This window comes from Phoca vitulina, unplaced genomic scaffold (assembly GCF_004348235.1).
Source record: "Phoca vitulina isolate PV1807 unplaced genomic scaffold, GSC_HSeal_1.0 scaffold76, whole genome shotgun sequence".
Taxonomy (NCBI): domain Eukaryota; kingdom Metazoa; phylum Chordata; class Mammalia; order Carnivora; family Phocidae; genus Phoca; species Phoca vitulina.
Genome location: NW_022589779.1, coordinates 6,307,321 through 6,379,409, shown reverse-complemented (window position 1 = coordinate 6,379,409; position 72,089 = coordinate 6,307,321). Strand labels below are relative to the sequence as shown.

The 72,089-nt window shown below is 42.3% G+C and overlaps 2 protein-coding genes across 2 annotated transcripts; both read right to left on the bottom strand.

The window, feature by feature from the left end:
* Nucleotides 1-38,793: 38,793 nt before the first annotated feature.
* On the bottom strand, nt 38,794-39,963 carry LOC116625292 (26S proteasome regulatory subunit 4-like). The gene has a single exon (XM_032393714.1). It carries the CDS (start codon nt 39,946-39,948, stop codon nt 38,794-38,796), a length of 1,155 nt encoding a protein of 384 aa, XP_032249605.1. The 5' UTR covers nt 39,949-39,963.
* Nucleotides 39,964-65,328: 25,365 nt separating this feature from the next.
* Nucleotides 65,329-68,968, bottom strand: PHLDA1 (pleckstrin homology like domain family A member 1). Its single transcript, XM_032393764.1, has 2 exons — nt 67,773-68,968; nt 65,329-67,345 (listed from the first exon to the last, which is right to left on the bottom strand). Exon 1 carries the CDS (start codon nt 68,966-68,968, stop codon nt 67,799-67,801), a length of 1,170 nt encoding a protein of 389 aa, XP_032249655.1. The 3' UTR covers nt 65,329-67,345; nt 67,773-67,798.
* Nucleotides 68,969-72,089: the final 3,121 nt, after the last annotated feature.

Here is a 72,089-nt window from a genome sequence, read left to right as displayed (position 1 = left end):
TGCTGGCAATCATCCCCCAAGCATATGGCCCATTGATATACATCTATCTGAAGGGTCTCATAACTAAGGTTTTATTAGATGGTAATAAATGACCTTTTCCCAACAATAGCTAACCCCCTCAAGGTCCTGGAAACCTTGCTTCCAAAATTCCTTAGAGACGCTATCCCTAACCCTCTCCCAACTTGAAAGTATATAATGGGCCACAGCTCATGACCCCAGTACAGCTCTTTCTGCCCACTGGTCCTGTCTCTGTGCCTTAATAAAATCACCTTTTTGCACCAAAGACGTCTCAAGAATTCTTTCTTGGCCATCGGCTTCGAACCCTAATGTCGTCTTTCCTACATCAGGGAAGACATTGTAGGGTGTAAATATAACTTCATCTAGACAGACAAGAAGACATGAAATACTAGTGGTGGAAGGGCTGAGCCTTTCAGGAGTGAGGAATGTAAGATAGAGGAACTTCTTATAATATCTTTCTGGTCTCTGCTCTTACATTCATGCAATTCCTATTTCCAACAGAGAAAGGAAAGCCTGGGGGTTTGGGGGACATGTTAAGGGGGACATGTTAAGAGAAAATCCTCCCAGAGATCATTTAGGCTATCAAAGAACAGGAAGAAAAAGGGAGGAACTCTAAAGTCCTTGAGTCCCTATTTCCTTGTGAATGAAAGAGACTAGTATGTAAATAAGAGCTTTGCATAAGCCAGACATTCTTTCAAGTCCAGTTTATCTACAGTATGAGTCACTTCCTTTTTAAAGCAGGAATTAAAAGAGATAGAGGCACATAATCATTACCCAGCACAAACCTTCTTAATAGATCTTTTCTTCTCATTCAAATGGCAAGAAGGTAAAGAACTCCTCCTTTTTGACAAAGCAGCAACATCATTTTGCATATAGTATACACACCGTTTGACCAGTTAATATCCTCATTCAGCAGAAAGAAATGAACAAGTGAGATCAACAGGCAGATGAGATGATAGAAGGAAAGCCACAGGTCCAGCCAGGTTAACCTGACACCTACAAAGAAATCTGAATAATAAGAATCCTTTGAATGACTCAGGTAAGATTTATATCCTCCAAAAGGAAGTTTAACTCTAAGTTATCCAGCAAAGATACTCATAAACCTTTGGAGGAAGTCTCAGAGCAGCCCACGGCCAGAAAATGGAAATGGAAACAAGCTACCTGGGCATCCACAGATGGGAGCTCTGCACAAATATAGTTGTATTCTGGGATGGTTCGAAAGTGAACAGGAAAGTGACTGGTCTCTTCTCCGCCCCAATGCCTACTGCAGGTCTTACCCAGCCCCAGCCCCTGCAGTAGGTTTATCAGGGGCGATTCATTTATCGGGAGTTAAAGATTCTGTTTGAAGAGTGAAGCATGGAGTAAGAAAGCAAGTAAGTAGAAGCTAAAGCACATGGGCATTGCCTGGGGGATTCCAGGGGCCTCATTCATCCTTCCTGTATATCCTGCATGTGAGAATACACCCAGCAAGCCAGCCCCTCCAGTGCTCCAAACTGACAGCCACCAGCACCAAAGTTTAAAGGTCTTGGGATGCCCTACATAAAAGAACAAAATTTTACTGAGCATCTACTCTACACCAAGCACTGTGCTAGGGGCCAAGCTTACAACAATAAGCAAGATAGATAATGTTTCTGTTCTCGTGGATCTACGATCTAATGGGAGAGACTAACAGGTTGACTGTTGTTTCCAATGCAGCATGCTAAGTGCTATAACTGGGGTGTAGAAGATGGGAAAGTTTCACACGAGAACTCAAGGAGGGAAGGGGGTCTTCTCAGAGGACATCACGTCCAAGCTGAGACCTGAAGGATGAGTAAGAGTAAAGGGAATATGCAAGAAAAAGAGATAGTCTATCTCATAAAAGAAACAAATCCCTGTCACTTAAGAACAGGACATTTTCTCTTTTAGTGTTTTATCAATTAATCCTCCTTGTGCATCACAAGGAACACCCTAGCCTTTGCTCTCAAAACAGGAATTTTCCTTCACCTTGCTTATCTGGTAACTTGTAAGCCTGCAGTAAACAGTACTTAGGTGATTATGTATCTGAGAATTGGAAAGGCTTCTCCATCCCTAGAATTTTCCCTGACTCACTCATTAATTTTTCTTAATGTACTGTTAAAACTAGGTATGTGGTTATTACACACACAAAATAAACTTAAAAGCAAATACATAGGAACAACTGAAATAAAAAGAGAGTCCTAGGATGCCAGAAGCAGAATTATGAAAATAAACAGCTAATGTTTATCAGACGCTTACTCTGTACCAGACAGCTGTTCTAAGTTCTGTATGCATGGTAAGTCAATATATTCACATGATAGTAGGTTCCACTGATATCTGTATTTTACACATGGGTTTACTGAGACACAGAGTGCTTAAGCAATTTACACAAAGTCATGGAGCCAGCAAGTGTAGAGTCGGCATTTGAACTCAGGCAGTCTGACTCCAGAGCCCCTGAGATTATCCGCGGTGCTAGCCAATCAGGACAAGGATGGGAATGAACTTTGCCTCAGTTTTGTCTCTAGCCAATTCTGTATGGGCTGGAGCTGAACCGCAAACCTTTCTACTAGATAGATAGACCAAGCAATACAAATTAGTGTGTTCCACCTGTTAAATCCCAAAGGCTGAAAATTCCTGAAATGTCCAGACCTCTCCACAAATGCTTTGAGCTGTTATTTCCTTTGAGGGCCACTATATTCTTTCATATTTTGAGCAATTTCTGGTCATGGTGACTGTTGCTTCAGGATGAACGTGATTACATTAGATTCATCAAGTTCCAGACACAGAGCTTGCTAAAGTTGCTTTTTTGAAGAAAACTAAAAACAGTCTTAAGTCATTCCTATGTCTTGGAGGAATTAAGCTGGCTGGTCGTAGTGTGGGAAAGTCATCTTTAAATAATTTGTGTACAATGTGAAAGAATGACTTCAAGGAAAAGTTAAAAGAAATTTTTTCTTCATTTAGTAAAAAATGCTCTAAGATTTATCTGCCTATCCACAGGAAAATGCAGTCAGTTGATTTATTTTGTAAAGGTACCAGTTACAGGCCATATACCATTACATGAACAAAATGCCGATATTTTTGAAAGAATGAGAACTATAGTTTATCTCTATCATTATTCTTCTATTTACAATTGAGTATCATTTTATTCTGTATTTTATTTTATGTTTTTCATCATGATAAGTGTACTCTTTAATCCCCATCACTGATTTTACCCATCCGAATATCATTTTATTAATTAAAGAAAAGAATCTGGGGGCAAAGATTTTAAAAATACTTACCAGTTTGGTTTTGACTGCAACAGACACCCCCTCCTAGAAGTTGTTGAACAAAAGAGAAACAGGCTTCTTCGGCGGATCTAGCCTTGCGGATTAATTTTGAGCCCCTATGAGTCTTTATTCTTTTCTGTTTCTCCAGCTAGGAGTATCTATTGCTGTTATAATTTGTTCTTTTTTAATAGTAGTTGTCAAAAAAAAAAAAAGTAAAAACAACTTGACCAATTATTTTGTGACTGGGGGGTCTAAATAGTTCTCAGATCATCATTTCTATTTTCCCCAAATTAATCAAAGCTGGATGAGGAGCTTCAGTAAGGAATTATATAAACATTGCTTAAGATAAGCCAACATTAACACCTACAGAACTAGAGAATTAGTAGAACCTTCATATTGAGATAAACAGCTCTGAAGGCTGGTAGAGAAGACAGCAGTCACCCATTATCGATTGGTTTGATAATTGATAGCCAAAAAAAACCAAAAACCCCACAAACAAACAAACATACAAACCACCAAAGACCAAGAAAACGTGAATAGCCTGGGGGTAGGGGTGGTTCTAGAAACTGATTTCAACAATTTCAAATCACAATTTTTTTTTTAATTTGAAGATATTTTATTAAGATCAAAGTTTTCTCAAAAAAAAAAAGATGAAAGCTTTTCGTTACGTTTATTTATAATGCCTTACTAGTCAAAAGGGAAACAAATAATAAACATCTTTATCTTCAGGGAGCTTTTAACAACAGTTAAAAACAGTTTTGTAAATCTGAGTTTATGTTTGTCCATTTTTAATTATTGTAACTTAGATGCCTGCAAATATACCATACCAAGAATATCAGCCTTAAAAATATGAGTAACTGATACATTGGTTAGTAAAATTGTGTTTAAAAAATCATATCTCAATTCTTTTTATTTTTTGAGTCATTCTAATTTTATCAATCTTGGGAGTGTAGAATTTCCTTCCTGCTCTTAGAGTTTTTGATATACTGACCTAAGAAAACTGAGCATTCCCTCCTGTCAAATATTGATTGATACTCTATCTTGGAAATAAGCTGCTAAAGGAACTAGTACAATGATGAGCATAAGCTTACCCCAATTTTAAACAAAGGCCAAACCATATTTATGAAACAGATGGGAGAGCAAATTGATGAATACTGCTTTCTAAAACAAATGCAACCCGCTTGTTATTTTCTATCATTACTCACTGCCCTCAATAAGAAAAAAAACTTCCTGGCAGTTTATACACACCTCTAAGCAAGAATTTAAGTACTTAACTTAGAACGAGTATCCTAAAGAAATCTATGTCTATAAAGATCACTGGTACTTTTATTCTGATTTTAAATATTGAAACATTAAGATAAACATCTGGAGTTCCTTTGTCATGAGTTTTATTTCCAGCTACCAGATAAGTTTATATAATAAGTATTTCCTTTCTGGGTATCAGGTATTTATTTCCATAAAGGGATCTTACCTGTCTGAATGAAAGAGACAGAATTGCTACAGTCCCAGATATGTGTATCTGTTTGCTTTTAAAGTGGCACAGTTTTGGGGCGCCTGGGTGGCTCAGTCATTAAGTGTCTGCCTTCGGCTCAGGTCATGATCCCGGGGTCCTGGGATCGAGCCCCGCATCGGGCTCCCTGCTCAGCAGGAAGCCTGCTTCTCCCTCTCCCACTCCCCCTGCTTGTGTTCCCTCTCTCACTGTCTCTCTCTCTGTCAAATAAATAAAATCTTTTAAAAATAAATAAATAAATAAATAAAAAATAAAGCGGCACAGTTTCTCTTGCCTTTTTTTCTTTGTAAGCAATCAAGACTATTTGAGATCATTCTGCAGCTCCAAAATTTCAAAGATGCAACTGTATCACACCAAAAAGCGGATCATTATTCAAGGACAAGAAGTCAAATTCATTCAGGCAATGAACAAACAATTCTGACTGAATTCAACTGTTTATGATTCCGTATATTTTTTTTTTTAAAGAGCTGGTTTTCTTGGAAACCAATTCAGTCTTTTTACTCCAAAACCATTTATATGGGTAGGTCTAACTTTTAACACAGTAGCCAGCAAAAACCGTATGTATGCAAGACCCATTCATCGACTGTACTGAGCTACATTAAACACTGATTTTTCTATTTAGATAAAATTCCTGGATTGCTATGAAGTCTCATTCACCCTAACTTCCTTTAAGAACAAGGACAGATTTTGCACACTGTTTAAATCAGGAACTAGTTTTGTCAGAGGTTTAAAAACACTTTGGAAGAATACAGGTGGAATTATACATGCAGCCTCCACAAAAATACATGTTGGTAAAATCATGACGCCATTCCTCACTAATCAAAGAGCAGAGGAGAAGTTATAATGAGAAATCTTACTCAGAAAATAAGATATCAAATTCCACTGTCAAAGAATGATTTTTAAATAGTTAATTTTTAATTATTTTTTTTTTTTTTTTTAGAGGGGGTTGGGAAGAGGCCAAGGAAGAGGGAGAGAGAGGATCTTTTTTTTTTTTTTTTTTTTAAGATTTTTTATTTATTTATTTGACAGAGAGAGATATAGTGAGAGAGGTAACACAAGCAGGGGGAGCGGGAGAGGGAGAAGCAGGCCTCCCGCCGAGCAGGGAGCCCGACGTGGGGCTCGATCCCAGGACCCTGGGATCCTGACCTGAGCCGAAGGCAGACGCTTAACGACTGAGCCACCCAGGCGCCCCGAGAGAGGATCTTAAACAGGCTCCACACCCAGCCTGACGCAGGGCTCCATCTCGAGGGTCCATCTCGAGGCTCCATCTCGAGGGGCTCAACCTCACAACCCTGAGATCATGACCTGCACCAAAATTGAGAGTCTGACACTTAACTGACTGAGCCACCCAGGTGCCCCGATTCTTAAATAGCTAAAACACGACTCACACAAATGAACGAACACATGTTAACTCATATTCAACTTGTTGATGGGGGAGCCAGCAGAATGGAAACTGCCTCCAAGGGCATTTGGGGACCTGGTATTTATATAAATTTGTAAAAGAGAATGTAGGAATAAAAGTGCTAGGTTAAATACAAAATTGGTTCATGTCCTACAGGACAATGAAAATGTAATCTTTGGAGTTATCTTTTCTACCAGACATAAATCTATAAATCATCATGTAACTTCACAGAGTCTAGGCCTTGGTGGTGGTAAACAGTACGTCAAGCAAAAGGGATTTTTCCTTGAATAATTGTATAATCCTCAGTGGCATTTTAAATATTTCCCCAAATGTGATATTGATAGAACATCCTGTGCTTTTTCCCTTACTTTCAAGATTGGGATTATTTTTCTTGACACCTCTGAAATTGTGCTTAAATAAAAATGTACTACACAAAGAGCCATTATTGAAAAGCAATTCTCAAATCTGGGAACCTGAAATTTCTGGAAATGAACTTTAACTTTGTTTCTTCTCACCCCTGATTTGAAACAACAATTCTTTAACTCAGGAGCCACGGTGTCTGCCTCCCTTTGGTCTCTCCCTAGCCTAGAAAAAACCTGCAAGTTTACCCGCAAAACCTTTGGGTTCTCTTCTGGCACAAATTGCACAAATAGCTTTCCTATTTTTGGAAAAAAAATACCACACTTTGCCATACTAGCATCCATTATCTGAGAGAAAAATACTTCTTTTAACCTAAGTTAAACATAAGTACTCTCCCTCTTGTTTTTCCATCTACTAGTGACTGTCTGACCATTAGAAAGCCAATGCTATTCTCCAAACAAAATGATCACTGTGCCTTCAACTTCCTCCTGGGTCTTATTTTCCAATTCCGAATTCTCTTCTAGGTGCCTTTTAAATATTCCCGAATCTGGTAGATTCCTAAAACTCCAACAAATATTGACGCTAGGGCCAAGTGTTCCCACAAATATGGAAAGAAATGAGATTACATTTTTCCTTTGTCTATTTCTACCTCCTGTCAGAGTAAATGATTAGACTGCAGCAATGAACAGGTTCAGCGTGGATGGAAGATGCGAAGACTTAGAAGAGAACTTAAATGAAAAATAAGTAGTTACAAAAAAACAAGTAATTGCTCTCGGCTAAGGATTTGTCATTTGTTAAACGTGTTGGATTTTTTGTGTGTGTTTTCATAACGCTCCTCCTCTGCTGTGGGAGGGCACAGCCCCAAACTAGGAAGCACGGCCGGCCTCCGCCCGCGGTACACACTCACAATGCATCCCACGAAGACCAAAGTGAAAGGGAAGGCCTAGAATGTAAATGTCTCATTAGCCTGGGCCTGGGCTCACTGCCCGGCTCTGATTGGGTTCCCAGTGACTTCTTTTAGGCATGGGGCCAAGACTTATTTTTATGTTAGATCTTGAAGAAATGTATTCAGTTCCCACAAACCCTGCGGTACCGTGAAAACTTTAGATTCATCAGCGCAGACTCCAAAAGGGGTGTGAGCAGAAGAGTAGCCAGAAAAGAAAGACAAAATGCCAAAAAGACACTTAATGAGGTACAGAGTGGTGCTCCTTTTGGTCAGAACAATCCAAGTTTTGATCTACCAATCTCCGGAGCTAAATTCCCACACCAGCTTGAAATAATTAGCTCCCCGAGCCTCCAAAGGAAAACCTCCAGTGTAGAAGGCCGTGAAGCGGGAGAGGGCTATGGACGGGAAACTTCCATGTGCTGATCACGCGCCACATTCCCATCCCCACACCTGGTGCTTCAGTTAATTTATGCTTCAAAACAACCCCATGAAGAAGGACAAGAAAGAAGAACACTGTAGCCACTGTGTCATTTCTCTTCAACTTCTGGCCAACTTGAGTTGAACACCAAGGACCAAGTCCGTCATCATCTCATCCCTGACCCCCATCAGGTAACCTCAGCTGACAGGTTAACTGGGGTACAGTAGTCAGACCTCTGGGGTCAGCAAACAGGAACCCTCTGCAGGGGAGGAAAGAGAGCACCCACAACAGGGAGCCCAAAGCCATGAGTGATTTTGAAGCAGAAAAAAAGTTATGTTTTTCAACTCGTACTAACCAAACCCTAACCTGTGAACCTAACAAGCTGAGGCTATTTGAAGAAAGTGATAGGAACAATGAATTAAAAACTTTCTTCACTGCTCTCCATTCTCAATAGAAGCAATGACGCTCAGCATTTCCATTCATTCCTCTATCCGTGATGTTTAGTGAGAGGCTACTGTCCAATAGATATCATTGTAGGATCCATGCATCAGTGAATAAGACAACAGCAATGACAAAAAGGTTTGTTTGTCTTCATTATTAAAGTAATATTTGCTTGTTAGAGAAAAATTCCAAAAGGGAAAGAAACTGAAAGGAGAAACCACCTGAATCCTCCCAACCAGAAAAAGAAATACTGTTAATTTTATGGGGTACATACTTCCCATAAAATTATATCTATAATTACATATAATTAATGTATATCATATATAACAACAAAATATATAATATATAATATCAATATTATATTCTCTCTTTCGACCTATGTTTAGTGTGTATGAATTCACACTATTCTTCCTAAAATGATACTATGCTGTACATTATATTGTGTCATAACTGTTTTTTTCACTTGCCATATTATTAGCCATCATTCTACAGGTTACAGTCTGATTAAAGGTTAATTTCTATATTTCAAAAGTGGGGCTAGGAGCATTTTTTAAAAATACTAGTCAGTGGCCTAGCCTCAGTAGATATGAGGAAAACAAAAAGGAAGACTAAATGCTTCCCCAAGTCATCCTCACCCCCAGCTGCTAGCTGGGGGAGTAAGGACTACAGCTACCACAGTTCCCAGCTGACCACAGGGAGGCAGGTGGGCAGCACCCTGAGAGTGGCAAGCACTGCAGGCCCTAGTTCAAAGCCCTGAGTTCTCCTGGGCCAGGCAGGGGAGGGACAGCTGTTCCATCAGTGGGTATAACAGTAACACACAGTCCGGAACGCTTGACTCTTGCATCAGGCTCCCGGGAGGGAGGCCAAAGCTGAACTTGGTGTGGTCGGGGCTCTTAGGGGGAACGGCAGGGCAAGTGTGGGCTATTTGGCCCATGCATATGTAACCTGCAATTTTTCTTCCACATTATATGTTACTAAAAGTCAATCACATTCTTATTATTCAACTTAGCACTGATGCCTACATTCAATCTGGTGCACTTTGGAAAAGCTGCAAAACTTAAGGTCTAAGTCTTTAATAATTTCAGAGATGTCTGGTATCCAAGGAAAGAAAGCCTCCTTTCAAGGTGGGATTTGCCTGTGGGCATCAGTCCCCACACAAAGGGGAATTATTCCAGAAGCCAACCATGGCATCATTTTTAATGACTTTTATTCAATTGTATCAGCATACCAAAGTTTATTTTATTAACCATCTTTTTTTAATAAAATGTTTTATCTTCCATTGTTTTACTATAACATTCCTGCAATGAACATCTGCTTGCTAAATGTTTGTTCACTTGCTTTATTATGGCCTTAGGATAGATTCTTTCAAGTAGAGTTGTCAACTCAAAAGGTATATACAATTTTATGACTTTTGCAATGAAATCACCAAATTGCTCCCTCAAAGAAGTTTTACCCATCTTTATTCCCACTAGTCTTGTGTGGAGGTATCTACTTCCCTATAACTTTTTCTACACTTGGTGATACCATAAAACAAAATTGTTAATTTGATATGTGAAAAAATAATTTTACTGTTTTCCTTTGTATTCCTTTATTACTAATGAGGTTGAAGATATTTTTATATGCTTGTTTGCTATTCACTTCTTTTGTGAATTAGCTATTCATATACTTTGTAAGTGTTCTTTATACAGTAAGGATATTAACCCTTTGCACATATTTACTTTGGAAAGAAGGAGCTTTTATAATTTACATACTACATACGTAATGGGTTTTTTCCTCTCTGCCCTGTAAGTCATTCAAATGATTCCTTTCTTCTCTCATTCGCTGCACATATGACTTTCCTAATCCTATTTCTAAAAGACCCTATCATTCTGAAAGAGCTCAGTATATAACCCACAACATAGAGGAGTCACAGGATTGCAACAGGCATTCTTCTTCAAGTTGTATGTTTTAGCCTCATGGTTTTCACTTTTTTGACTACAGTTGAAATAAGATATTTTACATTGTATTCTGTACTCCTCCTGTGGGTATAAGTGTAAATATACATATCTAAGTATGTTAAGTAAACATATATAACATATAAGTATACATGTATAATAGAAACAAAAGTTTTATAAAACAATACTATCCTTATTACCCATCTGCGTACTGCTCTTCTTCCTTTTTTCTTAGGCTAATTGAGACCCAATTAAAATGATTCCATGAACCATTAATAAGATCCAATCCACAACTAGAGAAGCACTATAATAATTGAAGGTGCTTTGGATCTAGGAAGAGATATAAGCATGAGTCTTCCCCTAGAAGGCTCATTCTAATATTTTTAGAGTCCGATTAATTAACAGTAATGATTATTATTATCATAGCATTCTTGAGTGCTTATTATGTGCTTATGAAGTGTTTTGCATGCAAACCCTCCGGTCTTCTCAGTAAGGTGGGGATTATTACTGTACCCATTTGGCAGATGAGGAAACTGAGGAAGAGAGATTAAGACATTTACTCGAGTTCCCATGGCTAGTACATGACAGGACCAGATTTTGAACTAAGCATCCCAATTCTAGAAACCCTTGTCTTCAGCTCCTGTGGCCTTCCACCCACTCTGCTTCAGCTGGATACAAGTCCAGGGACGCTGACTCCTAAGGGTAGAAGAAAACTACCTGCAAAGGTTAGCGCCAAAGCTACAGAAACATCTGATGGTTCTAATAAGCTGTAAGACACTGGGAGAGAGAAACTTGATGGTTCTAACTGGCCATAAGACACAGATAGAAGGAGACTGGGGAACAGTGAGAGGTGAGCTAGTTTCCGCCCTCAGAGTAGTTGTAGACAGTTTGCACAGAGCCTGTTGTGTTCCCAAATCTTTTCTCTCCCTGCCCAAGGAAGAGTAGGTAGAAGAAACACGAAGCCTATATAAACCAAGGTCAGAAGGCATATTAGAACAGCAGGGCTGGTTTTTCTGTCAGACATTGGACAGAAATCTGAAAGGAAACTTCACCCTAAACACACACATGCAGATATCTGTCTATCCTATTTCTTAAAAACACAGAACCTATAATCTTTATTGGACTGTGTAGGTGGGGGTAGAGGCGAAGGGAGCTACCGTCTGAATTTGCAAATAGGAACAGCAGCAAAAGCTACTCCGTGAAAAATGTGTTCTTTATGATGTTAATTGAGGCATCAACACCTTGCTGCCCTGGTCTTCACAGAGTCCAGAATTTGGGTTTTCCTAGGTCACCCACTACAATCGTCTTTTTCTTTCCTTTGATATTTTACTATTGGTGCTTAAGTCAAAGACTCGCCTTGTTCTACTGGAGGAGGAGGAGGATTTGGTTTGGTGGTAAAAGGGCACCATGGAAGTGGCAGGACATCCTCATCATGCAAGTCTTTAAAAACTGACACAGTGATTCAGGCCAGCGTTTAATAACATCACAACCAGGAAGTCCTTTTTTAGATCTAATCTGCACCCATCTTGCTGCAATTTATAAATAAACTTTAGCCTCCCACTTCAGCCCCAGAGTGCCGGATGCCCAAGGAAAATTTAAAACAGTAATTGAATGCACACCAAGCCCAGGAGAGTTCATTAATTTGCATACAATGCACTGTGATCCTCAGATAAAAGATGCCACATTTGTAGGAAGCCTCACGATTTCTTTTTTCCACAGATTAGTCCCATAATTAAACTCCTGCTAATAGTAATTGCAAATACTTACTTCATTACAAAACAATTCCTATTCAGAAAAGAAAAAGATGCAGCTCATTTACTTATTTTATTGTTGGATGGACATGCACAGTGGATTTTTATCTAAAAACTCAGGGCACTGAGCTCTTGCTGAGATAAAGTAGGAACAATGCTGAGATAAATTAGGAGCAAGGCTTTCAAATCCTCTGCACTGGAGGAAAACGTGCTTCAGCTTCCCAGGTGTTGGTCAGAGGTGGGCGGACTGGGTCTGTGGTTGCATATTAACTCCCTGACCTCCACTAGATAGCCAGGTGACAGCTGCAGTGAGGTTTCTTTGAAGTGTGACATTCTTGCGGCACTTCAAAGGGCCCTGGCCTCTGAGGTAGGTATGTTTGTTGGCCACACCTGGTAGCTGCCAACCCCACCGTAGCAGCTGGCCCACAGGAAGCTCCTAAGAACCAGCCCGGATCTCTCTAATGAAAACTGCACCAAAGACAATGGGGCCCTGAGACCAATCAAGAGCTTTGAGCCCTGTCCTTTTCTGAGAAATAATGTCTCCTCCACTGTGGTCAGATCTTCGCAGCTCAGAAATGGCCAAGTATGGAATTCTGACTGGAAGATGCTCTTTGTGGAAATCAAACCTTATTCACACAGGGAAGAGGTCTGAGCAGGGAGGCTTAGTTAAAAATGAAATGTGAGCAGAATGCTAAGGCTGTAAACTGCTGGGAAAGGTAGGTGTGAAAGAACCACAATCATTGAAGACAACTGGCCAAAAGGAGCTCATAGAGGTCAGATCTAGAATAGAAAAATAACCCTGGCTTCAGTCCAGGTCGATTAAAAAGCACTGAGCGCGTCCCTTATGCCTTGCACCATCCCGTCACCTGGAGCGAGCACCTTTCCATGGCCGTGCTCAGTAACCGGAATTACGGAATCCCTACTCTGTACGGACGTGTTATGAAGGTGACGAAACGCAATACTCCTCAAAGACTTTACAGTCTGGTGGAGATTATCAGCTATAGACCTCCCTGTCAGGCATTTGGCCGCTAAGAACAGACATCCTTGGGTTTCAATCAGAGCCGTCCCATTTGCTCACTGAGAGACATTTATACCGTAATAAAAATTATGTGAATAAGGTCTCTCTCTCTCTTTTTTTCTCTCTCTCTCTCTCAAAACTTCTTATTGTACTGTACTCACCCTTCTTCTCAGGATGTGAGATGCTGAAGTACCCACGCTGCGAGAGGCGGCCAGGTGAATGACATAGGCATTGCGACGCACCTGTAGGCTCCTGCTGACCTTCTGATGATTCGTCAGAAGGAGGACCCTCAGCTTCCCGCCTGTGGCTGACGTGGGTAACTGACACCTTGGAAAGCGAAACTGCGGATAAGGGAGGACTGCTAGATCTGCACTCACACCTCGCTGGGTGCTTGGAGGGGAAAGGGCCTATACCAGCTGCGGCAGAGAATGCTGTGACCGTCAGCAACAGGAGTCCCCCGTGTAATTTTCCTACTGTGTCTCGCCTGGAAGTCAGTGTCACAGACCCCACCCTGGTGAGGCACAGCAGAGAGCTGGAAGGAGCTCGTACTCATCCCAACCCACCGCATGCACAGTGCTCAGCTCACGCGCTCATGACAATTAGATGAGATCGTGAATGTGACACTCTTAGCAGAGTGACTGGCACATATTAAGGACTCAATGTCCATAGTTCTTATTAAGATATAGGTGTTGTCTGGGGCACCTGGGTGGCTCTGTCGGTTGAACATCCGACTCTTGATCTTGGCTCAGGTCTTGAGCTAGAGGCCATGAGTTCGAGCCCCGTGTTGGGTTCCACACTAGGTGTAAAACCTACTTAAAAAAAAAAAAAAAGACATAGGCATTGTCCCTGGAATAGCAAGTGATATTTTTCATCAACATATCTATTCCTATCACCGAGCCTATCCACATAATGAAAGATAACTGCAGATGAGAGAAGACAAAGGCAGAGAGTGAGGGCCTTGCTTAACTTTGCATCCTCACACGTATTACCGAGTACTGGAAAGAGCATTGCTTTGGATTCAGATAGACTTGAGTTTGAATCCTGACTTCCCAACATACTCACCAAGTTACTTAACCTCTGTCTCAGTTTTCCCACCTATAAAATGGAAAGAAGGATTGTAAAAATTAGACATAATGTATATAAAATACCTAGCCCAATGCCTGGTGTACCCCGGCTAATAAGATACATTCAGGGTACCAACTTTCTCTGTTGGTTCTTCTTTGTGCCTTTTATAGATTCCCTTTTAGCAAGTGCTTTGTAAATAGCAAAGGCCATGAAAATTGGCTGTAAAGGTAGCATAGAATCACGTGCTGGCAAACATCATCATTTTTCACCAGAAAGAATGAGTGCATATAATTGTTAGAGAACCCAGTGTGTCAGCATATCAGCCATGCTTCCCATAGGTAAGGTCACAGGTAAGTCCAGTCCCAGCCAGAAGGGAAAAATAGCAGGAATTGACTTTTTTTTTTTTTTAAGATTTATTTATTTATTTGAAAGAGTGCGCACACTTGTACTGGTAGTGGGGAGGGACACAGGGAGTCTCAGGCAGACTCCCCACTGAGCACAGAGCCCAACATGGGACTCGATCCCATGACCCATGAACTCGTGATCTGGCCAAAACCAAGAGTCAGGCGCTCAACCAACTGAGCCACCCAGGCATCCCAGGAATTTATTTTAATTAACACACACCCTTCCCTTATTCCCACTAACTGCCCCCATGACTTTCTTTGTCTCCATTACCAACCAGGCAATGACTTCCAGGCCTTTCTCACTCACACACACACACACACACACACACACACACACCCTGCATTCTTGGATCTAGCCCCCATCTTTGTCATATAGGGGGTCAAATGTGGCACATTGTGGTAGAAATGGCCTGAGCTTTGAGGCTAGACACATCAGTGACTTCCTAAAAACCAATCTCCCTTTCAAACTGAGCCAGTTTTTCTAAGACCCAACCCCAGCCTTTTCTACCATCTTTGCCAAGGCCAAAGCATGTATGGTCTCTCACCTAAAACTCTTAAAACACTCCCAGACGCCATTGCAGTGCAGTTCTCCACTGTCCATCCTCCAGGGGGCTGCCACAGGAATCTATACCTGGTATTTTACTTCCTCCCCCATGGAAAAACAACCCCATACTGTGAATATGAAAGCTATTAATATTATTGCTTCTGCTACCATTATAATGAAAGCTTAACTTTATGAAAGCATTGTGTTAAGGGCTATCAATACATTAGATTTTTATTTCTTCCAACTGTAAAGTAAGTATTCTTTTTCCAATTTTGCAAATAAGAAAATTGAGACTAAGTTTAGATAGCCTGCCCAAGGCCATAAAGCTAAAATATAGCAGCTCTGGATTGCAAACAGATTATTCATTCATATATCCATCTATTCATTCCTTCAACATCCAACAAATAGTTATTGAGTATATACTCTGTGCCAGGCAGAACCAGGTATAACAACAAATGAGGTGGATGCCATTCCTGCCCTAGAGGGATTTGTCTTCAGTCTGATACCAAATCCTGTTTCTCAACCACTAAATGTATTGTCTCCCAAAGTAGAGGCTAAAGAGATGTCCTGGCATTGTAGAGTATACACTAATCTGGAAAAGGACTCATAATTTGACTTACCTGGAGACTATAGCCTGATGTTCCAAATCATCACCCTTCACAAGCTAAAGAAAGAACTCCTAGAAGAACGTTCAAGCTCTGCTCAATTTGAGTACAGTGAGAAAAGTCAACGTCTGTGTCGGTCACTCACAGTTGACCACCCTCCTTCTCCAGCACAAGGGTCCCTCCTGCCTGATAGAGGGCATTTCTAACAGATACTTAAGTTAATTTCTTTGTCTCAGGCTGGTTTGCCTCACTTCTAAGATTGTTTCTATATCTGTCTCTCCCATACCCAGTCTGGCCAGACAGAGAGGCTCCTAGTTAGTATTTTAGTGTGATTTTAGAAAACACTGAGAAGCTCACTACGGTCTCCTCCTCTAGAGCCTCTGCACTGCACATCATAAGGAATGTAGAGAATATAATTTGACAGGTGCCCCTAGGATGGGAGACTCCCCCACAAAAGCGTAGTAATTCCTTACATACCCCAGATGCATCAGTGTTTCCTTCCACACTTAGTGAAGATATTTTAAATGCAAATATTCTTCTAAATGGCCGTATCCACACTAAGAGTCCATCTTTTCCTGATGCCATTTGGGGGCGGGAGTGGTAGGCAAGTGGGGGTAGAGTTCCTTTTGGCAGCCAGGATTGAAGGAGAATTTGGAACATAAGGGAAAAAAGTACTGAAGACACTGAGGACAGACCCTGTCCACGTCTTACTCCCTATACCAAATTTGGGCCTCCTTTTCAAAATTACAAGAACCTCAAACGAAGGGTAAAGCAAGTTGAAATATAAGACCCTGCTTTGTGTCCCTACACTTCACTCACAACATGTACCAGTAGATAAAAATCTGACACAATTTAGAGGAAAAATATATAATTTCCATGGTACCAAACCGTCAATTATTTTCTAGTTTTCAGAAGATTTATTATAATGTTCTGACACGCATATCATTTTAAGGAGACAACTCAAGTTTCAAAAAAGAGGCATTCCATATAGGCTTCCGTAGGAAAATACAGCCTGTCTTCCATGAGTAAGATGGGTTTCACTTAATATCCCATTAAAGTGTGACTTGCTTTCAGCTCATAAATCTTGAAAACCAATTCTGGCCCCCTGCGTACTGTTTTCATTGGCTAACTCACTTCTTCCTTCCCTTGACACTTTATAGTTTATGATTAAATATGAGGCACAGCTGGTTTTGCCAGTGGGGGTTTCTGGTTTGGTTTTACAAGAAAACACAGAACAAGATCCTCAAAGAGTTACAACAGGTGTTCCATTTTCTCCTCAGAGTGAAATAGTACATTGTGTAGCGATGAAAGGGGAATGAAAAAGGTGAGACGATGAGCCACCCAACGTAGCAGGACAGAAGATACGAGATGAGGCTGATGGGCAGATTTAGAGCAGCTGCCATGTTCTACATCTTCATAGATACTGTCTGTCTGTCTGTCCCCTTTAAAGAAATCGCCAGTGATAAGGACACAGACTTGAAAATGAATGTCCACATTCTCAAATTGGAGAGAGAGTGTGCGTGACAGGGTTTGGGGGGTGGTGATGGCAAGGGAATTCTTAACAGATAGCCTATTTTAAGGGTGTATATCATATTTCCCTTTTGGCTCGCATGGCAGGTATAGACTAAGAATACTCTGGGTGGCCTAACGACCAACCAAATCAAGTTCCTGTCAAGCAAGAGAGGCAGAAGAGCCAAGGATTGGAACGCAAAGGACACTATATGTTAGAACCAAGCTTGACAATATGTGAGTGATACCCTATATCGTGTTAATTTTCAGATAGTTCTTTTTTAAAAAATATTTTTATTTATTTATTTTAGAGAGAAAGAGAGGAAAGTGGGGGGAGGGGCAAAGGGAGAGAATCTTCAAGCAGACTCCCCACTGAGCATGGAGCCTGACTTGGGGCTCCATCCTATGACCCATGAGTTCATGACCTGAGCCAAAATCACAAGTCAGACGTTCAACCAACTGAGCCACCCAGGTGCCCCCAGATAGTTCTTTAACTAAGGGAAATAATAAAAAGAAGAGTGATGATAATGATAGCTAGGATTCATCAATTGCTTAATATGATTCAGGTGCTGTTCTAAGCATTTTACTTAGAGTAATTCATTTAATCCTGATAACAACCCTATGTGTAGGTACAATGATTATCACCATTATCATCTGTATGAGGATCCTGAGGTCTGGGAGGGAGGTGACTGGCTGAGGGTCACACAGTGAACAAGGAATGAGCCAGGATGAAATAGCTAAAGAGGAAAGTCTTTGGACAAGCTTATAACTGGGTACCATGGGGAATGTTAGCTATCCTCTTGTTCAGTGTTCTCTGCAGTCAGAGGGTAGGAAACACTGGTGATCTGGCCATCCGGGGAATCTTAAAAGGTCTTCAGAAATGTTTAACCTATTCCAAAATTTCCAGTTACTCTGCCCACACTAACCATTAATTATAGAAAGTGCCCAATAAACTTGTTCTATGTTCCTGTTACTATTTCCAGTGCTCTAAATGTATTACTTATGTAAGCTTCTCATAAACCCATACCCAACGAAATGGGTACATGATCATGATCTCATTTACAGATTTGGAAACTGAGGAATGGCAAAGCTTAAAAATTTCCCACATTTAGACAAATGGGATATGGTTTTTTCAGGATTCTAACCTGGGCTTTTATGGGTTCAGAACTTAGGGAAAGAACACACCTGTTTTGTTCACCCTTCCTTCACATACCTGGAACACATATGTGTTGAAGGATAATCAACAACTGATGTCCAATAATGTTTATTGAACTGAATTGATATCAGACATGAACCTGGATACTCAAAGACCCTCTTGTTTCCTGATTACACATAAATTGTCATTCCTTTTGGAGCTGCAATATCTCAAACCAAGAAATAATTACACGGAGAGAAATTCTATGCTCCTACCTAGCAGGCTCTTATTTACTCTGTTTTCTCACTGCCTGTTGGAAGCCCACTTGTTGTTTCAAAGCCTGGCATTCCCTTCTCTAGAAGACGTCCCTGATCACTGCAACACACAGACTTACTCGCTCCCTCCTGTGTGCTTTATAAAAGCCAGAGCTCTTCTAACTTTTGTGTGCATCCAAACCACCTGGGGATCCTGTTATGAGACAAATTCTGATTCAGTGGGGCTGGGATGAGGAGTGAGATTCTGTATTTTTAACAACCCAGGGATGCAATTCTTGCCCAGGGACCACACTGAGTAGAGCAATGCTCTGTATCACTCCATTGGTTAAAAGGTTTGGTTATCACCTCACTTACCTTGCTAAGCTGTGAGTTCCAGATGGGCAATGGCTCCTGCTTATTTGTCCTTATACCTTGTGCAACATTCTACTTTATCTTGATATTAGAGGTTCCTCACCACAATCCTGTGGGATCTGGATAACCAGTCTTATTATCCTGATGAGGAAAACTGGGGCTTGGGGAACTTGAAGAGCTTGCCCAGAGTCACCAAGTTATCCCAAGCTCTTGCCCATGGTCAGATTTTCAGGTTTAATTAGCTCAGGTCCTGCCTTGTGAGCCTACCAACCTTCTTAGCAGTAGGGCATGGGGGAATGACATGGGCAGGCATGTTAGGTGGTCACAGTGACTGGGGAGTTCCTGGTGGTTGGGGATCAGAACTTGTAACTGCTACTGCACAGGACAGTCCAGCACAGTATTGTCTCACCCAAAACGCCATGAAGGGAAACTCACAGAAGACATTTAGTGTACATGCAATCACTAAGATGATGCTCAAATCTTGGCTTGAATCTTCCAGCAGCAATCATGCAGCACAGCTCAGTGGTTAAGAGGCTGCTCTGGGATTCAGGATCTGCCCCTGCTGGCTCTCTGACCACAGCCAAGTTAGCTCGCCCCTTCTCTGTCCCTTCCTCTGCAAAGTGAAGATGCAAATGATAGTATCTACTTTACCAGATAGCAGGAAGGTTGAAATGAGAAATTGCATATAAAGTACACAATGAATTCTCAATGACCACTAGCCATTTCATTATTACTATTACATTTTTTGTTCTGCAGTTGTTCATTTCAAACAAAGTAATGGTTTAACCTATTCCAAATGATAGGTTAGTCATCTCCCATCTAAACGAAGGAACAGCCACTTTGTCAAAGCCAGCATGACTCATGAGGGAATGTTTGGAACCTGTGCCCCGCAACACACACACACACACACACACACACACACACACACACTCCCTTCGTCAAGCACAACTGTTCCGTATCTCCCTGGATGCCCAGGACCCCCATTTCAGCCCAAAATAGGGTAAGAAGTAGGGATGGCACCTGACCTCCCAGAGCTGAGTGCCCTGGTTTTTTTCTCTTCCTTTAACGAAACTCACTCGGTATATTCCTTTGAAACTGCTGTTACGTGATCATAATACCCTCCCAGGAAACTTATCTGTATTTTGGCAGAAGCCCTATACAGATACCATATCTCACTCAAAGAAAAAATTCAAAAGGTCCTGGGAGGTGGAACTGTTACTCGCTAATGTATGAGCCCTCTTTCTGGAAAGCTCTTTTCACCTCAGACATTTGATGAACTCTTACTCATATTTTAACCTCACATACGGTGTACTCTGTGAGGTTTTCGTGCCTCTAGCCCCCCATCCTCGTCCCATCAAAGAGCCAGAATCTCTCCTCTGTGGTCCCATTACAACCTGCACAGGACTCCACTGCATTGTATTATTAGCCCACTTCTCCACTCCATACTCAGCAAAGCTTCCGCCCACCCTAACCCTTCCAAGCTCCTCCTTCCTCTGATTTATCTGGGGAAATCTGGGGCACAGGCTGCACCCAGCTTCCACATTCCTGCTTGTTTACAGTTGCCTTTGAAGCACTGAGTAACGGTCCCCAATTCCTGCAACGTGATTATGCAGAGCAAAAACTCTCTAAATTTCCAGACCACAGCCCCACTCTTGGAGGAAAGGAGGTTCACTGTCCAAAGGAGGAGTTCAATCCCAATTTCTAAGAATAGAGCCATCACACCTGGGTAAATTATGTCAACGTCCCCATGTGTGAAAATGGTGATGGTCATTTTTTGTTCCAAAAGCAATGCTCACCTTCCTTTTGCCCTAACTTGTTCAATTCCCAGTCAGAACCATGCATGGGTCTGCATCCAAACTAGACCAGGAGTTACTTGAAGGCAGGGACAGCACCACATTCATCTTTACATCTCTGGGGGCTACTGTGGTCCCTGATGCTAAAAGTAGTGAGGAGGAAGAGGATGTGGGCTCCGAGCCCTTTTGACAACCTCCCTATCACACCTCTTTGGCAACCAGTTCCCCAAGTGTGGGAAATTCCAGCCTGCTGGGAACTTCTACTTGCCAGACCCTGAAGCAACCTGAAAGATGAGCTGTGTCAAATATAAAAGAAGACACACACATAAAACAGGGCTTGCATTTACACTTCGATTTAACTCTTTTTATGCAGTCCCAAGTGAGATCAAGACCTGAGCCGAGGGGCGCCTGGGTGGCTCAGTTGGTTGAGCGACTGCCCTCAGCTCAGGTCATGATCGAGTCCCACAGTGGGCTCCCTGCTCAGTGGAGAGTCTGCTTCTCCCTCTGACCCTCTCCCCTCTCATGCTCTCTCTCTAATAAATAAATAAAATCTTAAAAAAAAAAAAAAGACCTGAGCCAAGATCAAGTCAGACACTTAACTGACTGAGACACCCAGGTACCCCTACTTTTCCTTTTTTAATTAGTAAATATCTTGAGGGAGATACTTAGAAACTGCAGATACTGTGTTTGTTCTCAAACTTTCATGCACCGATACCTGCCACAATTATTACTGTAGTGTTCTAATGGTGATTTTCTATTTCCCTCATCCCTTCTACATTTATTAATTGGAATCCTCTATAAGGAGGAATTGTTCCTTCTCCTCAATTTATTTATTCAATTAATTATCACTATCATTATGGACTTGTGGATATTTTCTTCTGACTTTTATTTAATCTAACACTATCATTATTTATTTTGTTTTACAAGATAACCTAATATTTTTTAAAAAGCTGGTAAAGGAACCATTGGCTTTGCCTTTCTAAGCCATTCTAAGTGAATGAAAATAACAATAATAATGCTGCTCTTAAAAGGTTGTTGTAAAGAGGGGCACCTGGGTGGCTCAGTCGGTTGAGTGTCCAACTCTTGATTCCAGCTTGGGTCATGATCTCAGGGTCTGCTTAGGGATTTTGCTCCCTCTCCCTCTGCCCCTCCCCCAGTTTGTGCCCCCTCTCTCCCTCAAATAAATAAATAAATCTTAAAAAAAAAAAAGGTCATTGTAAAGATTAATAATGTCATGTATATAAAGCCCTCAGCTTATTGCTTAGCATCCAGTAGACTCTTAATATATATGAGCCACAGCGTCACTGTAGTCCGTACGTAAATATATGTGTCAGATACAGACAAGAGCCAGTGACATAGTGAAGTGTTGTCACTTGTGGAGCAGAAGTCGGGAAGACAAGTCAGGCAGGAATTCCATTTTGGAGTCAGAGGCGCAGGACCGGCTGCTGCTAACCAGCCACTGATATTGGGCAAATCACGTCCCCATCTGGAATACAGTTCCTCACGGATAAACACTGGAGGTCTGTCCAGTTCTAACACTGCGTGACCCCAACCTGTCTTAGATACATGGAAAGATTTGGTTACTCCCACTAAGTCAGGAAACAAATCAGTAATGTTCCTACAATGAGTTGGAGAAGGGGCTAATTCACAAAAGCATAATGTAAGAATTTTCTGCCAGAGTAGAAACAGGAATGAGAAAAAGCAAGGAAAATGACACACGTGGCTATTTTCTTATCAGGCTAGTGCTTCAATCTCCTAGTAAAACTCTCACAATTTCCCTGCATCTGAGGGTTACACGTGGCGTTGTGGTTTTGTGTTCTTTTTTTTTTTTTTTGGTCATTCCTTCGGATCACAAACATAAGCAACTTTTTTCTTGTAATTACATAATTGTGTCTTAAAAGTTTATTGAAAAAAATGAAAACTTTTTAAAATGAAATAAATTGTGCCGTTCATCTGTGTTGTTCATTTGTGTATCACCAGGGTCTAAGTCAGTGCGGGTCACTTAGTGTGAGCTCAAAAAAATGTTTGATTTTTTTTTTAAAGATTTTCTATTTATTTATATGCCAGAGAGAGAGAGAGAGCACAAGCAGGGGGAGCCGCAGGCAGAGGGAGAAGCAGGCTCCCCGCTGAGCAAGGAGCCTGACATGGGACTCGATCCCAGGACCCTGGGAGCATGACCTGAGCCAAAGGCAGACACTTAACCGACTGAGCCACCCAGGCATCCCAAAGTGTTTGTTGATTTAAAAAAGAATGAACAAATTATACAACATACGTATTACAAAAGAATGAAAAGCATTTCATAAAAAGATAGCAACAATATGATCATTTCAAAGGAGTTAGAGAGTAGAACCAGGCCAGGGTGAAGATGAAAAATTGTTCCTCGTCTCACATGGGTTAAAAGGTCCCAGAGACGTGTTGAAGTGGGAGCTGCCACCACTGCTCTCTCTCCAGCTTCCTCTTCTGAAAAAATACCCTTTAACACCGGGCACCAAACCTCGTTGGATGAATGAAAGCCAGTGGCCCAAGGTCAATGGCGTCTGTGACAGGCTCTGAGCCTTGTTCAGGTTCCACATTTAATCTGACTCAGATGTTACTCCCTCCCAAAGTTAAGGACACAGATCTGAACAATTCATAAGCACCTCTGAAAATAACTTCAACATGCTCAGTTAATACCACCTCCAGACATACTCCAAAATTAAATCCCTGCCTTGTTTGTTTTCCCAACACCGGCTCCTTGACTGACCAAACTGTTTCACAGGAGCATTTAACCTGCTCTCCTCTCGTGGAAACACCAGCTACAGGCACCACACTGGGGTGGTGGTGCCGGAACCACCTCTTGGATAAGGTCCAGGCTGGACGGGCAGTGAGCAGCACCATAGAGGGAGGGGCGCTACAGCGCAGTGGATGTGTCCTGGGCAATCGCACGCCATGTCGTCCTCACCGTCTTCCGATTGGCTTCTCTCACTACGCCTACAATGTCGACCACAGGCTCCGGGCCACTACTGTTCTTCCTGACATCACGGGTCTGGCCGCCTCTGTGACCTGGTACCTGGTACCCCTAGGTGAAGGGGGTCAATAGGCTAAAAATAAACAATAATCATCATCCTTATGATTATCCCATAGTGTAATTAACATTTAATAAGATAATGGACTCAAAATTAGGGGTGCAATAAATGTTGATTTTCCTTCCCTCATCCACAAACCTGCCTGAGCCAATCAAGGAAGTAAAGGAAAACAGGAAGTAAAAATGGTTAAGAATCAGGTTTTAAGTCCCATTCCCACTTCTCTTTTTTTTTTTTTTTCCTAGTTCAGCAGAAACTATGACAGACCAAAGAAGGTCAAAGAATCCTTGTGGGGAATTGCAATGAAGAGTGTGATGAAATATTCTAAATGGCACACATGTTCTCAAAGGAGGAGGCAACGCAGAGAAGAATCCAGAGCCGGTAAATGGGTCCTTTTCATGCCCAAGTTCTGTAGATCTTAGACCTTGCCAGGCTACTTCTCAGGAAAGTGAAAGGGGAGGGGGCAGTATGGGGAGAAGAGAAGTGTTCCTACTCCCATTACAAAATTGTTTAATTTTACTTGCCCTCAGGAAACCCAGAACACAGAAGAGAGACCACTGAAAGTTTCATGCTTGTTTCACCTCTTCACTGTCTTTACTGTAAACATGTGTCGTAGTAGGAATATTGTTCGTTCACGACACAGTAAACACGGATGAGCAGTTCTGCGGAATTTGGGGGTGATGGAGAGAACAGGACCTGTACACAGCTGCAGCCCAGTGTCATCCCATGGTCATTACTTAATACAAATGAATTATATAGTGCCACCAGCGGAAATAGAAGAGATATGACCTTAGAAAATAGCAATCTTGCAAACATAGGCGGTAAGAAAAGCAAGGAAGTGATTACCGCAAAAGTCACGATAGTGGTTACCTCTGAGGAGGAGGGAGGGGGTGTGGTCTAGAGGGTAAACAAAGGAGGGGCCTCTGGGCTTGCCCTGGTCCATTTCTTGATTGAGGGGTGTTCATTTTATAATTATTCATTATACTGTACATTTATGTTTTCTGTTTGTATATTCTATTTCATAATTTTTAAAAGGTTAAAAAAAGAAAGAGAATAATATCCCTCCCATCACTGAGGGAAAAAAAACAAAAAACAAAAAACAGTTTACCGCAGAGCTTAGCTCTAGGTAATTTCAACATCTTCCTCAGCTCACATCCATGTTCCTCCCATAGATTGTTTTCTGGGAGAGGAAGAGGAGGATGGATTTTTGAGGAGTCACAAGTAGACTGCTGCTAACACTCCAGGATAGATGACTTACCAGAGACTGTTTTAATACTGGAGTATGTTTGGGATAGATTTTTTAAAGTCCAATTATTCTAGAGTTAGAATTCAGTGGGGTGCCACAAGATAGCAGAAAGTTCTCCAAGGGGTAGGCAGCATTCACAAGTCAGAGTCATCAGACACAAAGAAAGGGGATACAAATGGGCTTATGAAATAATCAGAAAAAAACACAAAAATTTTAAGGAGATATTAAGAACTCAGTTCCTCTGATTCAGGGCATAGCGGAGCCTGGGGGCCTGCATGTGAAGAAAATCCCTCCTGTGTTTGGCATCTGAGTGACTCACCCAGAAAACCATCCACTGCGTGCAGCAAAGAGGAAATGAATCATGGAAGCTTCTGACCTTTGCCCTTGTCATCTCGGTACAGGGAAACCACCCACAGACAGTCTCAACAGAGCTGGAGACAGGGCAGCCAAACAAGGAACAAGAAAAATGATGCAAATCCATTGGCAGAAGAGAGCAAGATAATCAGGTCAGGAGAATGCAGCTGAGGGGCTGAGAATACAGAGTAAGCATTGATTTTCTGAGAAAACTTAGCAGTTGAACTGGCATTGAGGACGATCCGGCAGTATCCACTGGCATGTTGTCTCACGCAGTTATCTGAACACCTTCCACCATTAGCTGGGGTGGGGGTGGAGGAGCAGCTTAGAGGGGAACAATGACCCAGTGCCCCTTGGGATCCCCATCCTATATTTGGTATTTAGAGAATTTGCTTGGCTTGCTTCAAGGAAGTAGACCAAACTCATACAAGTATGAAAGTTGGAATGAATTTGACAGGATTATTTACATTTAAGCAGATAGGAGCTCAGTGTCTGCTCCAGAAAGGCAGAGTTTACAATAACTGGTGGAGGAGTCCTAACACAATCTGAAGAATTGTCCACAGCCATAGTCCAACATTCAGGTTGTAATTGGAGTTTTAAACAAACTCAGCATGACTTCAAAACGCTAATCCAAAAGCTAAATATAGTTCATCCAAAAACATGTACAGAGTATAAAGCCAACACCCAGGAGGAGAAGGAAAAGCTCTCCTTGCTTACAGTAATGAACACAAGTGCTTTTGCAACAGCCTCTCTGCTCACCAATCAATAGTCAGGGAACTGGTGACCACCTGCTGAGCTTCAGAGTTCAAAGGCATTTCCCTCTGCTCCACTATGAGCTTTCTAGTGCAATTTCCCTCCTTATACGGGTTTACAAAGAGTACGGCATCCTGGATACCTTATTATAAAATAATATACCATCCCTCAAAGAAAGTACTCAGGCCCTTGCCCTTGGAATGAATTTGGCTAAGAAACCCTGCCCTTGCTGGTTAGGAGAGTGGGAATTAGGCGCTCACATGCCACACAGCTTACTTCAGAGCTCTGATCTGTTCCTGGGAACTCAAGTCATAGAGGACATTAGGATACAAATGATGTTCTGGTCCTAGCTCAAGAATGCAGGTTGGTGCTAATCTTGGACCCTTTCCTTTCCCTTCCATCCTCACTTCCCTCGAGGGCCACTTGTGTATTCTCTCTTCTTACCCTCACCAACGTTATCCCACTTTATTAAATTAGAGAAAGGAGTTTAGTCATTTCCAGGTAGACAGGCAGGACTTCTTGGTCCGCACCCTGTTACTGCCCTGAGCATTTACTGATGGAAATGGAAGTGATTCAGTCTTCTCTCACAGCACAGTAGTGCAGTACGATCTATGATTCTTTGAGCACTGCTAAATGATTTACACACAATTGGTATCAGGGAGTCCTGCTATTATCTTCCCACTCCCTTAATGAACTTCCATCCTAGCAGTATTTTCAGCTAATGAGCCAGTGTGTTTTCTGTGACTATAGTAATAATTTTTTTAAAACAGCTGCCATCTATTCAATGCTGACTGTATGCTCGGTACCCTGCTAACGGTTTTACCGACATTAATCCTTTTAATCTTCATAGTAACCATAGCATAGAGGTATACTATTTCTATCTCGACTTTACAGGTGGGAAACTATAAAGTAGAGAAATTGTGTCACTTGCCCAAAATGAAGCCAACTGGTAAAGGAACCAAGATTTAAGCCTAGAGCTGTTCCACTTTACAATCTGAGCTCTTCACTATCATGCTGTATGGGCCCTATAAGGCTGGGGTCAGGAGAAGAAACAAGTGAATTACTTGTTGCCACACTGACTTGGGTCACCTTTTCCTTACACTCAGGTATGTAATCATAGAAGGAAGTAGAGGGGAAACAGAATAAAGCCTTATTTCCACACGGACATCCCACTTGTCATCTGCTCATTTTCTAGATTTCTTTCTTATGTGTAAGAAATGAGAAAGGAAGAAACCTAGCATCAGAAGTGCTAGCAGCCTGACTTCCCTCTTCCTGGATAATGCGGAATTTGACCTTTCTGAAAAGATGATCTTTCAAGCTTGACCAATCAAAGTCCCATCAGAAACACTTCATCAAGCACACATTGAAAGAGACCAATTGAGTTCAGCCTCTCATTCGGAATTCATCTTCTGACCTGCTGGGAACAACAATAAAGATAATACAAATCGCTCTCTCATCTTCTACCTTCATTTTTAACCTGAACTAACCTATCAACAACGCACAGAGCGTCTGTCATATGCTTTGGTATTAGAACAGTCATTGGGTAGCAATCATGGGAGAATTAAACAGTCTGTCTTTAATGAGTACATGTTCCCCATAGTTTGGCATTTGGGAGCTGTTTCGTCTATTGATGATGTACAGTATAGAACAGTTGGTTTCTGATTCTGGAACCCACTATGTTCAAAACAATATTTTTTTAAAAATTAGCAGATTAGAGATTCAGGATTTCTTTGGGGTAATCAGAGTTCTGACTCCAAGAATAGGAAAGGACATTGTAAAGACAACTCAATTTTTAGATTTCAGATGAGTATCAAAGTAGTTGGAAATTTTCCAGGGAAACTAAAATCTTTGGGAGAAGGCAAAGGAATCATCTTGATTCTCGTCTGCTGATTTAGTTTAAACCCCATATCATATCAGGAAGTTTTGTCCTTAGGAACACGTGTTTTAGAATCAGACAGATCTGGTGCAAGCCCTGATTTCCCACACTTACTATCTTTAACTTGGGCAAGTTATTTAACCTCTCTGAGGATCCGTCTCCATCTATAAAATGGGTTGTGAGAACAGAATGCATCTTCTATGTAAAAGACTGGCCCAGAATAAGAGCTCACTACATTGCAGCTTAAAAAAACTGAAATTCACATTGCATTCTTCCAGTCAACCAATTTGAAAATTGTAGGTGCCAAAGACAGGATGTCCTGTGCAAGATAAGGGCTAGCAGCACAATAAAGACTCATCATGAAAACACTGGCTGCAGAGCAGATTTTGCTAAAGGAAGGAGGAGGCGTTTCTTTCCAAGGAATTTCACCCATATTACACTCCCCATGGACCTGAAAGGGGAAACCCACTTGAGACACCAATGGATGAAGATTGAAAACTTGTCCTTAACTGAAGCAGAGTGAGAATTTGCCAAGATAATCAACAATAACTGGCATCAGAGAAAATGGCTTTTGAATTCAAACCCAGCTAATTGGCGGAAAAGAGCGGGTAAGACAAAGGGGGCCCGGGTACCATGTGGAACTGGAATCTGAGTTCCAGTTAACCCAGAGTCATTAAACAACTTAAACCAAATGACTTGAACCATGGAGATCTCTTACATTCAGATCTCTGGATCAAATAACTTCTTCCCAAAATAAAGCCAGTGGGAAACTTTCAAGTGGAGTTCAATAATCTTGAAACAAAATATTAATGGCAATTGTTATATGTTTTATCCCAGCTGGCAATCGTATCATGGACTTGGCATGGGGAGAATCACCAAAACTTGCCCAAATTAAGTTTCATTATTAGGAATGTATAATTGATTTCCAAATGAACCTGAGAAACCCACAAGTAACATAATGAAGGTAAAAAAAAAACAAAAACTCCATTCTGAGCCTTATTGATTAGAGTCAGATAGAACAAAAATGGGAACCAAATCTCTGTATACAACAAGTCAAAAGAAATAAAATGGGGGAGGAGAAAGGGGGAGAATAAGGAACAAAAAGTAGCCAAAGAGACAATTGCCAAGTTCTCACAGCATCTACAGAGAAGGGGAGGAGCAAACATAGAAGCTGACAGGAAAAGATTCAAGAAGGAAAGTGTGGGAAAATGTGAAAGTGCCTTGAGGAGGAGCCAAGTTTTTGTGGGTGGGAGAGATGAAATGATAACATCTGTTGCCGCCTAAGCTCTGAAGGAACAATCAGGAATCTCCTGAAGACCTCTGAAGAAAGGAGAGGGCTCCCGGAGGTGGGGCGGAGGCTGAGTCGTGTGAGCTCCAGGTGGGAAGAGGCTCACTCATCACAGCAGTGGGCTAAAGACTGTGGTTGTGAACAACATAATAGTAATAATAAAGGCTTGTCTCACCCCTGCATAGAGATTTTTTTTTTCTTCTGAGGTAATCTGTATGGAGAATAACTCCCACATATTTCTTTCACAGCTGCTCTATTGTGAGGGGAAGTGGCAAGAATGGGTTAACCTTGGTCACACCAACAAAACCCTGGTGGGGAGGGGGCGGTGACCGAGAGGTGGCTGGGGGCCTCCGGTGACTCAGCTAGGTCGTGGCAGCTGAAGCGTGGAGATGTGATATGCAGCTCAGCTCTTCCATTTGTCGTCTGAGGGCTCTGGTGACCTGTCTTGCCCTGGGATTCAAGAGATTGCCACACACCGGCAGCTGCCCGTACTTCTCAGCTCCCTAAGACAGTCACACCCCCCAGCAAAGTCCCCCAAAGCAGGGCTATGAACCTCCCCTTATTCTAAGCAGCCTTCTTGCCCATTCCTCACCCTTGTTTTCATTTCCCTTTTCGCTTGGGTGAAAGGAAATTATTCCAGATTTCGCTAGTTGAAAAGACCCCTCTAACTGCCCACTCGACACTTCCACCTGGCTATCTCGTAGACATCTCCGCCTGAACACGTCAAACATGAACTCGTGATCCTCCCCTCCCCTGCTCCAAACCAATTGTGCTCCACCTGAAGTTTCCCCCTTTCACTGGATGGCAGTGGCATCTTCCTCGGTCCCTTCTCTTCCACGGGCACCCTCATGCCGTCCATCTGCAGACACTGCTGGTTCACCACCAGAACATAGCCAGACTCTCACCACTTCTCAGCGCCTCCATTGTCCCTCACCGGCAGAGTTGCAGTAACCTGCTAACTGGTTCCCGTGCTTCTGCCCTTGTCCTCCCTCGTGTGACATGGCAGGCAGGCCGACACAGGTCACAGCGCCTCTCTACTTCCAGTGACGTCCAGTCTCAGCTGGAGTAAAAGCAAATGTTCTTACCACGACCGAAAGGGCCCTACATGCTCTGGCCCCCGGTGCCTCTCTTACTTCCATCTACTTCTACTGTCCCCTTTCCTCACTCTGGACCACCCATTGGCCCCCTTTTACTCCTCCAAATATGCTAAGTATACCTAGCGTTGCCAGATTTAGTAAATAAAAAACCGGACAGTGTGATTTTTTAGTATAGGTATCCCCCAAATATTTCATGGCACATACTTCTATTCAAAATGTAGGTGTTGTTCATCTGAAATTCATACTTCCTGTATTTTCCTGGCAAGCCCAGGTACACCCCCACCTCAAGCCCTTTGTACTACTTGTCCCCGCTGCCTGGAACACCCTTCCTCTGAGATTTCTGTGGCCTGCTCCTTCACCTACTTCAGTCTTTTGCTCAGATGTCACCTTGGGGAGGCTGGCCCCAGTCACATGAAAAACCATACTCTGGTTCTTCCTATCCCCTTTCTCTTTATTTTTCTCTAAAACATAATTTACATAATTTACTTGGTCTCCCCCAACTGGAATGTAAACTCTATGAGGGCAAGGCAGGTGTTTTGTTGTTTCTCTGCCTGGTTCACTGCTCTGTCTCTAACATTACCTGACACCTAGTAGACCATCAATGAATGTTCGTTGAATGAATGAACAAACCCCTCAAAGCTGTTAATAATAAAACAGCCAACAACAAATTGCCACTGCTTCAAGGACTTTTAGACTCTACCCTCCATCCATGTTGAGATTCCTAAAGAAGCCCACCCAAAAAAAAAAAAAAAGAAGAAGCCCACCCCATCCATTCCCAACAGTGCCACCCCAGAATAAATCACCTTTCTGGGCTACCCACAATACAGATTGTCTTGTTTGATATTGATTTTAAATATGAAAACTCCAAACTTTCACAAAATGTAGATAATGCATTAACTTACTTTGCTTAGTGCTTTACAGCTTACAAAATGCCTTCACCATGTGAACTCCTTTGGAAGGCCTTAAATGCAAGAGAATCAGACTCATAAGAACCAACTAGTCTCACAAGGGGAAAATTTGGTTTTCATCATAGTAATTACATTTGCAAAGACAGTACCCAACCCAACCCAAAATAATTCAGCACAATTTCTGCCGTACTCACCCTGCTGAAAATGTTCTCTTTCCAATCCAGTTGATACTGTTACTTCTGTGACAAATAACTTATGAAATATATTTGCAGTAGATAACACCTTGACTTTGTATGTGTGTGTATGTTGTGTATGTGGTTTTAAGAAATTAATAACCTGCATCACCTCTCCTGAATAATGCTAGCCTAATTAATCATTAAACATGTGAAGGTTTTATCATCAAAGTCTCTTCGATGTTTACGTTAGAGCATGAGAAAAGTATACATCGTTATGTGCCACAGAGTGAGCAATGTGCAGCCCCTCTTAATTTTCAACTGTAGGGAAAAAAGCCATTGAGGCACTTCTCTGATTCACATACTGCAAACCAGTTTCCTTGAGTGTTTCTGAAAAAAAGCTAGGAACACAGGTGTGTCTTAGCCTTAATGCAGCAGGGGTTCCTAGCCTCAGCTACACATTCGAATCACGTGGGGGGTGTTAACAATCACTTACTGGGCGCCTGGGTGGCTCAGATGGTTAATCGTCTGCCTTCTGCTCAGGTCATGATCCCAGGATCCTGGGATCGAGCCCCACATCGGGCTCCTGGCTCAGCGGGGAGCCTGCTTCTCCCTCTCCTTCTGCCTCTCTCCCTGCTCATGCTTTCTCTCTCTGTCTGAATCTCCGTGTCTCAAATGAATAAATAAAATCTTTAAAAAAAAAAACAATCACTTAATGATCCCTCAATCCTATCCCAGAGTATCTAATATAATTGATCTGGCAGGGAGCCTGGATCCTGGGAGTATGAAAAGCTCCCTAGGTGAGTCTAAGAAACAGCCGAGGTTGAGAATCACTATTTAAAGTTTCCCCAAAATGTACTGTGGAAAGAAGCCCGTTTTGGTTTTCAGTGAGAAGTCACATTTCCAGGTTTCAAAAGCTCATCTCCAGATTATAGTGAAGTAGATGAGTTTGAAGGAGGGGGGAGAAAAGCCTCTCCGATTTTATCTAAAATCAATGTGTACTGTTTGAGGGAAAAAAAATTATCCAGGCTTTAATATAAACAAGAGAAGTTTCAGTTCAGCAGCCCTGGGAAACTCCCCAATTTAACGTAGCCTTTCAACGACTCTCACGTGCCATAACTGTGGCAGCAGAAATAACTGACAATGTGCTCTTTATTCACACCAAACACGGCAGTGGACTTCAAAAGAAAATCAACATTTACAGTTTAATTACTGTTTATTCCCTGTATTCAAATCAGCTTTCTTTGGCTGCCCCCTTCTAAATACTCAGAAGGGGATTTAATCATCTGATCTAATTCTTCCGAAGAATAGAAAGTTATCATTATGACAGCACAATGAAAAAAATCATTAAACAAATAAATGCGAAAGAAACTGTATGAAGGATAACCACATTGGGTATTTTTTAAAGCTTCTGTAAAATGAAACAGTTCATTTTTTGAAAGACAATAATTTAGGAGTTAAAAAGCCTGATTTCTCTTTTTTTTTAAGATTTTTATTTATTTATGAGAGAGAGAGCACGAGGTGGGGAAGGGGCAGAGGGAGAGGGAGAAGCAGACTCCCCACTGAGCAGGGAGCCCAACTTGGGGCTCCAACCCAGGACCCTGGGATCATGACCTGAGCCAAACGCAGACACTTAACCACCTGAGCCACCCAGTCACCCCCCTTTTTTTTAAAGATTTTATTTATTTATTTGAGAGTGAGAAAGAGACAACCTGAGTTGTCTTAACTGAGTTTCAACTTATTATGTGTATGCTAGCAAAATGAAATGCATCAGTAAAAAATATTAGCGCTGAAACTCCATGTGGTACCATCCATACCAGTGCTATCCAATAGAAATATAATGTAAGCCACTTATGTCATTCAAATTTCCCGGCAGATATATTAAAAAGTAAATGAAAAAAAAAGTAAATGGGAACAGGTGAAATTAACTTTTATAATTTATTTAGCTTTAACCAAATATAGTTAAAATACTATTATTTCGATTAAATCAACATTAAAAATCATCAATAAAATACTCCACATTTTTTTGTACTAAAAATAGAGAGTCCGTGTATATTTTATATGCACAGCACGTCTTGGTATAGGCTGGCCACGTTTCAAATGCTCAGTAGCCGCATGTGAGTAGGTACTAGAGAGTGCAGGTCTATAGCAACACAATAGCCTGAAAATTAAAGCGAGTATTTTCCCTTCTGGTCTTTACTTTTTGGCAAAGCACCTTTAGTTGTGCTAAACAGAAAGCCGGGCTTCATGACAAATGACCCATGCTGAGCACTTTCTACCCTTTAAATTTTTTTGCACGGCTTTGCTAGAAATGGAAACTATAGTTTGGCCCTTTTCTGCACTAGTATAATTCATGTTCGCTTTTCATTAGCCAAAAAGAATGAATCTGACTCAGCCTGGTTCTTAGTTACCCCTGAAAATTAATAGCACTGTCTCCAACATATGACCTATTCATGTAGAGGGACTACCATTGTAGACAATGTTTTTACAACTTAATGATTTTACAATAAGTTAAGCTTATTCTTAACTTTCAATGACCTATGCAACAGGACTTGTTCAAATTTAACCCAAGTCAACTTCCCATCATATCTAGAAGAGATCCAGGCAATCTTTACCTAGGTCTCTCTCCACACACTCTTTGAAGTTACCTTCAGCCATTGGTAAATATGCTGCCTTCTCCAAATCAAACAAAAGGTCTCCACATTCTCCAGCTAGTAGATGATGTCAGAAGAAAAAAGTGAAGGAAACATTTATATTTATGCCACAAGTCAACACATTGTGACCCTCGCCTCAGGCTTCAAGGAAAGCAGATCAGATAACTAGCTACGGCACAGTTTGTCACAGGAATGGATTTCAAGAATTCAGTTATCAGTTTTGTCCTTTACTGAGATCACTGGAGTGTAGTCATTGTGCACTGTGCAAATATAATTTGCCTTCTTTGAAATCGCTTCATTTCTTCATGCACAAAGCTTTGCATTTTAAAGAATCTTTGCACATAGCAGAGCCCTGAGAAGAGAGATGAAGAATTCTGAAGGCTCAAGGACATATTTTTCCATCTTTTCTCAAGAATACAATCTCACCACTGGAAAGGATTTATATTTTGACATACACAATGCACACAAAATCAGAATAAGAATCTGCTATGGATGCCTATTACTTATACACCAAACCTGAACTCCTTCCATAGTCTGACCTCACACAACCCATCATTTTATCTCACTACTTGCTTTCATATAATCTTCCCTCCAAACAGGATGATTTCTCTACTGCCCCTCACCCAACCCCTTCACTCCGTTCACCCCCACCACCACATACTTATTCCTGCCTGCATGCCATTACCATTGTTTTCCATATACCTGGAATACCCTCAATGCTCAGGTGAGCTCATAAGTAAGTATCAGTGAAGGGACTACACTTTATACCTTATCATTTCCCTAGGTTTGGGTGTGCAAGGCTAAAATGCACAAGACTCCTTTATCCCCCATCACAGTAATCATTGCCTGGCTTGACACTGTAATTTAATTAGCTAGGATTCACACAGGAATGTTTCACTGAAGTAGAAGAGACACTTTTTATTCTCAACGGCTCTTTATAAGCAAAGGGGATACATATTCAAGGAGAGACTAGATGCATACACATGTAATTTTTTAGGAAATGTCTGGGGTTTTTAAATTGTGATAAGAAACACTAACATAAAATTTACCATTTTAACTATTTCTAAGTGTTCAATGCAGTGGCATTATGTACAATCATATTGCAACCATTATCACCATCCATCTCCAGAACTTTCTCATCTCAAATTGAAATTCTGGAGCACCTGGGTGGCGCAGTCAATTAAGCTTTAGACTCTTGGTTTCAACTCAGGTCGTGATCTCAGGGTCTTGAAATCAAGCTCTGTGTCAGGCTCTGCATCAGAGTCTGCTTGGGACTCTCTCTCCCTCTCCCTCAGCACTACCCCCCCCAAATAAATAAATAAGTCTTCCTTCTGTCTCTATGAATGTGACTGTTCTGGGTACATCGTAGAAGTGGAGGAATATCATATTTGTCCTTCTGTGTCTGGTTCATTTCACTTAGCATAACATCTTCAAGTTTTATCCATGTTGTAGCATGTATCAGAATTTCCTTCCTTAAGGCTGAATAATATTCCATTGTGAGTATACATCACAATTTGTTTATCCATCGATGAAGAAACTATCAAAGGAGAGGGTTTATTTGCCCTTTGAAGCTTCCTCTTAACCTCTGCTTCCCATCTCCCTCATGGCAAAGTAGAATTCCCATAATTTATTAAAACACACACACAGAAGTTTCCATAGCAACTTGCTATTAAAAGTTCACAAATAGGTCTTTTGAACATTTGGAAAGTATTTGATTTCCCAACCCCAGCTATCTCCTACCCTGATCAATCTTGCATCTATTAACAATGAACCGAATTCAGTTTTCAATACCAGCCGCACTGAATGCTTCTCACTCGGCATGGGTATAGGACTAGGATTTTCTGAAATCCCTGTTGGTGATGGAAATTAAATTCTTAAGTCACATGTAAGGAGACACTAAGGTCCTATGAAGGGAGTTTTTAAATACCTGCTCTGACCCTTCTCATTTATATTCATCTCTCCTTTAACTCACATCTTTGTATTATTATTATTATTATTATTATTATTATTAAATACTTTGGGCTTTCCATGGTAAGTAGCATTAAATTCTATTCTGTATTATCATTTCCTTGATTTGTGTCTTTTCATTTTGTCTTCCTACCTCCAGTATAAATGTCTTCAAAGCAGGTTCTGGATCTTACGTTTCTTTTCATTCCCAGTCTATACCATAACACAGCACTCATTTCTTGGTCCAAAGAAAACATCGTCTGACTCCTTAACTGCCTGAGGTTCATGGCGGCTCACATTGCGGGTTCTCAATAAAACATTAAGCAAGAATTTCTTTCTCCATAGGTTCAAATGAATCATACTTGAATTTCACACTTTCTTCAAATATCCTGACTCACTAACTCAAATTTATCTACCCATTGATGTGACCACACTTAGTAAGAGAGCAAGGGCACAGGTGAAGCATGCTTCTTGCTGTCTTACACCTCGGGTGTGCTGCATTCCTAAAATTACTTAAATAGATTTCACTCTGTCTTAGAAACGCCAGGCAACAAGCAACCAGCAAGTGGGCAGCAATGGAGAGGGGAGGTACTTGAAGGTACTACGAGTCATTCTTCAGGGAGGGACCCAGCTGTAAATGAGGAACAAGTTTTCAGTCAGTCCACTTCACGAGCAAGGAAAGAGGCTGCAAATGCCAAAGCCCATATGACTTCAGTGAATGGAAACTGTGTCTACCTCCATGGCGTGATCTACCAGCCCTCGGTGTGTGGAGGCGGCCCATCATAAATGGAAAATTCTCTTTACTCATAGGGAATGATAATGATAACAACAATGACAACAGGTGACAACAATGATCATAGCAACTACTGAACACTGACTTTGTACCAAGCAATTTGCTAAGTCACTTTTTTCTAACACCTCTGCAACTCAGCTATAATATCTATTTTACATGTGAGGTTATTTCAATTAAATACCATACCCACTTACTTAGGAGCTGTCCTGGCATTTAATCCTAAATCTCCCGGACTCCAGAATCTGTGTCATATATTTTATCAGTCAGACTAAGCCTGAAGGGGCAGTGAGAATGTCCTCTAACTTACACTTTTCCTTAGAAGAAAGGTTAGTGCTGATCTAATATCCTGGACCACTCTGCTTAATGGCCTGGTATCTCAGAAGTTTGTCTGAAGTACTATGGGAATACCACCTAACCCTACCACAACTATCTATCATCCAAACCAGGTTTCTATTGTCTGGGACAAAGGTTAAACCAACTTGGTCACCAAGTAAACAAGCATTAACTAGAACTGCCCAGAGAAAACTAAGATCTACCTATATATTAGGTTTTGATGGCAACATGGTAAATTAAGTAGCCAACTATTTAAAATATTAAATAGCTGAAGTATTTTTACAGCTAGGTCAACTGAACTATAATTCACATACAGTAAAAATTGACTTTATTTAGGTATCCAGTTCTATGAATTTGAACAATCATAATTAGCTGTCCAAGCTGTTTCAACTGCCATCACAGTCAAGATAAGGGATATTTCACTACAGAATTTATAGTTAATCCTATCCCTGACCCTAGTCTGTCCCTGTAGTTTTGCTTTCTTCAAGTGTTATATTAAAGGGATTATATAATGTTTTTTTGAACTTGGCTTCTGTCAGTTATTGTAATACATTCAAGATCCATCCATGTTGTTGTGTGGATCAGTAGCCCATTCTTTTTTCTTGAGTGGTTTCCATAGTATGAATGTGCTTCAATTTGTTCACTATTAATTAATGGATAGACATTTGGTTTTCTCCAGTTTGGGGCACTTACGAATCAAGCTGCCTAGTAAACATTCACGTGCAGGTTTTTGTGGGGACATATGTCATCACTTGTGTAAATACCTAAGAGTAGGAATGCTGGGTTATATGGTAAATATAAGCTTAACTTATAAGAAAGTGCCAACCAGTTTTCCAAAATGGTTGTCATTTTTTGCATTCTTGCCAGCAATGGATGATGTTCTATTAACTCTACAATTTTTTTAAAGATTTTATTTATTTCTTTGAGAGAGAGAGAGCACGGCGTGGGTGGGGGGAAATGGCAGAGGGAGATGGAGAAGGAGGCTCCCCACTGAGCAGGGAGCCCAACATGAGCCTCGATCCCAGGACTCTGGGATCATGACCCAAGCCAAAGGCAGACGCTAAGCCACCCATTTGGTATCTTCAACTTTGATATCTCAGTGAGGTTTTAATTTTCATTTCCCTGATTATTAATGATGTTGCATATCTTTTCATGTGCTTATCTGTCATATGTATATCTTCATTGGTGAAATGTCAGTTTGTCTTTAGCCCATTTTTTTATTGAATGACTTTATTGTTTTTTCTTTCATTGTTAAGTAGTGAGAGTTTGTCATCTATTCTGGATAACTGAAGTATTTTTAGAGGTTAAAAAAATGTATGAGTGCGATCTACTTCACAACAATATGTACTTAACACTACATAATTGTACACATAAAAATGGTTAAGCTGGTAAATTTTATGTTACGTGTTTTTTGAGAAGGAGCATGCTTTATCGGGGAGAGAGCACTGCATGTGACCAACAGATGAAGGCAGCCTGGGGGGAGTCCTACACATCACACTCAAAAAGGTACAGGAGGTTTTGCTTAGAAAGATAACTGGAACATGGGTTCCTCTGGGCAACTTCCCCAACCTCATCCCTTCACGGGGTCGGGACACCCCTGATTATTTCCTTGAAGGCAGCTATGGTCCACTAGAGATACAGTCCTCAGGGATGCCTTCTTTTTATAAAGAACATTTTCTTTAGATTTCTTGAAGTCTTCACTTGTTACTTTCATTCTACGTTCTCTCAAGGCCATCAGACGAGCTTCTGTACAGATCACCTTGATGTCGGCACCAGAGAGGTCATCTGTAGCCATGATCAAGTCGTCCAGGGTCACATCATCGGCCAACGTCAACCTGCTTGTGTGGATTTGAAAGATGCACTTCTTAGTCTTTTCATCGGGCAGGGGGAGCTCAATCTTCCTGTCAGTGGGGCTTGGTCTGATAAGTGCTGGATCCCAAGTTTCTATTCCGTTTGTGGCCATGATAACTTTCATGTCACCCCTTGAATCAAATCCATCCAACTGGTTCAACAGTTCCAACATTGTGCATTGAATTTCTCTCTCACCACCAGAATTTGAGTCATATCTTTTTGTTCTAATGGCATCAATTTCATCAATAAACACGATGGATGGTGCGTGTTCTTCCCCAACTCGAAACAATTCCCAGACGAGTTTGGGCCCATCACCTAGGTACTTCTTAATAATTTCAGAGCCAACCACTCTCAAGAAAGTGGCTGAGGTTTGGTTTGCTACTGCTTTGGCTAATAAGGTTTTACCTGTGTCGGGTGGACCATAGAGAATGACCCCCTTTGGGAGCTTTATACCCATCTCTTCATAATATTCAGGATGAGTGAGAGGAAGCTCCACCGATTCCTTAATTTCCTGGATTTGGTTGTCCAACCCCCCGATAGCATAGGTTTCCCGGGGCACCTTTTCTACCTTCATCACTAGAACCAAGGGATCCGTGTCATCCGTGAGCACGCCTACAACAGCATGCACCTTGTGGCTGAGCAGGATGGAGCAGCCTGGTTCCAGCAGATCCTTGTCCACAAAGGAAAGAATGCTGACATGGTGTTCTGAGCCCACAGATGTAGACACCATGGCATGATTGTCATCAGTGATGTCTTCCAAGGTTCCTACTGACATTGGGGTCCCCCTCAGATCATCCACCTTAGATCTCTCCTCCTCTTGCTTTTCTTCTAAAGGCTTCATTTGTTCCTGATTTCTAATGAATTCTTCCCCCATGAGAAGGCAGTCTTTAGTTCTAACTTCAATAATTTTAACTGGCACTGAGTGTGAGGTGTTGCCAGGGGCAGCTTGCTGGCAGCATCTGGTCCATTTGTTTTCTTCTTCTTTCTCCCCAACTCTAGTCGGTACAGGAGGTTCATATTTCTCCTGGCAGCGGTGGTTTGAGTGGCTGAAGCAAGATGGGTCAGAGTCAGAGTGGTGGTCACAGCCCTGGAGGTGGCAGGAAGGATGACAAGGATGAAAAAAAGAAATCTGAACCACCTGTTATGTGTTTTTTAACAATTTTTAGAAAGTGTAATGGCTGAATGTCACTCTAGAAGTCAGATTGCAATGTGTGCTTTTCCAGGAAACCATCCAAGAAGCCAACTGCTAATACTCCCTCACTGTCCTAGAAACAGATGTCTCCGATTCCAGTAAGGCTGGGGATCCTGCCCCAAGCCCAAGCAAGATGAACCTGGGGGCCCTAGAAATCTGAGGATGATGAGGTACTTGGGAAATTCCTGACAAAAGGCATCCTGGGATAGCCAAGATTATTGGTGCAAGCAGTGTGTGCTATCTAAGATTCTTGGTGTGAGGCACTGTGAGTTATCCAAATCTTCTGCTTTCAAGAGGATCATTTCTAGCTGGAATGACAAGACATAGAAAATTAACAATACCAAGTTGCACAAAGTTTGTGCTAAATGAATTTTACAGACAATAGGAGTTCTAGAAGTCCAAAGTGGCAAGAGGAGCTCCAATAGGCTTTACAGAGACTCTAAAAGTGGACACGTTTGGGAAGCAGTGAATAGAAGAAAGTTTCCTGGGACTCAGGGAGATCTTACTAAGTGCAGGTGCTGCACCTGAGAAAAGTATTACCTACTACACACAGTTCTTGGGATGACTTACATGCATGTGAAGTTCTCCGTGTCTGGCACCTATTAAACGTCCTCAGAAGTTAGCTGTTATTTTCTCAATTCTTACAACCCCGTAATGCGTATCTTATTATTTCCACCTCTTTAACTTGTTATCTTGAACTAATTTTAGGCTTACATGAAAGTCACAAAAATAGTCTAGAGAATTTTCTTATATCCCTCACCCTGCTTCCCTTAACAAACCTTATGTAACTGAGGTATGATTATCAAAACACAGGAAATTAACACTGGTGCAATATTATTAACTGGAAAATAGGCCTTCATCAAATGTCACCACTTTCTCTATTAATGTCCTTTTTCTGGTTCAGGATCAATCCAGGATCCCACATTGCATTTCACTGTCATGTCTCCTTGGTCTCCTGTGACTGTTTCTCCGTCTTCCCTGTGTTCCATGACCTTGACACTTTTGAAGAGTACTTGTCAGTCATTATGTAGAATATCCCTCAATTTGGGTTTGTCTGCTGTTTTCTCGTGATTAGAATGAGCTCATACATTTGGGGCAAGCATACAGTAAAAAGGCTGCTGTGTTTCTTCTTAGTGCATCATATTCATTATTGTCTCAGTTTTCAGGGTGAGGATTCTGAGGCTCATAGGAGGGTACACTATCACTTGCTGCCTCTGTACCGGGCTCAGAGCGGGGAGACATTTGGAAATGGATTTTGTGGAAGCCAGAGTGGAAGGCTTTTTTTTAATGCCAAACACATGAGTTGGGGCTCTGTTCTGCAGAGATTGGATAACTATGAAAAGATCTTTAGCAAAGCAGTAAGAAGTCAAAAGCAGGGTTTGGGGGCGATTACCCTGACCGCAGTATAAAACATGGGTTGGAGAAGGGCGGGCTAGTGGCAAGTGAATCGGTGAGCCTATATCTAATGAGATAGCCCAAACAAAGGTGAAAAAGGCCCCCAGGATTTCTCCAGGGGTGGCCCAAGAAGCAGCCACCTGAGAACCATCACTGGGCTTCTTAATTTTATTTTATTATTTGCTTAAAAAAACAAAACTCATTTATTAGCTCACGGTTCTGAATGTCAGAAGTCTGGGCAGGTGTAGCTGGGTTCACTGCTTAGGGTCTCACAAGGCTTAAAATCAAGACGTTGGCCAGGCTGAGATCTTATCTGGATGCTCTAAGGGAGAATCCACTTCCACACTCATTCAGATTGTTGGCAGAATTCAGTTCCTTATGGTAGTAGGGCTGAGGTCCCTGTTTCATTGCTGGCTGTCAGCTGAGGGCTGCTGGGCTTTTTTAAAATGTAGATACTTGGGCCACACAGGAGACCTTGGTCGAACCAGAATCTCTGAGTAATTACATTTTAAACATGTTCTCCGGTTCATTCTTATACACATTAAATGATTTAAATAATTACAACTATAAAAACAGAAGATTAGCTAAATGAAGGATCAGCAGACTTTTCTGTAAAAGGCCAGACAATGAATATTTTAGGCTTTTCAGGGCATATAGTCTCTGTCATCTGCTCCAGCTACATACTTTGTGGGGTATGGACCCTGCTAAGCACAGGACCCTGCTAAGCCTGGGGCTCCGGGTCACTGCGCTAAGCCTGGGGCTCTGGGTCACCGCACAAGTCATACGCCCACAAAGCTAGCCTCGTCTGTGGCCTCTCCAAGTCTACCACTGTTTGTCCCCGCCATCGGTATGCAGAAGCAGCTGGAGACAAGTACACAAATCGGCAGGTGGTGGCAGGAGTTGCTCAAGGGCTGTAGTCTGCCCACCCCCGAGCTAGATCATCTTTTAGCATGAAGGCCTGCTCCCTGATGTTCAGAAAGCTAGTGAAAAGCTAATTAAAAAAAAAAAAAAAAAAAACAAAGTCAAATGAAATTGCATCTTTGCTGAATACGCACCATTTCATACAGGGGTTAATTTAGCTAGGCAACTCTTCAAGTGAATTTTATTTGTATTGATAGTCTTATTTAATGCAAGAGAATGATTGCACTGAATGGAGAAAGAAACAGGGGAGCTTAGACACCAAAAGCACATCCTGCGGTTCAGGATCTCTCTGATGCAAGCTTTGTTCCTGGCTTATCTCTCCTCTGCACACCATAATTCAGTTAAAATCTCTTTCAAAGGAATCCATAGTCTGCTAAATTGTACAAGATTATCCAAAAAAGTAAAGACGGTTTTTGTGTTTGAGTCAGAAACCAGATTATAGCAGTATGGGCTTTTCTATCAAAGCAACCTAAGGACGATTTAGAGTTCCACTGAAATTGGAAAAGGAAATAGCAAATTCCAACTGGAAATACCTAATCAGCTTTTTCCTGATGTGACAGTCCAACTGCAGCGTTACGGGTGTCCTACTGCGCCTAACTTCACATCCTGTCTCCTACCATTTAGCAGTTCAGGCCCTCGGCTCTCTCTCCGCTAATAAAATTAGAACCATTTTTTAAAAAACCAAGATGGTATATTTCAAAGTGATCACATTTATTAAAAAACCTATAGCTCGGACACATGGGAGGTGCTCAAAACACGTTTGCCATACTCTATTGATAAAATCGCACAAAACCAAGCATTAAAAGGAAAAACATCATTAATTCCTCAGAGGAGGGGAAAAAAACGCTAGCATTTTTTCCAGTCTTAATCATCCTGGTGCCCGTGGCCATGACTGTGTGAGGAAAGCATATGCTGCACAGCTGCAAATGTAAACCTGATTACCTCTAAATTAATAACATGGAAGAGGCAGCACTTGCAGCTGTGAGACAGAGGGAGCCAGAGAACCCCAGTGCAATACAATCTCCCTGACATTCGTAATGTTTGTTTTATCGTAACCAGCTTTAGAGAACTGTACTAAAAGTCTCTGAAGAGGGGGGAAGCACAACAAAGCAAGAAAGCTCCCCACTACCATTTCCTCGCTCTTGACCAGGCCCTTAGGATCATCATCTGAGGCCCCTCAGGCCGCTGGCTCTGAGGACCTTCCAGCACCCAAAGGGATCACAAAGGAAAGACTGCGACTACCTTTCAGTGGTCAGGGAGCTAGCATTTCCAGTCTTTCCCCCTCATGTCAAACACGGGAAGTTGGACACGGAAAATCACAGCTGTGAATTTCTGCTTAAGGTTCATTTTTTCAAATTTCTGCTTAAGGTTCATTTTTTTAAGGTTCATTTTTTGAGTAATGGGGGGCCTGGGGGAGTGGGGGTGGGAAACTTGGGGCAAAGCATATGTATATGTCCTCAGGAGACAGCGTTTCTTTCAACATGCACCAAGAGGAAGAAAAAGAAAGAAGTTTGTACGTAACTTCGAGTCTGAACGGTCTTGGGTTTGGCCTGAATGAAGGCTAACACCTAAGTTATAAAGATCCATTAGTAAATTCATCAGTGAGACTTTTGTTACATTCAGGTTCAAGTAATCCTGACGTTAACCAGCCTGTGTAAGAACATTCCAGGGATCTGAAAAACATAGAGGGTCCCCATGCTTGACCTAGAAGCTTTAGCTCCACTTTTATTGGGGAAGCAAGAAGCATTCTTATAAAAGGGAGGATTGAATACTAACTGATTTGGTAGAGACTCTAAATGCTATGGGATTGGAAGAAAGAGAAGAGTAGTGGGCAGATTCTGACTGTAAGCAAATGCTTTCAGCTCTCTGAGTTCAGACTGCTCATCCATAAAATTGACGTAATAATGCTCACCTCACAGGGTTGTTGTAAATGTGATTGTAAGTGTCTGGCATCTAATAGGCCCACCAGCATTAGTTGAATCTGAATCTGAAGCAAACGTATGGAGAGTCTGGTAGGGAGGAACATGGATCTCCCAGTGGCTTTAGGAAGCAGAGCCCTACCTCCAATCTTGATGCATCCTGGACCATTACAGGAAAAAATATTCATTGTGCTGATACTTTCAGGTCTTTTTGTTACCACAGTTTAAAATAATAATCCTAGGTAATCTAGTTAAAAAGCTGCATGATAAAAGCAGGGCGCTAACAAAATGACATGCCTGGGATTAAAGAAAAAAAATAATAAAATAAGAACTACCACTTATTGAGGACCATCAAATGCTTTACATGATGATGATGATCATCATCATCATCATCATGCTGATTATGTGCCAATAACTGCTCTGAGCACTTTATGTATACTGTGTATATTAACTAATTTTAATTCTCTCCGTTAATTCACTCCGTTAGGTGGATACTTCTATTATCCACATTATCCACAGTTCACAGATGGATAAACTGAAGCATAAAGTATTTAAATAACTTGCCCAAGATCACATAACTGTGGGTAAGATCTCATTTGGCTCTTTCAACATCTACCTCTATGAGATGGGTCTTAGCATCCTCATTTTTGCAGATGAGAAACCGAGACTGAGACGACCAGAGTATGTCTGAGGACAGACCGCCAGGAGGGTGGGGCTGCTGTGCTTGGCACCGAAGGCCTTCCGGAGCCTGTCCGTTCACCCTCTCCCCCAGAGAGTCCGGAAGTCAGCTTGGAGTCTTCCTGAGAACCCAAGAGGCTGGAGGGAAGACTTTATTTACACCTTATTGTCAGAGCTAATTATTTGGTGGGTTAATCTACCTCTTCATCTTTCATTAGACTTAGTACTGCTTTTCAGTAAAATAAATAACAAGCTTGAATTTCACCAACCTGGGCAAATCCCACACATGTTACACCGTCTGAGAGGTTCCAAGGCTTCTTAGTCGCTTTCTCCTCAGGGAATGGTTGTAACTGAGACAGGAGCGCTCCCTGGGCAACAGATTAATAGAGTGATGGGTTGATTAACAAATCCTTAAAAACTGCCTTATAGCAAATTGCCTGGGTTTTGTTTTGTTTTGTTTTTAAAGATTTTATTTATTTATTTGATAGAGAGAGACACAGGGAGAGAGGGAACACAAGCAGGGGCAGTGGGAGAGGGAGAAGCAGGCTTCCCATGGAGCAGGGAGCCCGATGCGGGGCTCGATCTCAGGACCTTGGGATCATGACCTGAGCAGAAGGCAGACGCTTAACGACTGAGCCACCCGGGCGCCCCAAATAGCATGTTTTTTTATTTGAAGGAAAGTGGTGCCACCAACACAAAAGGATATTTATAGAGACAGGCAGGAGGAAAGTGTCCCCCAGGTGCTGCCCTCCCAAGGGTGAACTGACATCATACAAGGCCAAGTAGGAGGTTTGTCTTCCACTCTGGCCTCTTCAACAGCTATCACTGTCCACCCATATCCACACCCCTTGTCCTATACTTAAATCAGATGGATTCAAGTCAGTCATTTTCAGGCACACTGATTACATACACAGTAACCTGTTATACACAGTAACCTGAATACATTTCAACCCATTACTCCAACAGCATTTGTATTTTATAAGGTGTTTGTCTATGTCTAATTTGGGGGCAAAATCCATGGTTTGCTATTAACTGAATTTCACATTCTTTCCTGACAGGTAGAGAACTAATTATCTGAAAAACCTCTGCAGACTCCTCCAGTAACATACATACTCACACACACACACACACACACACACACACATATATACATACATACGTACATTTGTCTATCTATCTATCAACTCATTTGGAGCAGAGAATTGTGTCTTACTCAAGTTTCTAACACAGACTTTATCAAAGTTCCTGGCAAGTAAGAAATAGTCAATAAATATTTGTTGAGTAAATGAAATAATGAAATATTGAATTATTCAATATTTTTTAATATGTATTGAATGAATAGGGGGAGAGATGATAGACTAGAATCACGTAATGGTGGTTTCTTGTTTCTCGAGTATTCTCAAACATACATGCACACATACACAAACATATGTGTTTAAATATACACAAACACGACATGCACACACACACCCCATCGCCACCACCATTCACACCATTTCCCAAGGATTGGCTCAGAAATAGCTACAAGGTGGACGCCTGGGTGGCTCAGTTGGTTGAGCATCTGCCTTTCGGCTTGGGTCATGATCCCAGGGTCTTGCGATCGAGTCCCGCATCGGGCTCCTTGCTCAGAGGGGAGCCTGCTTCTCCCTCTCCCTCTGCCTGCCACTCCCCCTGCTTGTGCTCTCTCTGTCTCTATCTCTGTCTCTGACAAATAAATAAAATCTTTCTTAAAAAAGAGTAAAAAAAAAAAGAAATAGCTATAAGGGACCACAGCTTGGGGTAAGTGGTGACAAAAGCCACTAGTCCTTGTCAATAAGTCCTTCAGAGGCAGCCAGAATAGGAATCCTCCCAGAGCTCCCTTTGCTGCTGGAAGCAGAGCAGGGCTCCTTCCTCCATCCCCCTGGGCCTCACATCAGTCCAACCCAACTGCTGCTCAAGACTCCCAGGCACAGATTTTGCATTTTCACTGCACTTAAATTCCCTCCAGTGAGTACTGAAAGTCTTGTGAACCCTTACTTCTGTCATCCTAAATTAAATACTGTTACCATCTCTCTTAGCCTACCTCTGGTAATGAAGTCTCTAACAAGATGCTGTGAAAAAGCACTGTTGTGGTATCCTTCTCAATAAACCTAATGATGTCCTTCATCAATAAAAAGAGCACGAGTAACAGGTGGTACGTTTTAAGGTTTCCCTGGGTGCTAAGGTTTTATGTGCACCTCCTCATTTAATCCTCCCAGCGAATCTTTGAGGTAAGTATTACTACTACTACTATTATTATTCTTATTTTCCCTTTTTTCTAGATGAGAAACTGAGTTATAGAGGCATAAAATTGTCCGGGATCACACAATGGAGGAGCTGGGACTGGAATCCATGAACTCTAACAACAAAGTCAATGTTCTTACTACCGATATCCCAAGTTATTCTGAATGTGCCATTCGTCTGGAATACCAGAGTGAATATTGGAAAGACGCTGGTTTGAATCCTGATGGTGCTGCCAAGTGTTTTGGGAAGTTTCTTGACCTCTCTGTTTCCTCATCAGTAAAGTTCAGATAACAATAACTAATATACAGTTTATTGTGGGAATCAAAAGAGGTATGAGACAGGAAGCATCTTACCATAGTCTGTCACCACGAATGGATCCATGACTGCTTCCTTCATTTTTCCCACCCCATTGTTTGTAGCTCTCATCTAATAACTGTATGTCCAAGGAAAATGTATTAAACCCTCGATGTGTATCCCAGGAAAAGTAGATCACCTCGACCTGCTAGAGAGATTGAATGACTTAAAATCAAATCTTTCTATCACAGGGGAGGCACAGGGCAAACAGTCTTTCCCAGACACCTGCAAGAAAGCAGGGATGGAGCTGTGAGTTAGCTCTACACAGACACAGCCCCCCATGCTGGTTACCCATACCCCACTTGGAGATTTTTATTTCACTGGGCACCCTTGCACTTCTCAATTAGAGTGGGGCACTTGGCGTGAGAATCATCAAAGCTATTGACTCCTAACAAACAAAATGTGTTGGCACATGATGTATCACAAGCTAATGATTTTAGACTCTTTACAGACATGGTGCAGAACAGCAAATGTTTCCTGTCCCCTTATTAAAGAGCCCAGAAATTTTGGAGAAGTGTAAGGTGGCATAAAAGAGTTGTATCTATATAGAAGCAGAGTCGAGGAAGATTATGTCAGATGGTAAAATAATTGAAACAGTTGATACCCAATACTTAGGTTTCAATTAATTGTTTACCTAAAAGTAGAGGGATTTTGGGGGGGTGGGGGTGGTTTTTGTTTGTGTGTTTATCCTTTTCCCTCTAGGTTTTTAATTCAGCCCATAGAGCCAACTGTCCCAATTCTTAACATCATGTAGAAGTTTAGAAACAGTCAGGATTAACGCTTGCTGAAGTACGATATCGTTTCTAGGTGCAAATAGAGATCACTTGTGAAATGACTGAATTTCAAGTAAACAAATGCAAACAGAAATGTCAGTCTATTCAAACCTCCCTTTTCTGGCTGAGATTCTTATTTAACTAGACTGACATATAGCAGTACTCCACTGTATTAAGAATCATGGTTTGAAAAAAACAAGTTTTATAATAGAAGGGTGATCACAAAATGGGTGTATTTACAATATTTAATCCAATCCCCAGCATATGGTAAGCACTCACTGACCAGTCACTACTTTATAATACTTGTGGAAGTACTCGAAGGGTAATAACAATAGCAGTATTTATCTCCTGTATGTCAAGCCCTAAAATATATTTATTTATAATGTCAAAATGAGGCCTATCCTTGGATCAGGAATTATCGGTCCTATTGTACAGATGAGAAAACAGGTCCGGGAAGCTATCAAGTCTACTGAGTGATAGAGCTGAGTTTGGCTCTTGGCTTATCCAATTCCAAAGCGCACATATGTCTTGTTCTGTGAGGCCAGGCGCTGCTGAGCAGTATTAACTGGGTGATCAGCCAGGTCATGCATGTCAAGACCATGACCACCAGAAACCCACCCTGTGTGGACATCAAATGAGATCCAGTAACCTGACCATCTTGGCCTCCTTTCCCCCTTTTCTCATGTCTCAGCCATCACTCTTCTTCCCAACGCCAGGAAAATCTGGCTGAAAGATGGAGCCCGCTGGGGGGTGGGGGGGGGGCATGTTTGGAGGGCTGTATGTGGGGCTTAGACATGGCCGTGGGTAATAGACATGCATGTTTCCTTGATTAAAGTCAGAATGCCCTGGTATACGGGGTGCTATGAGTTTGGCAAAAGCCAGGAGGGCATTTTTTCTGTTTGCTGAGTAGCTGATGTTCACATATACAAATCACTCTTCTTTGAAGCCCTTCTGCTGTGTTTACAGTTATGCCCTAGTCATTAGCCAAAAGGGACTTGGGGAGTAGAGTGTTCTGGGAATACTTCCTGTCAGGTTTTTCCCAGCCTCTCTTTGGAATGCCTCTGCAATCCACTTTGTATCTCTGGGGGTGGTCCAATATGCCCAAAGGGATTCTGCCTTGTATTACTAAAAGGATTCCCAGCACTCAACCTCAAAAATAGCTCAGGGCCTAATAAGACCTCATTGAAATAGTCTCTGTTTTTGCCTAAAAACACAAGTCTGGCCTGGTCTCTACAAGTCTATCCATAAAGAATGATTTTGCTACTTTTTAAATTATATGTCACTGTAGGGAACTAATTTACATGCTTATTTTGGAAACTGAAATGGGATAGGCTACCAGGAGTCCTCTATCTGTGTGAGGAAGTCCTAAGACTCCCAGAAAAAAACAGCAAAGGGACTTTGGTCTTGACAGTAGACACCTGGTAGACTGGGATTAACACCCCTGAGCAAATGCTGCCTTGATTTCCTGGGACAGCAGTGGGGAGGTAAGAAAGATGAACTGATGATTGGGGACCACCCAGGAGGAAGGCAGCTAAGGGCAGGTCTTGTGTGGGGAACCTCTGCTGATGGACACTTTTCAGTATCACACACGCTGGGGTCACAAATGACATATGGCCCAGGCCTGGGAGGCCTCTCAAAGTTCCTCAGTGGTGATGGTATAAATTGAAAGAGCCAGACTCAACTCCAAGATCTCAAAAGGCCCTGTGGTCACTGGAGGGACAAACCCAAGACAGCCGTGACAGAGGACATGGCAGCAGTCATGCTGATAATAGCTTTGACTGAACGGTCAGCACCAAGCATCCAGCAGAGTCATCTTGTCCCGACCTTCTAGGGAAAAAGGGGAGGAGGCAAAGGTGAGCGGGTTGGGGTCCAACCAAATACCACTGTCAGCATTGCGCACACATGTATCTCCATGATCAGGGGGTCTGGGGACATTAGGATTTCTTAAGAAGACCATAATACTAATGGAGACTGGCTCAGCTCTTTTCCCCTCTGTGCCATGCGTGCTTACTCCCACCTGTGGGTTCCCACAAGGCTTCATTCTTTTCTCTGCCATCTGTGATCCTGATCCTCCACTGAACCCCATTTCCATCTCCAGCTTCTTGCCTTAGCTGGTGATGTGCTATCATATACTTTGACTGCACGTGCTCACCACCAGGGAAACTGGAGCTGCTCCTTCCCTGGGATCCTAACCCTCTCAGGGCCATGCACTCCATGAGAGAAGCCTCCTTCTAGAAAGTACTGTGAGCACCCTCATGTTAAAAGGTCAGACGTGCAGTGAGAGCAGATCATGTGGAAAGGAGTGGGCTGGGGGGAGGCATAGACTGTGGGCAGGAGTCAAAAGGGAAGGTCCCCATCCACAGAGTAGTCAGACTGCCCAGATGTCAAGTGCAGAGGCCTTGGAGGGATAAGGCTGCAGGCAGACCAAGGGGGGGGGGGGGGGAGTGGGGAGTACAGAAACGCAACTCTTGGAAAAAGCTCACTGCTGGGCAACATCATCACCTGCTGTAGAAGGAATCACGGGTGGAATCAGATAAAAATGTGAGAGCCTCCTTATGCTTCCAGGCTATTCACCCTTAATTTTCTCTTTGTAAGGGCTAGAATTTGCATCTGCACTCAAAACCTTTCCCCTTTCTGCTTCCTAGCAAAGTCTGTCTTACTGTTTACATGTCTGCCCTCTCTGTAACTTCCACATTCCTTAGGAAACTAGTCATCCTAGGAAAATGTCTTCTACACATTCACACTTCCTCCCAGTGGGAGATAGAGGGGTCCCCCTTATGACAAGGAGGTGCCTCTCACACCTGAAGAGCAAACCTGGATTCCACAGCTTCTCCTGAGCCTTTGTTCTGCAGATTGAGGGAGGCAGCTCTGCCCTGGGGCTCTGCAGAGACTCTAAAGGCAAATGAGACACAAGGAGCCAAATTTGATAAATTACCAAAAAATCAAATAAAATCAAGTGTTGGTGAGAACAAGGTGAAGGCAGCATGGTGAGTGGGCCAGGTCTTGAGCCCCCACCCCCTGTCTAGATTTTAGCTCCTTTGCACTTGTATTCTGTGCAAGTGCCCACACCCCACAGTCTGCCACCCAGCCTTCCCATTCACTGTGATTTATGTGTCTTCCTTGGATAAGGCCAAGGGTTCAGTCTTGGCAAGGTGGGCGGGTCTCTGGGATGACAAGATGTTCCCATTAATTCCCCAGGAAGTCATCCTGTTGTTGCAGTTGGGAGACAAGACTTCCATTCCATTCCCTATAAAGGCATGTGTGTATTTTTTTTAAATAAATGCTAAATGAAACTAGTCATTATGTTTTTTCCCCTTGATCCATAACCGCATCATTCCATAACTAAAATGATAACTTCAAAGCTCACAGACTGCTTAGCAGGGTGGTCTGGGAAGAGAATCTGCAGGCTGATGATGGCCTCTGGCACCACACTCTTCTCTGGAAAGTCATCCTGGCCTCAGAGCTGCCCTCTGCCAAGGCCCCTCTCTCCCCAGGAAAAGATGAGCCCATCTGTGCTTGGGCTCCACCATTCCCGCTAAGTCTGAAGGGCTGGAAGTCAGCCTCCCGTTGTGGAAGGAGCAGGACCTCTGGAGTGTCCTAGATCTGTGTCATTGCCTTCTGATCTTGGGAACTTATTGAACTTCTGTAAGCTTCTATTTTCTTATCAGAAAAAGGGAGATAACACTACCTACCTAGTAGCACTGTTAAGATAAAGGACATGTCATAAAGCAAATGCTGGAACAAAATAGTAACTACTATAAATACATCTTTAGTGTTTCCTCAATCATTATTGTCTCTGGTTACATTATTGAAGGTAAACACTGCTCACTAGAGTGTTCAGGTAATCGAGGAGTCAGCTCAATACATTTTCTGCCTAAATCAAGTCTTTGAGAAGTACCCATTTGCATTTCAGGCCAGCACGTAGAAAATAATTCTAGATCATGCTAGCATTTATTCCAGGTCTAGGGAATAATCGGGCACTTGGGTCACTAATGTCTTTCATCATTCTGATCAGCAGTTCTCATTGTACAGCTGGGTTTTCATTGGATAGGAGTTGAAGGAGGTTGAGTTGAAGGCATATTGGGCTGTTGAAACAACACCAAAACAAAACCCTACCAAGTAAGCATGTCTTGTTGTAGATCCTTCTTTTTCCTAAAGAAAGGATGAGGGGAAAGTACAGAATAAAGACAGATGGTCTTGTGAGCTGATAGAGATTTCAATGTCTGTGGCTCCAGTGGATGGAGATAAAGAGGTCATGAGATGGAGATGCTCTTTGGCATACACCGGAGACAAGCTCTTCCTAGATGTTTTGCCTGAATAGACACAGGCTTCCCAGCAGGGGAAAGGTCTTTGGTGTTGTATCTAAACCTAACTAGATGAACAGAAGAGACCACATATTGACCTATGGGTATAAGCTAGAAATCCCTTCCTTTACTGTCTCTCCCAATGCAGATAGAGATGACATAAAATATCAATATCTCTCTCTCTCTCTTAATTGGGTATAAAATAGATATAATGCATTAAGTACTAAAAAAGAACTGTTACATTGGGTTAATAACATATATTGATTGCATTTACTGATCATGTACTACTATGCAAAGCACTTTCACAAATATTATTTATTTTAATCTTCACAATAGCTCTATGGTACAAATTTCATTATTCCCATTTTACAGGTAAGGAAACTGAAATTCAAGTATGTGAGGTGACTCGTGCAAAGTCACATAGCTTAGGAGAGGCAGAGCTAGGAGTAGAACCCAGGTCCTCCAAATTTAAAGCTTCTACTCTTTTCAAAGAAAGGCAGTTGAGTTTACAAATAACTAATAATTGTAAAATATTATCATTGAAAGGGAGCAATCGAAGACATATCTTTAGGCAAAGTCATTTGCTTAGGATCACACAGCTCATTAGCAGCAAAGCCAAGTCTAGACTCCAAGAGTCTTTGCACCACTCTACTGACCCTTGAAGGAACTCCTTAAAGAATAAGCTCTCAACATATAATAAACACTAAGTGTGCACCTCTTGTTGAGCATGAATGAAAATCATTCATTTCTTTTCCTGTTTCCCTGATTAGGATCTTGTCATGGAACCTTCAAATGTGGATGGACGTGAGGTCTCTAAGAGGGCTGGCTGCCGTAAAATACCCAAGCAGCACTGATGGAGATCCACCTTCAGTACCCCGGATTCCTCTGAAACCTTAGATCTGTCTTATATCTCTCCTATGTCAATAGGACTCTGACACAAAGGCATGAAAGTGACCTCATCTTTCTGTTTTAAAAATCTTTCTAGTTAAATTGTTCAAATGTAAAAAAGAACCAATTTAGGGACACCTGGATGGCTCAGTCGGTTAAGCATCTGCCTTCGGCTCAAGTCATGATCCCAGGGTCCTGGAATCAAGTCCCACATCGGGCTCCCTGCTCAGCGGGAGTCTGTATCTCCCTCTACCTCTGCTCCCCCTGCTTGTGCTCTGTCTCTGTCTCTCTCTCTCTCTGACAAATAAATAAATAAAAATCTTAAAAAAAAAAAAAGAACCAATTGAACATCATTACAACACTACCATATTTGAAAGGAACATGTAAGACCTTAGGAAGAATTGTGACAATACGTAAAAGACTGTACATTGATGTTTTTAAGCATCCCCCCATGCTTGTGAGAGGTCTGCCTTGTATTTTCACCCCAATATATGGGCATGGCTTGCATAGGGGTTAAACACAAAGGCAATAGAGTTAGATGCTTGAATGACAATCCTGGTCCCACTGTTTGCTGGCAAGTGTCTTCAATTCCCAATCCTCAATTTCTCAACTACTAACTGGAGGGTGATAAGAACCATGGCTGAGATTGCTAGTTCTCTTCCCCAAAATCATTCTTGCCCCCTTCTTTGCTGACAGAACCCTGATTTTAGTGGGGATGGCAACGTGCCTTGCTGAAGGGATACATTTCTGGCCTTCCTTGCAACTTTGGATGGAAAATAAGATGTAAGTGAAAGTCATCCTATGGGGATACCAAAATTTCTCTAAAAAAGAAATACTTATCTGGAAAATGTTCCTTTTGATCTGCTCCCAATTTCTCTTTCTTCTTGTCTAGGACTCAGATAATGTGTCTGGAACTTCAGCAAACATCTTGGATCATGAGGATATAAGCCCGGTACCAACTGGGCGGTGGAAGAGAAAGATAAAAGGAGGTGGTTCCATGATGACCAAGAAGTCACTGTACCAGCCCTAAATGGCCCACCTGCAGATTTCTTTTATATAAAGGAGAAGAAAATCTCTATCTTAATATGCTTATTTGGAGCTACTTGTTAAATACCATCAAATCTAATGCCGATTGAAGTACCTACATCAAAGATCTCTCTATACTAAGCAAATAAGATAATTCCTATAAAACATGTAGTGTAGGGCCTGGCACTTACTAATTACCCAATAAATGTTAGTTGCTGTTGCTACTATTACTAATACTCTTTTAGCTATGATTAGTACTAGACCACCAATAGTACTATGTCTTATCTTCCAAAGGGTTTCAGATGCAAATTTCTTGAGAGCAAACCTTACAGTATACTTCTATTTGTATTGCCTGTACGCCTGCCGCTACGCCCTGCACATAAATTTTCTTAAGGGCATCTCCTACTTACAGAAAAAATAAGTTTAAGCTTATTTTTTAGCTAAATTGGCTGAGTAGAATCAGGCTTATCAATCATTGCTAACAACACTGGAGAAACAGTACCAATTTTTATATAGGTGTCTGTATTCCCTAATTCTTGTTTTAAAACAAGTGTCTTATTTATATGTGAATTAGCAACCAGTTTTGTTAAGGTGTGCTGTTAACATTATCTTTATTTACAAAAAAAAAAAAAAAAAAAGTGCAAAAAATCATGGCAAGTCTGCCCGCCAGACCCCAAAAAGATCTGCCCGCATCCAACCGTCTCATTGTTACTATCGTTGCTCTTCCTTGTTGAGCACTTACTATGAACTTGGCACTGGGTGAAGCACTTTCTGTACCTTGTCTGAATCAACAGCTGGTATCAGTGGGAGAGACGGGACTGCCTTCACCCCTTCCTACAGTCTGGTCTAATGTCAGCTTTTCAAACTCAAGCCTAATTACAGAAACTGTTTCTTAAAAGATTTGAGCCTATAGAAAACTCACAGAAGTTCCCCTTTATTCTGCATTTACTTCCCTTTTCTTCTCATTTAGAGGAGAAACAGTTTTCAAAAGAGAGAAGAAATCTTAATTCTTCATTTCTCTTTTCCTCCAAATTAATCTCTATTTTTTTAAAAAATGATGTTCAGGGAGCCTGAGTGGCTCAGTCGGTTAAGCGTCTGCCTTCGGCTCAGGTCATGATCCCAGGGTCCTGGGATCCAGCCGAGCTGCGCATCGGGCTCCCTGCTCCGTGGGAAGCCTGCTTCTCCCTCTTGCACTCCCTCTGCTTGGGCTTCCTCTCTCTCTCTCTCAAAACTAAATAAATAAGACTTTTTAAAAAAAGTTTTAAAAAAATGATGTTCATAATCCTTTGTTAGAAACAAATCAAACCCTTAAAGGTCCATAGGAACTTTACATCCTGAGAAAAAGGGAAATATTCTTTGGTACTTGAGGAAAGTATGAATTGAGGAAGTCTTTCAAAAAATATGTTCCTTGGCCCTCCGTTGTCTTGCAAGAGCTCTTCACGCCCCGGGCCTGCCTGCGTCCACCCTTAACAACTCACATACCCTTCTGTTTCACACCCAACTCTTTCCATATTTCTAATTCCCACACATTCTTTGTCTCTTGTCCCTGCTCCGCATGTTAATCCCAGTGCAATAACTTTGAAGTAAGAATATTGATTTTCTATGTCAGGTTAAATGCATACAAATAAGAGGATCCCCTGATTATGACACTGACACCATCATGAATTTGTTTAGGGGCCCTGAGGGCCAGCTAATCCTACAAAAACTGCTCTGTGGACCTATGTTACACAGTCGCTCGGTTCAACTGGACCTTGTTTTTTAAAGCCACATTGAAATCAAAGTGTTTTCCCAAGCTCTTAAAGTGCCCGGGTCAAGAATGCTGACAATCTGCCATCAGAGAGAGGCTGTCAGCGTCCTTGCTATCAAGCCCGTCCAGTCATCACTGCAGAAGGACAAGCAGGCAGCCCGCTGCCTTGTGACAAGCACTGTGACTCCGGGAGGGAGCCAAGTGCTATGAATGAAGCCCCGGAAAAGGTCATTTTATGTAAGAGGAAATAATGGCGTCACCCGGGGCGCATACATAATTTTGAATCAAAAACCTGTTCACTGGATGCTGGAGCACACGTACTCGTTCAAGATCCCTCTTCTTCTTTCTTCCCTCTCCTCTCATGAAATCTCCAAGTTGTCCAGTTTGGGCATTTAATGTCCTAGGTAGGTCATAAACTGTTATCTATGATTGACTTTGTGGCCATGTGGGTTACATTCACCTAGTTTCCTAAAAGGGCAGCAACAAGGTTCACCATCCCACCTACTAGGATTTCATGGATGCCCATGGATCCACCTCCTTCCACAAACTTTTTTCAGGGAGTATTTCTCCTGACACCTACACAGAGAGGCTAGAAAAGCCAGTCAGCTTCCTCCTCAAGTAACTGTATAAACATTCAAATCACTTCAAAATTTTCAACTTCGGAGATAATTTCAAGACCTCAAGGGTGACTAATAACACTGGAAACATTCTGTGAATATTTTGGAAGTCATATGATAAAACAAATTCCCAAATCTTTTTAACCCAATTTCTAAATAAATGATTTTCAATAAATTAAATATATATATATATATCCCAACCACCATATTATAAAATATGTCCTTTGCAAAATATGTATCTGCTTTCTTTTGTGAATTTTCCTCTTCTTAACGTTTCTGTTAACCCCCACACACGGATTATATTTGAAAGGTCTAAGACACAACTCACTTTTTAAACTTGTGGAATTGGAATTTAATTAAAATAAATGGTTTATTTTGAATATCTATAAACTCCTTAAGATGGTTTATATAATTTAAATGAGAATGTATACTTATGGGGGGGAAAGCTGTGATGTCTGAATTCTTCAAGTGGTTATCCACAAGAACAACCACATCTTGAGGTAAATTATCTTCCATACCTCACAAAATGGTGGTACAGTGGGAAAAGCATTAATTAAGAATCAGGAAAGCTGGGGGCGCCTGGGTGGCTCAGTTGTTAAGCGTCTGCCTTCAGTTCAGGTCATGATCCCAGGGTCTTGGGATCGAGCCCTGCGTCAGGCTCTCTGCTCAGCGGGGAGCCTGCTTCTCCCTCTCCCACTCCGCCTGCTTGTGTTCCCTCTCTCGCTGTCTCTCTCTGTCAAATAAATAAATAAAATCTTTAAAAGAAAAAAAAAAGAATCAGGAAAGCTGGATTCAGGTTCTAATCTGGTCATCGACTTTAACTGGCTGTGTGACCATGGGCAGGTCATTGCCCCCCCCTCCCCGCCGCCAGCTTCATTTTATTCCTCCGCGAAAAGGGGAAGGATGAAGGAGACTTTGTCTAAACTCCTAAAATTCCGTTTTCAGCTTTGGTCTCTAACCCACGATTTATGCAAGAAGAAGAGAGGTATTATTGACTACCATTTTATAGAAGGCAAATACAAAGAAGGGTCCACTAGCTGTTGAGAAAGTCATGCAGCTCAGGTCTTCCAGTAGCTACCTGGCACTTTTTATAGGCATCAGGACTTAATTAGAACTTCTGGCAATAATTACAATTATTGAATAGTGAGACTGTGCATTGTGGAAGGATCAGATTCACTCTCACACCCGCAAACACAACTCATAGGAGTGTTGTGTTTTTATCTACCTTAAGAGTCTCCTTTGTTGGGCACCTGGGTGGCTCAGTTGGTTAAGCGACTGCCTTCGGCTCAGGTCATGATCCTGGAGTCCCGGGATCGAGTCCTGCATCGGGCTCCCTGCTCGGCAGGGAGTCTGCTTCTCCCTCTGACCCTCCTCCCTCTCATGCTCTCTGTCTCTCATTCTCTCTCAAATAAATAAATAAAATCTTAAAAAAAAAAGAGTCTCCTTTGTTGTCAGGGACTAAGGATAAAGTTATTGAATTATTCTCCCACTGAGATCTAGCCATTCCCTCCTTTGGTGGTGTTGAAACAAAACAACAGGAAATTGCAAAGGGCCCTGGCACCACCACAGACCACTGCTTTGTAACAGGAGTTTAGGCAAGGTGGGGCTGACCCTCAAAGCAGGATGCTTAACGTTCTGAGGGAGCCAGCTCTGCCCAGTGTTGTTTCAAACCCTTCAGATGTCACGTTCTGCAACAAAAAACTGACCAACCCGCCTTCATTAGCCATGAAAGTTACTAGCAGGAAAAGTGAACACACACACACACACACACACACGCACGTACATGTACTGGGAGTTACTTAGAAGGATCGTTAAAGTGTGTGTTTACAAACTGCAGCCAAGTTTTGTAGAAATGGGCATTTCTTCAACAGCAAAAAACCAGAAAGGGAATATGCCTAAAATTATTACAAGTTTGGCTTCTTTGACTGTGATGAGTCACAAAGCCGCTCTGCGCTTTTGAGGTGATGAGTCAGCCCTGACGGGGTTAGCTGCACTACTTGGTAGAATTTGCTCCAGCAGAGTTCAAAATAATTGCAAAATGACCTGTGTGAACTATCAGCATCGGGAGAGAGCCAGCGGAGGACAATGACATAATTAAAACGTTGAGACTCCTCAAGAGTCATTTCCTGTTTCTTTCTGCACAACAGTCGAATACTCATTCATCAGGATGTCTGGTCTTACAGGACGGCAGTTTGTGTTTGCTCACTCCATTATAAATGACTCTGGCAGGGTTTGAGAGTAGGCAACGTAACCACATGGACGATTTTTTCAAGTCTTCATTTCCGGAGTCTAACAAAACACCAGATGCTTCAGGTGAATGCCCGGGCAGGGAAGTAGCCCACATCTACCCTACCTCAGAGCAGTCAATTGTGACCTATCAGGTAACAAACTGGACAGCTCTGTCCTCAGGTGCTAACAATCTCTTCAAATTAAAGGCAGATGCCAAACAACCCTCAGACCAAGGAGACCTGCCCACAGCTGCATTCCACCCACATCGTTGTCTAAATCTCCAAAGTCCTCTGGCCCCCACCTGTGCCATCTTTGATAACCAGACTCACTCTGTAGGCAATCAAGGCTGGGGCTCTAGAACTCTCACACGGTGATATTTACTTGCCTTTCTGGATGGTGAGAGTTTCCAACAAGGTCTTTGAAAAAGAAGCAAAGCAAGTAAGAACGCCTTGTTCAATAGCTTCATATGGCCAGTGAGCTCATGCCTCAGCTTTTCCTCTGTTGGTAATTCTGGACAGTTGTAATATTATGTTCACATGATTCTTTCCACTTTAATATAAATATAAATTTGGCTTAAATTCTATTTTTAAAAAAGACCAGAATTACTTGATGTCATTTTTTTAGTTGCAATAACCTTCTACTTCTTAAAGCCAGATTATTTGGATTGGAATACACATATGTGTATTATATACACATATGATATCTATAGGTATAATAGATATATAGATATAATATCTAATCCCTCTTAAAATAGTAGCCAGATAGTAACAATGTTTTCATTCCCATAGTGCTTTGTTGTGAGTGTAAAGTAGTTAAGTGGTAGATCTGGGACTTGAACTCATGGAGATTTCACTGCCACTTCATAGTGTGTCCATAATATCGCCTCAAGAGCCGGGCTACTATTCCCACTTACAAATGAGGAGACTAAGGCTCAGAGAGATTAAATGAGCTGCCTAATGTCACAAGACTAAGCAGAGTCAGAACTAGAATCCAAGTCCCTGCTCTTTTCAACATGAGGAATACATGAATATATTTATTGAAGCAGCATTGACAATAGCATAAAAACAGAAACTCACTGGATGACAATAGGAAAATCAATGAAATAATATATCAAAACAATGGGATATGATGTTGCCATATGACTTTAAATAATAATAATTAGGATGATAGCTACCATGTATTGAATGGGTACTTGGTGACAGGAACAGTGACAGCCCTTTATGTAAACTACCTACTTTTGGTTTCACAACTCCATGAGACAGGTACCAGTATTGTCTGCATTTTACACATGAAAACTGAAGTTAAAATACCTCACTTTCCCAAGGGAACTCAGCTAACAAGAACAAGATTATCTGGCTCTAAAGCATGGTTTCTCAACTTTGGCACTCTTGGCATTTTGGACTAAATAATTCTTCGTTGTGAAGATCTGTCTGTTCTGAGCATTGTAGGATATTGATCCCTGACCTCTACCACCAGTTGTGAAAACCAAAAGTGTCTCCAAACATTGTCAAAGGTCTCCTGGGGAACAAAATTGCTCCAGGTTTAGAGCTTCTACTCTAAAGCATAGGCTTAACCATTATACTATATACTGTGTCCAATATCGCCAACCTTCCTACAGAAACATAGTGGTAGAAATAAATATTTATAAATATTGTATGTGTGTACATACAGATGTATAAATATGTATATTCATACATTCTTTCTACATAGGTGTTCATTCACAGACATAGTCATAGGATTCCTTGAGAAATAGGTTCTGAGACTCTCAGATTTGATTGCAGGAGGTTTGGGTGGGAAGGGGGGAGGAGGGTCAGGGTTCCTGGGAAACTTACCTGTGAAGGAACAAGGGAAACAGGATGGGTCAGAGGGGGAACTGAACTGCAGTGCAAATTCACTGTTGAGACAGGCCTCAACAATTCTGTGGGGAGCTCTGGATGCCCCTTACACCTGTCCTGATGGATACAACAGCTCCTGGTCTTTCTCCACTCTCCACAGACCAATCACCAGATGTGGGCTATCCCCAAGGAGTGCATCCTAGAGCAAGGTGGCTCTCCTTGAGACAAGGCTGAGGATAATTCCAGGGAAAGGACTGAGAGCACAACAGCCACCAACATTCATTCCCATATCTGGGGACCAAATGTCCTCTCTGCCCTGAAGTGGCAATCTGGGTGATTGCCTCTACAGATACATATAAGAGTATTTTTATTGTTTAATTGTAACTCGCTTAAAATATATAAGCATGTGGGCCACAACTGGAAAGTAATAAGCAAATGAAAACAGGAGCACTATGAATAATGATTATTTTTCTTTTTCAAAGTTAAATACAAGGATGTTGCCATCATACCGGTCTTACCCTTTAAAAGAAGTGCTGAGATCTCAAAAAATACAATTCATAGCTTTAAAAACGTCATATATTATACATTCATATGGCTATAATGATTCCCAAGCCAGTTTAGCTGCTGTATGCAGGGAGCTTCTAAGCACCTTGATGTGTGCTAACTTACTAAATCTTCTCAATAACCCTAAGGTAGGAACTTTTGTTAACAATTTAACAGAGAAGGAAATTGGGTTTCTAAAAGGTTAAGACATGCAAGATCTACCTATCTGGTAAGTGATAGAACCCAGGCTTGAACCTACGCACTAGGACTCTGAAGTCCTTCCAACCCGGCTTTACCCCCTTTTCACACGGTACCCCTGACATCCCCTTGCAATGGCAGTAACTTGTCTTCTCGTTTTTCATTTCTTCTTTAAAAAACAAAGAAACGGCAGAGCAATAAAGCTATCACTGTAAGACTATGCCAAAGGATAAAAAAAAATTGCCTTCAAATTCCCCATTTGAAAGTCTTTTGAGATATAATGTCTTTTAGATGCCAGTGGAGATTGTAAGAGTAAAGTTATATTATTTTCCTTTAAAGAATCAAGTCTCTCTTCTGCTCTCAACACAAAACAGGAAGCTTTACAAATAACCTGTTTGAAGAATGATTCTCTCAGAGTTGAGGCTTTATGCTCTCAAGAGACTGAGAACTAATCTGTCAGGAACTCAGAGGGAACTGCCTTCAAGGTAATCACTAGGGACCATTTCTCATCCTCTGGGGTGCTATGGAAAATTCAACTCAAATTCATTAGCAATCTGAAAGCTATTTATTTCACCAAAAGATCTTAGTGAATTTCTATATTAAAAATTCCCAGCTGGGGCACCTGGGTGGCTCAGTTGGTTAAGCACCCGACTCTTGATTTTGGCTCAGGTTGTGATCTTAGGGTTGTGAGATCGAGCCCCGCGTGGGGCTCCACGCTCAGCTCAGTGTCTGCTTGAGATTTTCTCTCTCCCTCTGCCCCACCCCCCCAAACACCCCCTCCAAAATAAATAAATAAATAAATAAGTCTTAAAAAAAGTTCCCAACCTCAAAAATGGTCCTTTTCTTCCCAGAATGGCCAATGGCCTTTATAACACCCAAGCCCTTTAGAACCTTTCTCCCACTGGAACACATATTGTACATGCCACGTGAACAAGGCCTCCAAAAGGGGCACAGGTTGGTCATCACAATGGATACTTTATTTGAAATGGAATGCATTTTGAAAATATGAAAAATAAATCACATCTCTCCAAAATCATTTGAGACATATTTACACAAATTATGACCACACTATTAAGTTCACAAATGTGACATTCTCTAAAGCATTTGGTACCTGGTGATGCTTGGTTTTCAGAAGCCGACATTTGCATATTCTAAAACTAAGCAGAAGACTGACGGTGGAATGTAATGGACAATAGTTTTATCTTTCTTCTCAAAATAAATACAGTAATCCAGAAGGACCACCTATTATTAAACCTTCCCCAGTGCCTAACTGATCACCGACAGGTCACTTTAGAGCAGGTTGCCATAGGTCTCACCAGCTTTTATGCAGATGCTTCCAGAGTCCTTCAGCTGCCTTCACTGGACAATTGTGCCCTGCCAGGAAAACCCTGCTGGATTCTATCCTCCATTTGGCAAATGTCCGGCCAACAAAGTCACAGACCCCTTTGTCATCCAATCTTCTGTAAATCTAGATTGGCTGTTCAACACTGCAGATCAAAAAGTCACCCTTCGAATTGTGTCAAGAATTTAGAAAACAGATCTTTAAAACCCATTCAACAGAATTCCACAATTAATACATCTTAGGTTGCTTTAGGTAAACATGTATATTTCTCTTGAAAGAATGGCTGATATACTCAATATCAAGCTCTATAATTCCCAAGTTTAAATTTCAGGCTGCGGCTGAGGGCAGTTTATTGGTAAAGCAAAAGCAAATTAGCTTGACATTTACAAGAGAAGAAGGAATACTCCCAGGCCCATTTTCACCTACAAAGCTGAGCTCCATGGGATTGTTCCCGTCTCACTCAAGTCTCAGAACCTCTCCTCAGCCTGCCCCTGCCCAGGACACTGCAAATGACTGGAGCCCAACGAAAACCAAGTCGCTTTCCCTGGGGACAGAAAACAAGCAATGTGCTTGAACTCACACACTGGCAACAAACTCGTGCAGTGTCAGATTTAAAGTGAGGGGCCTTTAAGAGAAACCGAGTGTTGGTGTATGAGAGCAGGAAAGAGTCAAAGCAAGCCTTCCTCGTGGTGTTTACATGGGAAGGGAGCTCCTTTAAGCAATGAGTTGCTTTTTGGTTTTTGTTTTAACCTCCATCGGAAAAAACACGTTAAGTGAAATTATAAAGTCGGGTTGATTTCTACATGATGAGAGAATCCCAGTTTCCTCTATGACGGAAACGCTCACTTTGAAAGGGCCCTTTATGGCCATTTACTCTCTGACCTCAGCACTCCGTGTAGGGCACACGCAGGTCCATGTGCATTTCTGCGAAGAAAGTCTGTCTAAGGAGCTTCGTCAGGAGGCTTAGCCTGCCCAGTGGTACTTGTTCTCGGGAACGACATGAAAGCCAGTGAAGGGAGCGCTGTGTGAGGCAAGAGAAAGCACCTCCTGGATACTGGGAGCTACGTATTTTTTCTTCTTTCATTCATTTGTCCCAACAAATAGTGATTGAGCTCACTGTGTCCAAGGCTTGGTGTCAACACAAGTTCAAGGACAAAAGTTCAGTTTCCAGATGGGGACATTCCTTTTCATGTCTTCTTCCATTCCTTTTCCAACTCTTTACATTGTGTTTATTTAAGGGGTGCATTTTCTATTGGACCTGTCCTTTCCTTTTTCCTTTTCTTGGACTGAAAGAATCATTTTTACCTTTTTCCATGATTTATCAGGCCTCAAAATACCTTAGGTGGTTTGTATCATTTTCTTACAGAATATGGTAGAATTTGGGCACTGACACATTAAATGATTTGCATTTATATTTTGTTTTGTTGAGTTTTGGTAAGCATGCTTTTTGTTGTTGTTGTCCTGAAAAAATGATTCAGCCATAATCATTTCAAAGTGTCAAACAACAAAAAACATCCTATTTCTCTCCTTTCTAATTTCTGAGGTTTCACAGGTAAAAGCTAAGAGGGGTTCAGACTAGAGAGCCACTAAGAGGGTCAACTCAATGTAAATATCACAGCAGACCAAGGAATAAGGGCTATGGAAAGACAAGACAAGGTAACCATGATTCTGGTGGCCCCAATAACAACCACAGCCATGGGGGGGTGGGGGCAGGAAAAAAATTTCCAGCAGCCAGGAGGGAGCCTGGGCATATTTTTTTGAACAACACTACCTAGCCTATATGTCAGCTAACAACATACAAATATCTTTTAAAAGCCCACATGAATCTTCATTTTAAAAATATTTGGTATGGGCACCTGGGTGGCCCAGTCGTTAAGTGTCTGCCTTCGGCTCAGGTCATGATCCCAGGGTCCTGGGATCAAGCCCCACATCGGGCTCCCTGCTCGGCGGGAAGCCTGCTTCTCCCTCTCCCACTCCCCCTGCTTGTGTTCCCTCTCTCGCAGTCTCTCTCTCTGTCAAATAAATAAACAAAATCTTAAAAAAAAAATATTTGGTATAGATTTTACTTTTATAGCACAAAAACTTGAAAGAAAAAACTATGGTTTAATCAGGGAAGATCATGTTATGATCTGCATTTTTAAAACAACAATACAATGAGACATTATCTAAAAAGCACAGCAGTAGTCTCAGAGAGGCCAAACCATACTTCAGAACTCTTGAGCTTTGCTGTCGGAACTGCCCATCATATATACATATATGTGTGTGTGTATATATGCTTCTGCCCTTTGCAGCATATTTTCATAGCTGTGTCTTAGCCACTGGAAGTGGGAGTCCCTTAAGTTTTTCTTGCCATTTGCCTGAGTTTTCGTTTTTCCCCACAACTTTGCGGATTAGAGTTGTGATCTCAAAATTTCGTCATTTAAATATTTCACTAAAAAGTAATTAGATCTAAATTCCTTTCTAGGTGGAAGGAGAATAAAGACATCTCTAGCATGAAATTCTATTTTTGTTTCTGTTCTACCTAACTTAGCAATAGCCTAATACTGACCATTCCCATTTGGATGCTGGAAAAATACTATCAAGACTTTGTGGGAAAGAGAATGGAAAACAGAGATCGTCAGTAAAGCCATGCAGATAGGAAGTGATTTTCAGCCCCAAGAGGATTTGTTATCAACTATGGCTCTTTTTAAGCTTAAGTAGCATCTGCCCTTGTGGATTTTGACCATCCTTTTGATTTGACACAGAAGACGGTTTGTTCCACCTTTAAAAAGCACATGCTCCCCCCTCCACCCCGCCCCTCAGACTCCTGAACAAGTAGATGCTAAAACAAGACTGGGTTGTTTTCTCACTGAAAATCCAGTGTTTATCCAGTCCTTCCTTTTTCAATTTCTGAGTTTAGTTAACCTAACTGGAAAACATAGAACCCTCAAATTTCTCAGAGAGCAATAAAAAGCAAAACAGTTGGTTTCTGTCATCAACATTATTTTCAGTACAAATACAAAAAAGCTATGACTCCTAGTCCTTCAAAATATTTACAAACTGTATTTTAAACTATGAGATTCTAGAGTATATTTCTAGAATACAGTAAAAGGGTCAGAAAATGTGGTTCAAGTAAAGTGTGCCAAGCTGGAGAAGGGTAATCTCTAGTGTGGATAAGAGCACAAATGTTCTCTCAAACAAACTGAATGGTTCTCTTTTCCCCCCACTGTGTTTTTTGAAACGCCTAGTGCATTCATACTCAGAAATCATAGAAATCTCCTTATTAGTCCCTTCAAACGGATGTTATAAGCAAGGCTCTTCCTGCATTACACCAGCCCTACCATATATTCATGGTATGTTCATCCTGCCATCAGTTGGGTTATGTATTAAATATTTGGAATTAGACATCATTACTACGAATTTCCTTTTAGAAAAGCAATTAGATTTTCATAGTTATACAACTCTGAACATTTAGCTTTTTAAACTTCTACAGAAAATATATGTTTAAGAAAAAAAAATCTCAAAAAAAAAGAAGTAATATCACAGAGTTTAATTTCAACCACCTGGCATAACAATGAAAGTGTCAGACCTTCTGAAAATGCCCTAGGAATAATGAATGAATTCTTAATGTTTTCCCCTCCACCGCCCTTCTACTTTTTTTTTTTCTTTTCCAAGATTAGAATTTACTAGGGAATAGGTTTTTGAAAATAAAGTTTCTTTTTTGGAAAATGGCCTACATTCAGAAATGTCTTAAAACAAGCATTTAAAAAAAAAACTAATAAATAATCATAAATCAAAATACATTAAAATAAAATTACAGTACATCATTGCTCCTAGAAGGTCCACCATACTGGAAGATCCTTTCAAAGGTTCATAAATAAAGCCTTCTGGACTGAAACCGTTTCCCGCATTGTGATGAAGAGTATGCAGAAAACTAAGAGGAATCTCAAGTTATCAATAGGGTGATGTCCAAACTACTTGATCTGGTGCGGGGCGGGGAGACTTTTGCTTTCGATTCAAGTGAAGACAATAGAAAGGTGCTCGTCCCACTTCCTCAAGTCCTCAAAACCTGGAAAGAAATGACAGGCAATTAAGTCATTGGCTCAGAATCCTCCAAAACCCAGCTCTCTTCAGGCCAGTCCGGCGGACAAAGCGCGCTCAGAAAGACACCGGGGTCGCTCCCTCGAGTGTCCACACTCGAGCGGCGCTGGTGACACGAACAGAGCCAGCGACGTCGCTGGGAAGCGCACCACCGGACCCGCGCGGTCCGCGAGGCTGCCCAGCCTAACCCGAGGTCCTTCATCCTCCCCTCTCTGCCCGGCCTCTCCTACCTCCGGCTTGCTTCCCTTCTTTCTACATCTCCAGAAACTTGTAGTAACTTCTCAGTTTCCCCTCCAAGCACCACACCCGTGAATTAGGCTTCCTTCTCCTCCCAACAGCCCGCGAGACCTCCTCCTCGGAAAGGCCCTTGGTAGCCCGAGTTGCCGGGACCTTACCTTGCCTGGCCCGGGTGCTGCCCCCTTCAGGCCGAGTTGGAGGTGCTGCGGAGAAGCCTGTGGCCGTGCGGCTGCGAGAGCGGCTGTTGGTGCGAGTGCGGTAGTTGGTGTGGGTGTGGGTGCGGGTGCGGGTGCGGGTGCGGATATGGGTGGAGCTGCTGAGGCTGGGGCTGGGGCTTGGCATGGGGCTGCGGCTGAGACTGTGACTGGGGCTGGGGCTGAGGCTGAGCCTGGGGTTGAGGCTGGGGTTGGGGTTGAAGCTGCGGCTGCGGGGGCTGCTGCTGGACCAGGTGCTGCTGCTTCTGCCGTGTGGACTTGACCGCCAGGATAGCCTGACGATTCTTGTACTGCACCATCTGCAGCGTGATCTCGGCGTTCCAGCCCTGGTCCTGCGGGCACCGAAAGTCGATCTCCTTGCCCTCGGCCATCACCACAGTGAAGTACATATACTTGCCCTTGCGCTCCACGCAGTCCACGGTCTTCATGTTGGAAAAGTGTAATTCCTTGAGCTTGACCGGCGGCTCGAGGCTGGCCACGGCGGGCCCTCCCGGTTGGGACGGTTCGGCCGGCCCCTGCCCAGGCTGTTGCTGCTGCTGCTGCTGCTGCTGCTGCTGCTGGTGGTGTTGCAGCTGCTTGGGCGGGATAAGCAGCAGCCCCTCCTCAGTGAGGATGCAGCACTTTTTCTTCCAGAGCTGCAGCAACCCGTCGCTGCGCTTCTCCAACACACCCTCCTTCAACGCTTTGCAGCCACTGCTCTCCAACATCCTCCCGGCATAGGGAGGGGCGCCGCTCGGCTCGGCCTCTCCACTTCCAGCCGCCCGGGCCGGGGGCAGCAGCAGCAACCGCGCGCCGTCCTCGCCCCAGCGGCTCCCGCGGCCGCCCGCCCGGAGCGCGCAGAGGAGGCTAACACGCAGGAAGCAGAGCGGCGGCGGTGGAGGCGGCGGCTCGGGGTCCCGGCAAGCGGGCAGCCGCGTCCTGATGCGCCACAAGGTCCCGGAGCTGCGAGCCTCCGGGCCTCTGCCGTCCTCTTGCGAGCGCTCACTGAAGGCCACTGGCCGGGCCCCCTCGCGGCGCTTTTGAATGGGCCATCCCCCCCACCCCCGAGTGACACCCAGCGGAAAAGGCGGCTCCTGGCGCCCGCACCGCGGGGGAAAGCCCAGCTCGGAAAGGCGCTCTGCCGCCGGCGCACGCCTCATTAACTTGGGGCCTTTCCAAAGCCCGCCGCGTCCACGCCCCCCGCATCCCTCGCTCCGCCTCTCGCCGCCCACTCGCTTCCGTGCTCCTTCCCCGCGCAGGCTGCAAGGGACCCGAGCCCCGGAAACTCCTCTCCTCCGCCTGGGGCGACAGCCGAGGGCGCCCCAGCTGCCCGGCGACAAATGCCGACGCTCAGAGGGCGCCGAGAGGCCATCCTACTGTTATGGTTATCCCCGGCCGGCAGGGTCTCTACCAGCCTCATTGAGGACGGGGGCTGCGAGGGTGGGTACGGCTACCAGGCAGTGCCTGGAATGCCGAACTGTCTCGCTGCCCTCGGGAAGCAGTCCCGGGGATTCGCGATGTGCTCCGAGACCCTATGTAAACATCTGAGGGCACAAAGGCCGAGAGGACACAGTGTCTACACTCATGTATGCTTCCAGTCATTAGCTCTTCTTGGAGCAGAGAAGGCGATTGTTAAATCAAGGCAAGAGCGCTACCGTCTGTCCCGTTTGGAAGCGCCAGTAGAGAAGGGTGACCCACTTCAGAGGACGTCTCACCTTCCCTTTCTCGACCCTGGAGCTCTGGCACTAGCCTATCTTCACCCGGGGCACAAGCTCTCTAGATTCCTTCTTGACCCATCCGCACAGCCTACAACATCTCACAACAGTAACTCAACTGCAGTTACAGATCCCGGGAATGTCCAGCGGGAGACCTCACACTTTAAGGCACAGCTTAGCCCTCCAAACAGCCGAATGGCCTCGGCGGGTCTCTCTCTTTGGAAACGCCTAACGGGCCAGATCGGTTTTGTAATCTCATTCATCTGTGACCTGGGGAAGGTAATGCTGTACTCGCCCCTAGCTCCCTCCTACTACTCTCGCATCTTAAAAAATTCTGTAGATATTCTGGGAAACAAGGCAGATTCAAGAGCACAAACCGAAACCAAACCTGTTGGTGGGGAAATTCATCCACTAGAGAGCCCCGACTGTGTACCGACCCCAAGAATACGAAGAAACACACGAAGAAGAAATAAACCAGAGTTGGCCGAAGGAAGAGGAAAGACTGCTTCTTGTGCCCAAGAAAGGAGGACTTCGCTCATCTGCTAGTTTACTTTGGCTGAAACAAAGAATTCAACAAGCAAAGAAATGAGCGAGGAGCTTGGGGAGCAAGAGTCAAATCCTTTGTGTCATGCTGAAAAATTCGAACTGAACTCCAAGGTAATTGAAAACACAGAACTTTTAAACACAGGAGGGTCCTGAATCTTAGTATAAGAAACAATGTCTTAGCAAATGGGACAATTCCAGCACAGTCCTGAATCTGACTGAACTGCACTTGGTAGGCTCTGAGAGCCTTCAGATTGTTAATGGATTAGCAGTTTTATATGGAGAAAGGCAATTATTAAAATCACATAAAAATTTCTAGTAAGATTAGGTTTTAAAAAATGAACAATTCTATGTACCAGTGACAAACCCTGCACCTAACATCTCAGTTCTTTCGCTGTCTTCGTGGGACAAGTGAGCATTCCAGAGAATTTCTACATGACCAGCTGTTCATCTTTTAACAGAATGCCATTCTTCAGCTTACGTGGAAAGGACAGTGTGCAACTCACTCTGAGGGCACGTGTAGTTGTGAAGGACATTTCATGCGGAAAAATGATACAATACAAACTTGACTGGGTAAAAAACTAAGATGTAATCTTGAAGTGCAAGCCATTTTCTTAAGAGAAAATATGTTCAGTGTTATCTAACCTTCTGCAGTTAATCAAGATGCAGCAGCATTCTAAATTAATTCAAAATGTCTGAAAACCAGCACAATTTTCAAATTTCAAAAACCAGCACTTATTTTACAACTAGATACTTTCCCACCCGATTTCCACCTGGATATTTCACAATGATTTAATGACTTTGTGAGCAGCTCAGAAGTCAGTCTACAATGTGCCTTCCCTGACCACAGTACATCCATTATTGGAGATCTCAGGTGTGTAGGAATCTTGTAGTTCAGTGACAACTTTGCTCTTTCAACAGTCACATCCAATTCACAAAAATGGCCATGTTAACCATGTTTTTAAGACAATGAAAAAAATTCACAAAAAAATAACTGTTCTGCCCAAAATACCACACCTTTAGCTGTAGATATAATGAAACCCTACAAAATGTCACAAGTTACTAAAGTTTCAAAAACAAACTAATGAAATCACTGCTTTGGTAAACCAGTTTGAAAAGGTGGATTCGAATTGCATATTACAGCTTTCTGCATCACATTGTGTATCAGCAGCATCTGACAGTTGATTAGCTTCCCCTCTTGGAAACAGTTCTTCACTTGGCTTCAAGGACATAGCTCTTAATTTTCCTTCTACCTCCCCAATCACTCTCAGTATCCTCTACAGGTTCTTCCTCTTCCCCCCATCTTTTAGTATTAGAATGCCCCAGAGAGCTGTCCTCAGTTCTCCTCTTGTTGGTCTCATCCAGTCTCATTTTTAGGAAAATGCCAGACTCCCCAATTTACACCCAACTTCTTGTTGACAAAGAATAAAACAAAGGCTACCACATTTAAGAAATAATATTAACATGCCAGGCAAGAGAACACATACTGGTGAAGATATTCATGGAGTAGTTCACTAGAGGGAAGAGTCTAAGGGGATTTTAGGCTGTGGAACATAGGGTTCCTAGAGCTTTTGCTAATAAAAAATTGAAAAATACCATTCTGGATAGGATGGAGTCCCTGGATGGAACTGGTTCAATAAGGATCTGGAGTTAAAAGCCACATTTTTTATGTTTTGGTTTTTTAATAGTTTTTTAGTTTTAACAGCCTTCAGTTTTGTTATGTTCAGGCCAGGGTTACTGAAGGTTGAACATTTTTTTACTCTTCTCTACAGTACTATTTGGATATCTAATAAAGAACTCAAATATTATGTGCTCCCAAACATCTCTTCACCCTGATCTGCTTTACCTGCAACCCCCTTCTCAGTTGATGGCAATTTCACCTGTACAGTTACTCAGGCCAAGAACCTTGGAGCAGTATTGCTCTTAAAACAAGAGGCCCTTATCCAGAGCCTTGAGCTTTAGAAGAGTAAAATGACATGCCTATTTAGAGTTCATACTCATTCTAGACCAACTCTAGGTACTC

What these genes read in the sequence shown, in the direction of transcription:
- LOC116625292 (XM_032393714.1), bottom strand. Translation starts at nt 39,948, where the DNA reads ATGGGGGAAGAATTCATTAGAAATCAGGAACAAATGAAGCCTTTAGAA.
- PHLDA1 (XM_032393764.1), bottom strand. Translation starts at nt 68,968, where the DNA reads ATGAGGCGTGCGCCGGCGGCAGAGCGCCTTTCCGAGCTGGGCTTTCCC.